The 70355-nt window shown below is 40.0% G+C and overlaps 5 protein-coding genes across 6 annotated transcripts in view; 3 read left to right on the top strand and 2 right to left on the bottom strand.

The window, feature by feature from the left end:
• The first annotated feature begins 5922 nt into the window (after positions 1 to 5922).
• LOC146574571 (uncharacterized) lies at positions 5923 to 8639 on the top strand. Its single transcript, XM_085274331.1, has 5 exons — positions 5923 to 6133; positions 6751 to 6822; positions 7235 to 7298; positions 7523 to 7596; positions 7683 to 8639. Exons 1-5 carry the CDS (start codon positions 6083 to 6085, stop codon positions 7752 to 7754), a joined length of 333 nt encoding a protein of 110 aa, XP_085130457.1. The 5' UTR covers positions 5923 to 6082; the 3' UTR covers positions 7755 to 8639.
• On the bottom strand, positions 7916 to 17076 carry slc45a1 (solute carrier family 45 member 1). Of its 2 annotated transcripts, XM_085274330.1 has the most exons (10): positions 16899 to 17076; positions 15857 to 16297; positions 15655 to 15747; positions 14524 to 14748; positions 13495 to 14399; positions 13238 to 13391; positions 12939 to 13115; positions 12611 to 12816; positions 10849 to 11074; positions 7916 to 9671 (listed from the first exon to the last, which is right to left on the bottom strand). In XM_085274330.1, exons 2-10 carry the CDS (start codon positions 16275 to 16277, stop codon positions 9643 to 9645), a joined length of 2436 nt encoding a protein of 811 aa, XP_085130456.1. In that variant the 5' UTR covers positions 16278 to 16297; positions 16899 to 17076; the 3' UTR covers positions 7916 to 9642. The 2 variants fall into 2 exon arrangements, with proteins under 2 accessions (XP_085130456.1, XP_085130455.1); XM_085274329.1 differs by having other exon boundaries at positions 7916 to 11074.
• A 3050-nt stretch (positions 17077 to 20126) lies between these two features.
• Positions 20127 to 29772, top strand: prxl2b (peroxiredoxin like 2B). Its single transcript, XM_085274332.1, has 7 exons — positions 20127 to 20322; positions 20686 to 20890; positions 21115 to 21166; positions 22210 to 22273; positions 22368 to 22443; positions 23709 to 23827; positions 27378 to 29772. Exons 1-7 carry the CDS (start codon positions 20260 to 20262, stop codon positions 27402 to 27404), a joined length of 606 nt encoding a protein of 201 aa, XP_085130458.1. The 5' UTR covers positions 20127 to 20259; the 3' UTR covers positions 27405 to 29772.
• A 2503-nt stretch (positions 29773 to 32275) lies between these two features.
• Positions 32276 to 51222, bottom strand: mmel1 (membrane metalloendopeptidase like 1). Its single transcript, XM_085274335.1, has 24 exons — positions 51083 to 51222; positions 46754 to 46930; positions 46336 to 46380; positions 45967 to 46026; positions 45675 to 45836; positions 45494 to 45574; positions 44975 to 45070; positions 44334 to 44452; positions 42898 to 42963; positions 42400 to 42534; positions 42017 to 42106; positions 39336 to 39472; positions 39143 to 39236; positions 38939 to 39067; positions 38266 to 38364; positions 38100 to 38183; positions 37924 to 38027; positions 37618 to 37676; positions 37347 to 37466; positions 37083 to 37216; positions 36891 to 36956; positions 36691 to 36786; positions 36141 to 36217; positions 32276 to 34769 (listed from the first exon to the last, which is right to left on the bottom strand). The coding sequence occupies exons 2-24, from the start codon at positions 46908 to 46910 to the stop codon at positions 34670 to 34672; spliced, it is 2310 nt and encodes a 769-aa protein (XP_085130461.1). The 5' UTR covers positions 46911 to 46930; positions 51083 to 51222; the 3' UTR covers positions 32276 to 34669.
• Positions 51223 to 60935: 9713 nt separating this feature from the next.
• Positions 60936 to 70355, top strand: part of miip (migration and invasion inhibitory protein) — a 9452-nt gene continuing 32 nt past the window's right edge. The window contains exons 1-9 of the mRNA XM_085274333.1: positions 60936 to 61297; positions 64546 to 64721; positions 65006 to 65111; positions 66538 to 66649; positions 66728 to 66807; positions 66902 to 67028; positions 67543 to 67639; positions 69033 to 69152; positions 69333 to 70355. The exon at positions 69333 to 70355 is cut by the window's right edge and continues 32 nt beyond it. Of these exons, the coding sequence (XP_085130459.1) occupies positions 61066 to 61297; positions 64546 to 64721; positions 65006 to 65111; positions 66538 to 66649; positions 66728 to 66807; positions 66902 to 67028; positions 67543 to 67639; positions 69033 to 69152; positions 69333 to 69470 (1188 nt within the window). The 5' untranslated portion in view covers positions 60936 to 61065 and the 3' untranslated portion in view covers positions 69471 to 70355. The remainder of the gene's footprint in view (positions 61298 to 64545; positions 64722 to 65005; positions 65112 to 66537; positions 66650 to 66727; positions 66808 to 66901; positions 67029 to 67542; positions 67640 to 69032; positions 69153 to 69332) is intronic.

The following is a 70355-nucleotide window of genomic DNA, read 5'->3' on the forward strand; positions in this document are numbered from 1 at the left end:
CAGAGCACAGTGTCCTTGCCTCTGTACCATTATTACAGTACATCTGCACATCATATCAGTCGTACATTTGTTCACTCATTGATTTTTTTGAGTGCTTTTAGGCGTCAGATGCACACCATAACCATTAGCGTACCCCAGGTGATCCCTTTTTGCCCATCAGTTTTCTAAAGCACGTTCACCAGCCGTGCTAGCTGGGAGATGTAGTTCTCTGGTTTTACTTTCAGGCCATGCAACAACAAAACTAGCTGATTAGGTTTAAAGAAACAATCATGGTTCTGTTTACAGTACACTCATTTAACAGTAGTTAGCACCTCTTTGAGGGCTTATTTTGCCCAAATGTCTGATCGCAGTATTTCCTAATCTCATTCATTAATAATGAGCCTCTAAACCATTTAATCCTCTCTGTGGTAGCTGTTTTCCCCTCACCTGAATGGGATAAGACACCTTTTACTGAACAATAAAAATGTGTGCCTCAGTTTAGGAGAACCTAATTCTTATTTCATTTACCACACAGTTTTTCATTAGATATTATTTCAATAGCAACAGTGTTTGTAACATGTAGTGGGTTTTTTCTTTTATAGCAGAACACCATTGCATCATAATCATCACACAAAGGGATGGAGACATTCATTATCTGAATTATGTTGAATTAATGACAAACACTGCTTCACATGAAAGCACACAGACCAAAAGAGAAAAAAGAACTCTACATCTGCCTTTTTCCAAATGTTTGAAGTCTCCACAGACTAATGCAAAAATAAATAAATAAAGAGAACTGCAAGAACCTAGAGAATATCCAGCTGAAGCTCTGGCTTTTCTGTGCCCCAGCTTTCATATAATTATTCTGTAAACTGATTGTAAGCTCTGTTTTTTAGACATTTATTAATACACACTGCACTGGATGTTAAGGTATTGCTACAATAAAAAACATTATTGTAGTGGGGTGGTGGTTTAATTCCTGGCTCCTCTAACCTGTATGTCAAGTATCTTTGGGTAAGGCTACTTGACAGATGTTATCATACAGGTTACAGCCCTCGGCTGTGGTTTAGACAGTAGCTACTTAAGAAGGATGCCTGCAGTTATTATTACAAAACACAGTATGAGTTTTTCCACCACTTGGTCCATCTCTAATCACAGTGTGCTGGCTGGTGCTTCAATAACTCAGAGACCTATACTACAGGGAACATTAGCTTCTGTTAGGGACGCCCATGCTCACAGGTGAACGGGTAAAGAGAACATATTATACTGGAAAAGCACAACTGTTTCAGAAACACTGATTGCAAACTCAAAACAAATAGATTTCAGCATGGAAGGATTTTTTCTGTAATGGGGTATGACATGTTGCAGCGTTGGAAGTTACAAAGCTGACCCGCTTTCTGACATCCAAGACAACTACAGCTTGTACCGTCTTATCCAGTGACCAGAGAGGATTACCAATGACAAACTGGACAAGAACAAAGCAGGAACCAACAGCCACACATATCCTGAGAAGAATGTGGAGCTGGTTTCGCCACACCCTTAGGAAGCCTATCAATAACATCACTAGGCGGGCTTTAACCTGGAATGCACAAGAGAATATATGGTGTAAGGTGCTAAGACCAAAATCCAGAGCAGACGCCCCTGTGTGGATTTTAGGAGAAGATCGGAGAGGAGTGTGCTGGAGGAGTGTTGTCAGTGGCCTATGCACCAGCGATGAGAGATAGTTTCCAGAAATCTTTTGGCAAAACTACAAGTGTACAGGTTGTTATTTTTGTCAATGGTCAGTATATATGCTGTTAATTAAAGACCACATTTTCTCACACTTGTTCTGGGCACTTGACTCCCAGTGAGAAGTCAACTTTATGTTGCCTCTATATTCTATATAATCGGCAGCCAGCCAATGCTGGACACAAAACAAAAGAGCTCAGTTTGCCCCCACCAATTTCTCCAATTATCAGGACCCTTCCCCCCAGCTGATCCTGAGCTCTGCTCCACGATGAACCCCACTTTGTTCTTCTCTAAAGTGCTGACATTCCACAAGTCAGGTCTGTCCTTTGTCCACACGAAATTACCGGGCTGAACTAACCTGAATTAACCTGGGCAACTTCCCATCTTTTATCTTACAACCTCCAACCCCAGCAGGTAAGATCTTAGCACTCAAACGAATGTTTCCCCAGGCAAGGCTGAACGGGTACAAAATATTTAATTTATTTTCAAACATGAGTCACAGTGAACACAAAGAAGCTTTTATGCAGTATTACTTTCTGTGGTCTCAATAATTTTCAGTGCCATAAAAAGTTTTCCTGCGCCTGTGGAAAGTATGGTAAACACCGTTCATGGCAAATAAGAGGTTTATGAAAATCACTGCATCTCTGTTTTAGTTTTATGCTTGACTGTCCTCTCTGAGCTCCAGGCTGGTCTTTTCTTTTACCTGCAGAAAGCACAAGCTACCCATAGATAGATTTTTTTTTCTCTCTCTAGCATATTGTTGGCACGTGGAAACATGTCGAGGTAGGCAAATGAGAAAAAAAAAGACAGGAAATGATCTCACAAACACCTCCCCTCTCTCTGATTGCTCCCATTTTCCAGTTGCAGGAACAGAGTGAGTAATGCCTTCTGCTGCTTTTCAGTCTGCTCCACTGTTCCTGCCATGGATTCACACTAGCTTTTGCACACACTGAGCTCATTACATTGTGGATTCCTGCTTCAGTGCGCTGGATTCTCTTCTCCGTGGTCATTCGTTTCCCAAATCCAAGGACACTGGTGTGATGAATGCCTTTTTTTTTTTTTTGCAGCTTTGCGCATGAATTTTCAACCTCGTTGTAAAAACTAATGCTCTATCAATACAATCATCCGATACCTTGTTTAATATTTATACCATCTAAATGTGCATCTTTCACACATTAAATTGGCAAGACCTGTACAGTTACCAGGTAATGTTATAGAATAATAAACTTAACATCATTTAAAAAAATCAAACTTACATCAGACGGAAAATGCATTTTTAAGTAGCAAGCCTGTAGACCGAAGCACAACCCTTTGATCTTTCGCAACGTAATTACACTCTTCATAATTGTGTTTCAGCCGAATGTGAGGTGAATGACAACATAAAGCCTGGAGGCTTCTTTAGAATCAGTGGCTTGAATGTTGGCATGCACAGAGACGATAACTGAGGCAGCATGGGATTAGATTTTAGAAGGTCTTAAAATTAGAGGGTGAACATATAGTTGTGTTGAGAAATTCTGCTAGGGTGTGTTGAGACAAGCACAAGACACAAACATTAGTTAGACTTTCTAGAAATGGTTCAAATTCAAATTATACATTATGTGAAACACATGCAAATATGGCTTGTGAAACGGCACAAACGAGTGGAAATGACGCCACATTAAACATAATTTACAAATGAATTCTGTGCGAGGTGGTGAAGGCCGGTGAAGGTTAAACAGCCCCAAAGTGGAGGATTTTTAGCTGTGAGTGTAATGGCACATATATGGAGATTTTACCTGAGATAAAAATATTTTCCTTTGTATTCAACTGACAGTGAAGCAGTGACCAGATGTAGGCTTAAATTACAGACTTCGAGGCCCACAACGTGGTTTGCTACCACTTCCTTTGGTTTAACTGCTCGATGAGCAACTGCAGTGATGGCAAAGTAAGTTCATCTCAGAAATATTCTGAAGTGGAGCGCGTATAGTTTGGATGGAGACATCACGCGGCAGTACCAATTTTTTTTTTTTCTCTTAGTCAAGAGGAAATATAATTAGAAATGAAAATATAGCACCTCATATCAAACTGCAGGTAGTGCTATGGCAATAATGACACCAAAATCCCTCCACATATGTCTTTCTGAAGTTTTTCTTTGGACATTGGCTGCTTTTCCACTAATTTTCAGTCCAGTCCTTCTACCTTCACCATTTTCAAAGGAATGTTTTTTGCCTGTTAACACTGACCTATGAATCATTTCAACATAAAAAAAATGACTTCTAACTAAAGGGATGTGTAGATATGACAGACAACTTAGCAAAGAACCCATTATAAATTGAATGTTAGGCAATTTGTTACTTGCAAGCTGTCACAAAACACAGTTTGACAGACATATAATAGTATTTTCGCACCAAGCTGATCCCTAAAGAGCTGTTAGTGGAAGGCTTGACATATCTTGGCATGGTATGCATGTCTGTGCCAAAACATATTGGAGAAACTGAACAAGTTGAGCACAGAAGAAGAAGAAGCAGCATGCTGGAGGTGACAAACAGCATCTGAACGTCAAAAAAGACCAGCAAAGATCTGACGTGGGACCTGAGAGATACCTCTGGAGCTTCAGTTGATCCATCTACTGTTCACTAAAGCCTCATTAAAAATTACTTCATTCTTTCAATGTGGCAAAAAGATGAAGTATGTCAAATTACACAATAACTGGACTGAAAATCAGTCACAACACGTCTCATGGAGTGATGAATCCAAATTTGGTTTGGGGCTGCATTTCAGGCAGTGGAAAACCTCTGATTGGAAATGGCTTCCGTTTTCAGCATAACAATATTCCCAAGTATGCTGCCAATGCAGTAAACGCATACCTGGATGTAAAACACACAATGGAACACTATCAGTCATGAATTAGCCTCCCCAGAGCATGGACCTCAACGTTGTTGAAGCAGTGTGGGATCATGTTGACAGAAAACTTAATAAAAGGCAGCCAGCATCCAAAGAAGAGCTTTGAATGTTCTGCAAGAAGTCTGAAGAACTACTCCTGAAGACTACTTAAGGAAATTAGAAGAAAGCTTGCCCAAGAAAGCTCAGCCCTTGTTGAAGAATAAAGGTGGTCATTACCAAATATTGACTTTCAAGCTTGCTACAGTTGTACAAACTCAGTTTTTGCCAATTTTATTTTAAATATGAGCTCATGCTCGCTCTATATTTTCCCACTAAAAAGGAAGTCTGTATTTTTATTTTTATTTTTTGACAGTGTAATAAAGGTTACAACTTCATGTGCCAGCTATAAAGGCTTTCACACGGCACACCACACTCTATTACTATCTTTTACAAGCTCACAAATCACATACCACATACAATGTTTAACTGATCTCCCCTCCTAGCTTTGCAATAAATACATACTGAGGCAGATAGCGGTTTGTACATTTTTTTAAAGTACTAATTGATCATCTTCACTGTTTTCAGTAAGAAAAACAAATAAAAAAAAACAAAACAAATAAAAATGTCACTATTCATTCAATAGTTCGACGAGACATTCAATTATAAATAGATACAGTCCAAATGCACAGCATTTGTGGAAACAATTAAACTTTCATTTTAGGATGTATGTTAGGCTCTAGGGTTGCGGGGCATAGTGTTGCTGTTTAGATTATAGTTGTGGTCTTAATTAATTAAGATGTGTGTTGAAGTTATTGAAACAGAAGTGACTTTGATCGGGTCTTGTAAAGGAAAAAATGAAAGTGTAAGAACACTCAGGCGTGAGCACATTTCGTTAAAAATGTTAAATATAGAAAGGAGGAGTGGCCGTCTGCTTTCAAGCCCGTCACATTATTCCTTTTTGCATGTAATTTGACACCACATCTCTGCGGAGAAAGAGCGCTGAGACAAAAGATATTGCCCTGGGGTCTTTCTGTGTATGAATAAACTTTTACAATCCATCAACTTGAAACAATATTAATAAATAATACATTCTTGTTGATTATTATAACTTTCACAGTATTCATTCTTCATATTTAAGTGAAAAAACCAAACGCAAAGTGAAGGGCAGTGGGGGGGGGGGGGGGGGGGGGGGGAATTATGGTGTAGTGCAGCGCTTTAAAAAAATTGACCAATCAACGGTGAGATAGACCAGAGGTGGGATTCGTTTTCAAGATTGAAAAGATACTCATCCAATCAAACATCCCGGTGGTCGACATTGTCCAATCAGGTGTAGGATGGAGCCGCTGTATCCAACGAGAGTGGATTTTCAACGAGCTCGAGAGAAAAGCGGAGACAGGCAGACATCGTTTCTCTCTCAGCGTCTTTGGACTGTTCACACAGAGGCGAAGAGACGAGAAATAATTATTCTTTAGATCGGGAATATAATTAGCTAAATTAATACACAAAATTAACCATGGCCGACACAGCTGTTGACACAACCGCCACTGCAGAGGTTACAGCCAAGGTGCGTTTCATTCACCTTTTTCTCCCCCTTTCTTTTTTTTTCTCGGCTGAACCGTCGTGTTGAAAGATTTAGAAAACTTGTACAAGTTGTTACAGTGTTTATGTTTCTTTAGCTAACTACGGCTGAACAAGTGAGTTATTTGACGGCAGCAGCAAAGCTTGTAATTAACGTTAGTTCATGTAAGTTAAACCAGCAACTTGTCTTAAATATCACATGGCGAAAGCCATACTTCGTGGAGGCGAGTCATTTAGCAGTTTTCAGCATCGACGACTAATTGCTGTGACTGGAAACTGAAATGTGTGTGATGTGGTTTGACTTAAAAATGTCTTGTTAAGCAGACAAAGCGGCACAAACGGTACAGCTGGTGGAGCGGAGCTGCCGCTGTGGGCGGGAAGCCACAGCACGGTTTACACTGCTGTGTAACTGCGCGGCATGGGGGTGAAAAAGACCAGCATTCCCGCTTAGTTTTAATAAAAGAACACAAAATTAATACCGTTTTCATCGTGTTTTTTTTTTCTCAATCCCAGCTCGTAATCAAACTCGGACGTGGGAGTAACATTTGGCACTTAACTCTTTTTCTTAACTGAACATTGATCAAAGGGGCTTTTATTTTGTAGGAGCTGAAAGAGAAGAAAGAGGCAGAAGTGGAAGAAAAGACCGATAACGGGGACGCACCTGCCAATGGCACAGTAAGTTGGAGCCGAGAGAGGCAGCCTCATGGCCTTTTGTCTTAGCACCCCTCATCATGCAGGTGTCGCTGCACCCGCCTCCCCCCTCCTGTTCAGCTGCTCTCCACACTGTGCTTTGTTTGGGTTGTGAAATGGCAGATGTTCGCTAGCAACCCTCTGGACGTCTCCATTGGTTTTTCTCTACTCTGAGGTTTCCCAGAGCTTGGTAGCTAATCCTCTGGGAGTGTAATAACAGCTCACTACACATTGCCTTTTAAAGAATCCCCAAAGGAGCCTGTACATGCAAGTCTGTGGGAGCATTATCTAAAATATGCTCGGGATGCCTTGTTATTCTGCAAATAATTTGTTTACATAATTGAAGGCCAGTCATTGCATACCCTTACCAGACTGATGTTTCCTCTGCTTCATCCAGAATGGTGCTGAACACAGTGACAAAGTGGAAGAAACCACAGAGGAGGAGCACAAGAATGGGGAAGGTAAGTTAATTTTAAGTGCTACTAGTGTTTTCTGAAAGATTGGAATTGCAACTATATGTGTACTGTATTCAGATTTTACTGATTTGCCCTATAATTATTTCTCTTGTGTGGTACTGACCTCAAAATCTTCCCTTTTTAATACAAGTGAATCTTGATATGTTTAAAAATGAAAATGCGCTGGAAGTGAGGGCTGTAATTTCTGAAGTGACAAACTGTCCTTATAGGGGATGCAGAGGAGGCGCCCCCTGCTGAGGAGACTGATGCACAGCCTGTGAAGCGTGCAGCTGAAGAGGAGGAGGTGGGTTGTCTTTGGGCCTTAAGTATGCAAGTTTTAGTCTTGGTTTTGGCCTTTGCTAATGTGACTCTTCTTCTTTTTTCCATTAGGAAAAGGTGGAGACAAAAAAGCAGAAGACAGAGGAAAATGGGGATTCGAAAGAGGCAGAAGTGGAGGCTTAGGTTTCTGTCCTGCTACTTGTTTGCAGCACTGTCTTACCAGCCTGGTCAACATCGTGTTGTAGAGCTTGTGCTTTTTTGTATCTTTGGAGAGAAATTTCTTTTTGTTTGCTCCCATGTTATCACATTGCACTGGAGTCTTGAAACATAGTGGCCCTGCATCCTTTTTTTTTTTTTTTTTTTTTTTTAATGAAATGTTATTTATTGGTCTTTAAAATGAGCTCTTTTTTTTTTCCTACTTGTACAAATCGGGCCATGCCACGAGATCAGTTTTGTTTTTTTGTTTTTTTAAATTTCCTGAGGTTTGATATCAGTATGTTAGAAGCACAATCTCTATTATGTCAGTGCTGACCAGATGATTCATACATACAGGCAGCTGCTCACCTCCAAGGCTCATGTTGACCTCTCAGATACACTTAAAGGACCAAAGATAAGTTTTAAGCAGGGGATAATGGACAGTTGTTAGCATTATTAGTTAAAAGGCATAATATTTTGTGTTTGAGCTGCTACTTAATCTTTGGCTGCCCTGTTAACATAGCAGATGGTGCAAATGAATTAGAGGGGCTCTGTCTTGCACCTCCGTGATTAGATAGTTTGACCCCCCTGATTCCCCCCAAACTTCCCAGTTCAGTGGAGGCAGGATTTTGCAATGTTAATTAACCCCTCTTAAATCTTAAAGCTTTGGTCATTTGTTCTGTATGCATTCCACGCAAGTTTGTACCATTTATACTTTGTTTCTCTTACATTTTCAATGAGTGTTATGTTATGGTTGGGTAGCTCAGTTTTGTGTACAAGACTGCCTTTTTCAGAACCAGAATGACATTCGGTTACTTCAGCCACTGCTTTGTATATTCTGATTAACAAATAAATTGTCTTTTTACTTAAGAATGTCTTTCGTGTGTGTTTATTATCTGTTAATAGCTCATCATCAGTGCTTTCTTTAAAAAACAAAACATGGTTTTATAAGTGGATGATGTCACTTGACCTATTTTTTTCTTAACATGGAAAATGGCTGGCTTAGATGCAGGAAAGAGGAATAATTTCACTTGGTAATGGAAAAGGGTGAACAGAATCAATGGATTACTTTCTTGTATACACTTGCTCCCCCATGTGGTGTAGTTGAGAAGTTCACCCCATCATTAAGGGAAGCTACAACTGACATGGCATGCAACAAAATAATTGACACAGGAGTCAAGCGTGGCAAAAAATGATCATTTTAGTTTTAACTTAACCCTGAATAAAAGTAGCTTTTACAGTAGCACTGCTAATACTGAGCAATAGGTGGTACCATGTAACACAAAAACTGTGTTTTATTTCTTTCCCAAGCAAGCTGCAACAGCATGATCCGCACATTTACTGTTTCCTCAGAAACGTTAGCGTGGCGTGCATCTGGTCAGTCCAGCAGGCTTTGATAGTAGGCAATTACAGACATTCTTCTGGGGCACCTGCATGTTGAGGTGCTCAGTCAGTGGAACCAACACAACGAAAAGCTTGTTTGAAGCCCTGAAATCAGGCTTGGTGCCTGTGTTTGGCTGAACAGACAAAGCGTACCGTTTTGCCATGAAAAAATAAACTGCATGTACCAGTTTAGTGATGTAGATGGCTTCTCGATGATGGAAAAAGGAATGAGGTTTAAAACGTCCAGCTAACAAACGAAAAGTCATCACTATACGTCACTGATGGACTGAGCATAGTGGAGCGGAAGCCTACTACCTTAAGCATGCGCCCTAATGATGACGATAAGCATTCGCCGCCGCTGGCTGTGAACCCCCAGTCTTTTTTTTTTGCTTTTTTAAAATGCTGTCCACCTTCAGGGTTACCCATCATTCACATGAGTCTTCTCTCTGTTTTCTCTTCTTCTGTTTTGTTCGGTTTCCGACTGATTGCTGATTCAGACCCCAGTTTCAACTTCTCCTCTTCCTGATAATGACAAGAATCACTGTCATTATTACAATGGTATGGCCAGGAGTAGGGTAACAGCTCACAGGGCTGTCCATGGCTTAGTGAGGGCCCAGACAAGAATTAGCCACCAGTACACATTTCTCTGTGTTTTTTGTACGAGTACGCGTGTCATCCTATTAGACACTGCTCTATAATGATTAAGTAGTTGACATTGTACTCCTATTTGGACTCTTGATTAAGAGTCACCCAGCACCAAACTGTGAAATTTTGGGGATAGCACACTGGTTAAGTCTCATAATGACTGGATAGTGTGGAAAGTGTTGTTTGTATTTGCTGTTAAAATGTGGAGAATGTGAAAGCCTTCCAGACTGTGATTAGGCATAGTTCGCCTTCACGTGAATATTAAGTATGTGTTTGCTAAATTATGCAATGAGAGCTCTTGAATTAATAAAGAGGAATGAACGGTGAGCCTGAATGGCTACTGGCAGCACATTCAATTAGTCAGAAAATCCTGCCTAAGGTGTAGTATGCTAACTCAGAGAAACAGGCAGGTAGACATTCCCTTGGCCATATGACCAAAACAAAACGTTAACACAGGGCTTTAAGAGATTACACTGCAGCTCATGCAGACGTTAGGCAACTGATAAAAGGAAGAAAAAGAGAGGGAAAGCAGTGGTTAGCTTGCGCATACTGGTAAACACTTCTATCCTAAAAACACCAACAAATGAGCAAGAAAAATGATGCAAGAGTTTGACAGCAAAGAATCAGACACAAGAACGGCTTATCTATACTCACAGGAGTCACTCAGAGTCACACACACATTCAGAGAGGTCACACATTCGTTTGCAAAAGTTAGGAAAAAATGCATGGGCACACACACTGTATGAACACGCTGGTCATGTATAAACAAAGACTGGAGAGGTGGCCAATGTCTGTCTGTCTGTCTGTCTAGCTCTGAGAGGAGCAGTGCTAAATTGGTGTAAAACAATATATGAATCTGTGCTGTACAGTGTGCGGCAGGATTTACAAGTGCGTCTGTCGCACTGTGAAGGTCAACACAGCAGACACTAAAGCAACAGTGCTGTGGAGTGAGTATGTGTGTGCGTGCGGTTGTGTGTGAGGTAAAAATAAATTTGTAAGAGGCTTTTCTAAATGTGCACCAATAGTGGCTGGGTCTCGCTTTCGGGGGGCTCACCCTCAGGGGGGGGCAGCTGGTACACCACGCAGAGAGAGGAGTACAGGCAGCCCACGAATGACATCAGGCTTGCAAAGTACATCACTCCCTGGGCCCCACCCACCAGGGAGGTCAGAGGTCCCATCGCCACAGAGACCAGGATTTGAGCCAGGAAGTACTGGCAGCTGAGCAGAGAGATGTCCACCCCCATCCCTCGTCTGGTCCCTTCCTCCGATGAGCCGCAAAACTGAAAGACACAATTGGTTTAATTACAGTGTGGGAACAGTCTAAGCACTGCAAGCAAGTACTCAGCAAACATGCTAGCTGGAAGGTGATGTTCTAACAGTGGACAAAGCAAGAATGCAAGTCATTTTACAGGAGTGGAGAAATCAAACACTCTTGTCTTTTTTTTTTTTGTAATGAGACTATGTAACTATGAAGACAGCTGCATGATGTCAACTCCATGTAAATCAAGTAGAAAAAAGTTTGTTTGTTTGTTTATTTTTTAAATATGAACCTTTTTAAGTCATTTATGGTTATCTACATGTAAATTCTGCCTCATTTGTGCCATGATGAACTTGGACTGTCACAACCACTGCCTCTTTGCTCCCTGAAGAAAAGCATCCAGAGTAAGAGTTAGGAAATCAACTTATTCTTGTGTTGTATGTATTTTTTTTTTTAACTCTTAATAAATAAAGATTTCTTTGTTTTGATTTTTGATCTAATTAGTAAACAGATAATACAAAACAATCACTGAAAACAAAATTTCTCTCCAACAATGATATTCAAGGCGCATCTAGGAAGGAAAGTGAGAGTGATTACTATTTTTCAAGTCTTCTTCCCATTGAAACATTTGCTGGGTAAAGCTGTGAAAGACTTTGACAGTATGCTCATTTGTTTTCTTCTGACATCACTAAACTAAATATGAAGCTACAGTCAATGCAAATTATACAAAGCTTTGCTTTAGATAGTGCTGTGGGAAACAGTCCTAAAATCTGAAAATGGACCTTGAGCACTTTTGGGTCCCTTAACTGGAAGTTAGATTCTAGATGCTTACGCAGGCTTTTATTCTACAACATAAAATACATACCTAAATACTCAACTTCTTCTTCTTTTATCTGTCTCAGAGAAGGCGTTTCCCCAAAAAAATAGCGAAATGAAACTCCAGAACTTAACTTGATCACAGCAAAATATGAGAGCTTTGTGGCATAACAAGTTTATAGTAAAATCTACGCATTTTACAGCTTTTAAAAAATCCTAAACTTTGAGTTAATTGGGAAAAATGATCTCGCTGAACAAAACTCATGTTCATTTCCCAGAAAGGTCGTTTTCTGCAGTAATTCAAAAGGCCTAAAAATTAAATTGGCTCTTTGATGAATGAACCAGGGTGATGCTAATGTCTGGCAAAAAGCACCCAGAAAAGCATTCTACTGTAGAACGTCCAAGAAACAGTGAGACAGCAAATCTGGCGCTATTACTTCCTGCTACTCTAAAGCTTAAAAAAAGCTGCTTCACAACAATAAAGTTTTATTTTTATATTTCAATTTTGTATGATTTGGAATAAAACCTCTAGTTATTCAGCTCAGAGGCAGATTTTATTACCCCCATTATTTAACATTAAGCTAAATTAACTGGCTGATGGCTGTGGCTTCATAGCCATCAAACAAACACGATAATGGTAAGGTGATCATATACATTTTGATCTATTCTTTTACGTTCACACAGGAAAAATATCATCCAGCAACTATAATTAGGTAATTGCTGCACTTATATCGATACTGACCTGAGGGCTCTGGTAGTATTCACACAGCAGAGAGTAAGGCAGCGTACATAAAGAGGAGAAGAGCACCCCGTAGGTGACACAGAGAGAAAGTACCACGTAGAGGTTGGTGGATAGTGTGGCAAGGCCGGTGCCCAAACCAAATGCCAAGTAGGCGAAAAAATATAGCGTGCGAAGAGAGAAACGCTCCTCTAGTTTCTCCAATATGGCTGAAAGTTGAAGAAGGGAAAGCAGAGAGAGGTTCAGCGAATGACGAAGCAGTGCACAAATCCAACCAGGGTAAGGAATCACACCTGCCAGATGTGATGTGATGTGATGTGTGAGTACTTACCTGAGTAGAAAGCAGCACTGAATGCATAGATGCACATGCCCCAGCAGCCCATGCTGACACCAGCATTGTAGCGTTGGTAAGCCTCGGAGTCATGGGGTGCTTTGGGATCTCCTTCAAACACAACCTCCCCCATGAAGTCAGTGTAGAAGAGCAGCATCCCTTCAAAGGACAGCCAGCCTAAAGCACAGATTGAAAAAAAAAATCACGCTTTTATGAAATTAAATGCAAAACAGGTTGATTTTAAGGTTCAGCAGTGTAGAAAAAGAGATACATTTCAATTAAGTTTTTTTTTTACTCACCTAAAAAATGATTAGTGCATAAACTCCGCAAAGAGGGAGGCATCCTGTAGATGGCTATACACAGCAGCTTCATTGACATTTGGGATTCTCCACTCTCCACATTCTCACTTAGATCACTCTCATAGCGCACTCCATTGAGCAAAATGTTTGCAACCTTCATTGGAGGAGAAAAAAAAACCACATGACATCATGTTTAAAAAGCTCTGTTCTGGCTTCTCACAAAACACCTTATGTCAGATTCAAAACATGCGTCTGACCTGCTGGCTGAAAGTCACTGTCCTCCTACGTCCATTCTCCAGCCCAACAATCTGTGTTGCCATGGGCTCTTCCATCAGCGCGAGACTCTGAGGTCGCTTCAGGATGCCAGCCGTGGAGCCCCGGTGTGACCCCGCAGCAGTCTGAGCCCCAGCTGTGACCTGAGATGCTCCGTGAGATTGTGCATCTCCAGCAGGCTGAGGCCCTTCTGCATCTTGTGCGTCCCCAACTGGATGAGACACCACATTGGCCTGGGTCTGTCCTGCACCTGCAGGGTGGTTCCCTGGCCCCTGCATGAGCCCGTCTGGGGGAGGGGAGTCCCCTGGAGGCAGTGGCACAGTGGTGGAGCTGGGGGGCAGAGCTTGTGGTGTCTGCTGGCCTGTGTAGCAGTCTATGAGCACACTGTCGATATATGAGGTTCCTAATGAAGAGGCAAACTCATTAATGCCAGTGAGAGAGCTGTCCCTACTAATAAAGCTGCCATACTTTGGAGTGAGGGGGCTTAGGGGCGATATGGGGCTATTGAGGCCCGCACAAAGACGCGCACTTGCACTGCAAGAATGGGCCAAGGGGTCAGGATTACATGGGTGAGACTTTGAGAAATTGTAGCTGTAGAGACCGTCCTCGTCTTCCTCATCTAGTCCCAAATCTGGTCCAGGGTGGACGGGTGGGGAGGGGGGAAGAGGGAGGCTAGGGCTTTTCAGGCTGTTTTTGCTTGAGTTCTTGTTCGGCTGGCTCTTCGGTAAGGGCCGTTCAGGGATGCTCATTAGAGTCATGGTTGTGGCGATCACCAAAGTGATGCTCGTAAACAGGTATATGACCCGGAGTTGACCTCCCATTGACCTTCCAAACTGTGTCTGGTCCCAGTTGATGCCACCTACAATGTAGCCAAATCCACCTCCTAGACCTGAGTAGAGAAATGAAACCACAAAATACTTGTAAAGCTAAATTTCTACTGTTTTCTGCTAAATTATCTCAAAAGGACATATGTTACAGCTTCAGCTTTCCCTGCTACAGAACTATTTTCCTACCTGCCAGTAACGCATGGATGTTCAGTCCCCGATCTTGGTCCTCTGGGCTGCACACATCCATCATATAAGCATGGCTTGGGTTGTCAGCTGAATCAGCACTGAAGTCCATTAGAACCACACCACACACTGTCAGGACTATTCCCCACTTGTGATTTGATGCTGTGTCAGCCAGGACACTCCCAATATCCCGTCCATTGAGAACCAGAGTAAGACCAATCAGTGCTCCTACAATGCAGAGCAGAGGAAGTGACAAAAAATTAACATGAGCACCAAAGCTAGATGAACTAGATGAGAGCTAGATGAAGGCGGAAGACCTGAATGTCTCCTGAACTCTGGGTTTTCCAATTTTTTGATGTAGAGCATAACAAATGGTTACATGTTTTTACTGGCTGTGTATAATCTTTGGCCATCAAAATGATGTGGCTATAAATTTAAAATAAAATTGTGATCTTGCAGTCAATATGGAGAAACAGTACAAGTTCCCAGGTGGATTGATTCTGAATTACATTCGACACAGAGACACAGCCAGTTATAACCACTGAATCTGAACTGTCTGGGAGTTTACTTGAGCTCTTTACTGAAAACCAGATGAAGAGTTGTGCCTTATGGTGGGATGTTTTTCACAGTGGTTTTATTTAAAATGTATCTGAGATGTTGTATGTCACACTGTACTAGCATGGCATGTATACAGTGTAACAGAAAAGCAGTAGACTGAGTAGGTATGTGTATAAGTTCCCCTGTGTTATGCAACCACACTTAGGTGCTTAGGTGGAGCACATGCATTTTGGTGAACCTGTGGCCAAGTTCCTATCTATGGTCTTTAGTTATGATTATCCAACCATGGTTTTATTTGAGCATTTTACAGGAATGAACTGCTTATTGATTGAGCTGCATCAGAGGAAATGCAGGATTTGCTTTGAGGCCACAACTGCTATAATTTTGACCATTCTTCTAAATAACAGCAATAAGAAACATGTTGTAATGCACTTCACAAAAGTGCTAACATTTGAGGTAACTATACCATATAATTGCAGATTATTTACCATTTGATCAACACTGTCACTTGCAAGCTACGCAGCTTCACATAATTGCATTTCAAAAACACTATGGTACTGCTTTAATTCGTCTTACCTATTGCCAAGGCGAAAATAAAAGGTCGTCTTCGCCCAAACCGGGATGTGCAACGATCACTCCATGCTCCTATGAGAGGCTGAACGAGGAATCCTTCAAGTCAAAACGAAATACAAAGTTAGAATCCATGCAACTAGGATTCTTATTATACATTACATATGCCTGTACAGCAGCTAGTCGTCTACCTCTGCTGCTTACTTACCGAGAATGGGGCTAATAAACCACACCAAGCTGTAGAATTGATCAGGCAGGCCCATCTGTAAAAGCACTGGAGTCACATAAGCTGTTTCCATGGCATAGCTGAATTCAATCCCGAACAAGATGCAGCCATTGAAGAGCAGCTCCTGGAAGGTACGTCTCGGGGGAAGCTCACTGAGGTCCAACTGGTCCAGGGGACAAGGTGTGTTGGGTGGCGGAGGAGGCGAAGGTCTTATCAGCTTCCTCCGCTTTGGCTGTCTTTGGAAGTTGTTGGCTCTGTGACTGAGGTGCCGAGTGGTGGAAGTTGGAAAGCTGGCAGTTTTGGGAAGTGAGCTCCTCCAGATACCTTCCTGAGCTGTGGAAAACCTCCCTCCTGGACTGGCCAAGAGGGGGTCACTGGGGGTGCCCATTCCTGGAGATGACATCTCTCTCAAGCCAGCAGCAACTGGAACATATTAAAGGGTGATACCAATGATGAATTACAAGTCAGACATGCGCAAAAGTTTGTTTGGACTTGATTCAAGATCAGCACGGTCTAGCACAGCATTAACTTGGTGCTGCTAATGGTTATGTAGTGCAACCAAAAGGACACTGCAGTCATGTGCAGACACCGTCGGTGGGCACGACGCACTGCAACCAGTGCGCATGCTGTGCGCAAAGCCCATGTGCTCTGCGTGGCTGACTACAGCAGTGTACTATGCGGCAGCGCTCATGACGCCTGTTTCCATTTTAATTTTTCATGTAGGAAGCTCAAACAGGACACAATGTAAGCGGTGTGGATGTCAATGACGGCTTTCAGGACATTCACAAGGATAACGCATCATTGTCGCTCACATTTAATAGAAATACTTGACTGATAGCCTGCCGACCCAGAGCCTTTTTTGCTTTTTTTTTTTTTTTTAAGAGACATGATCCTCGATTTTTTCTTCTGTTTGCAATAGACTCTTAAGGTGACGATTAGGCGATCTACTGTGTAAGAGGATGCACAGAAATATAAATAAATAAATAAAAAGCGTGCACATTACGACGTGAAAGAGGATAATTACCTTTTCGGGGCGGCTCGTCATTTATTGCGGCATACTGTGTAGATAACCACAGCAACCTTTGTGATGTATAGAAACCGTAGTATGAATTACAGGAGTCATGATTGTTTTTTTGTTTTCCTTTGATGCAGTCATCCCCCCGCTCTCTCCTTCGTCCCTTCTCCTTTCCCCTCTCCTCATCCCCCCCCCTCCCTATCTGTCCCCCTCCCTTCGCGTCTTCCTCCCCGTCTCTCCCGTGACGTCACGCCCCTCCCTGCAACATCAGCACAGAGGACCCATCTATCTGCATACAGCACTACTCCAGTATGAGCCTAGTACTTAGCAGCAATATTAATGTAATAATTATATTCCAAATTCAGGTAAACGGGTTTAATAAATTGCACTCCTTTTTCTTTTATAGGAAAAGAAATTCACACCTTTATTTTATCATATTGGTTAATCTTTGTTTAATTATGCATTCTTGAACTACTTTTTTATGTCTTTCCTGCTTTTTAACTGAAACTTTGACTTGCTAGATAGTTTTTATTTTATTCAACTGTGACTTTTCCGATAAGAAAGCAGCAGGAAATTCGAAATAACCAACACATATAAATGCAGACAGCTCGGCTTTTTTCAGTTTTCTGTGTGCATCGTGAATGTAGTTGTATACTATTTTCCTGTCCACGATGTTTGTGCAGATATTTCGCTTTTTTTTTTTTTCAGTCAGATAGTCAAATGGTGTTGCATTGCTTCCTGTCCCTATAGCATGTATCCACAGCACATCAGGGTGTGGCCCATTGTGTGCACTGCCTTTTTAGTATGACATGTTTATGAAGGCTTCACATTGCCGCCGGTTGGGTAATACATGTGACACACCCACCAGAGCTAGAGTGAAATCCTAGGCTACATCAAAGAGTGTTGCATGCCCTTTCACACTGTGTCTATAAAACATGTCTTTCAGGCTAGAAGATGTGCAACCCCCCCCCCAAGGTGCTGCTGGCACAGTTAGACCCCTCATTAGCAGTGAGTGAGAGGACTGTGTTAAAGGAAAGGTCAAATGGCTACAGAACCTTTTGCTAGGATACACGTAGAGCTGTCATATCAAGAATACTCAGGTAAACTGTAGCTGGCCTAAAGTCTTGTGCAAATTCACACTTTTTTGCATTATGACATTTGAAAATGCATGTTTTGTAAAACAGTACTTGTTCTGCATGAGCAGTCCCACCTGGATTAGATGTTTGGCACTGACAGAGGGAAATAACAGCAGATGGGGGTTTCAGTTTGGTGTGTCGTTGAGGCCGCTCCCAGATCAGCAGGTGGATGTAAGGCTGCTTTCTTTAACAGCTCCTTCAAGATTTAAGGAGTCGACCGCCCTTTATTTAAAATGGCAGCACGAAAGATAGCTCTGGTCCCTGCAGAAATACTAAAGTGGTTTTAGGGCCACCTCTGATAACAGGCTCATTATGTCTAATTGACTTGTAGCAGGTTAATCTGGCCCGCAGGATGTTCACCTTGGTACATGAGAGATGGAAACACCCCCATAGGTATAGTGTATTAAATTTATTGTTACTGAGGTTGATATCTTTTTAATGAAATGGTTTCTATTTGGAGAACTGGTTAGATTGAATGCTGATTTATTTATATAATCATTTCCCAGCAACAGTTGTTTGAAGTTGGTTTATATTGTAAGCTAAAGATCTTAAAAGAGAGAAAGAACCCCCAATGACCCAATGAGCAAATAATTGGCAACAGCAGGAAGGAAGAACTTTTTTTTAACAGGAAGACCTTCAGCAGAACAGACTTAGGCAGGGGCAGCCATCTGCCTTGACCAGCCTGAGCAGTGAGCAGAACGAGACCGCAAATATTATACATCTTACACACATCCCATTGATATAGAAACAGACTTTTTTTTGTTTAAGGTAGCAAGTAACATAGTCAGTGATGTCTCATAACACAATGAAGTAGAAAGAATAGAAAATGTTACTGTCCTGGTCACAAGAGAGAACATTCTGAAAAGAATAATATTTTTTCTCTACATTTAAGACATGAGCAACCGAGAAATATACAGAGGAAAAAGGTTTTGTTACATTGTGTAATTGGGCTGATCTACAGTAAGTAGAGAAACAATTTTCTTCTAAAAGTCAGTAAAATAAGCAGCAGAAAGTGAAGACAACAGTATCTTAAATGTGTACATAGGAATTTAATCATTTCAGATTTTTTTCCCACCTTTGTCAAAAGTATCTCTGCAGTGGGGTCGACCACATCAGCCAAGACCCCAGGTGCAGGCTCTGCAAAGATGTCCTTTGGACAATCTAGCACATAACAGTAGGGCGCAAGATGCCAGCAAGCAGGGGATACATGGAACACCATAAGCAAGTGTCTGGCATAGTATACAAAAACATCTGTGCCGAATATGGTCTCGAAGTCTGGAGGTCAAAATAGCACATCCCCCTAGGGTGGTTGAGAATAACCGAGTTAAGATCCTGTGTGACTTCCAGATACAAAGGGACAAACTGGTGATGAGTATCTAATCACACGTGGCAGAGGAAGAGGGCTATAGTGCTAGATGTAGCTATACCAAGTGATAGCAACATCAGGAAGAAGAAACATGAGAAGCTCGAGAAATACCAGAGATGAGAGAAGAGCTCGAAAAGATGTGGAGGGTGAAGGCAACAGTGGTCCCGGTGGTAATCTGAGCACTCAGACAGGAAGCCCCAAACTGGGCGGGTGGCTCCAGCAGATCCCAGGAACGACATCGGAGATCTCTGTTCACAAGGGTAGAGGACAGATAAAGACTACCCACGGGGCCTGAGGTGATTTCAGATGGAGTGGCACAACTTGCTGTGGAGTTAATAGAAAACAGAAGGCTGGGACATGGGATGAACTTAAAGAGCTATAAAATGGATATATAATCGAGCGAAGAGAGTAAACAGAGACCATGCAATAAAATCCCACCTTTGAGCTCACCTGTGCTGAACCTTACACAACATATAGATATTACCACGACTGTAAGCACAGAGCATGGGGTCAGCTTAAAATTGTTCCGCACATGCTTCACATGTGCATCAACAGATATCTTAAAACAACAACTACTACACCGTGTTACAAAAAAACAGAAAGAAAGAAAAAAAGCTGCTTGTAGTACTCTCTGCACGTGCTGAAAGCGACTCGTAGCACGCCCCTTGATTGGTTGTGTTTTCAGTTCCAGTTGAATATGATTGGAGGTTCGTGTTGAGTGGGCGTATACGGATGTAGATGTTTTGCAACAGTTTATGCGGGTGTAACAGACATCTTTACTGTACAGTCACTCACTCCCGAAGCTTGTCACCTTGATCTGTGAACTTAATTCGTGGTGTTTCGGAGTCTTTTACCCGGCTCGGAGAAAATGGCGTCAGTCGACCTTGCTAAAGTTGGAAAAAACTTACTGAAGAGCGATGAAAGCGAGGAGGTGAGTTACGTAGATGGGCGGCTGCTGAGGGTTACAGCTGTGGACTTTATTTATCGTTTCGGATAGTTGCTTCGCTTTTTTGTGCCCCCCACCCCCTTTTTATTTTTTCAAATTAAGCTGTGATATGAAGTAGTAGACTTGTTACCCCGCCGAGGCAGCTAAATTAAACCTGTTTCCCCACCCCCCCTCCCCAGCACTGAAACAACTGCTGAGTAACGAGGCCTTTAAAGTGACATAATGATGATGTTCACTTGTGACATAACGTTTCATTTGCACATATAACACACAGGGCCAGCTCCTCATATATTTACTGTGTGTGTGTGTGTGTGTGTGTTTTGCTGTTTCTTTCGGCTTGTCTTTCAGAAAGTAGAGCTCCAGTCTCTGTGGCAGGACCAGCCCGTGGTCCTCTTCTTCCTGCGCAGGTTTGGCTGTCAGGTATGTCGGTGGACGGCATCAGAGATCAGCAAACTGGAGCCAGACCTGAGGGCCAACGGGGTAGCGCTAGTGGGAGTCGGACCAGAAGAATTTGGGCTCCAGGAGTTCAAGCAAGGAGGCTTTTTAAAAGGACGTAAGCATCCTTAATCATTCAGTGCAGTGCATATTAATTTATCTTTTGGTAAGTTCTTATAAAAGCTGTCGAAAAATTAGGTTACACCAGACTAGAGTATCTTAAAAAAAAAAAAGGCCTTCTGTAACTGACTAGAACTTCCCTGCTGAGAGCATTCAAAATTGTCAGCAGCCACTCCTGCTGTGTGATTGTGAATAATCATTAATCAGCTTCCTTTTTTTTAGCCCTTTATGTGGATGAACAAAAGAAATGCTACAAGGATCTGGGCTTCAAACGGTGAGTGCAATAAATGTAGAGCGCTAATGTCAGTACACCAAGAAGGTTCTGGGTCAAGGATGTCAAACACAAGGCACAAAGACTCCAATCTGGCCCACTGAACATCTTTGGAAAAATTGAGGACATAAATTTTTGAATTGTAACTGATAAAGACCCCCCCCCCCCCCCAAGAGACAACACCAAAGTAAATATGTAATACTTAAACGAATAAATAATTAATAGAAACTTGTGATTTTTATAGTGGGTTCACAGTAAAAAAAGAAAAGCAAAATGAATCAACTAAATGTTTCCATTTTATAACTAAAGGGCAGTCTGTGCAATGAGCTAACAAAATTTTCTTCTGCAATATTACAAATTTCTGTCTTTCATTTCAAGCCCAAAGAAGCATTTTTTAATCACGTAGAAAAACAGAGATGTAATGTTTAAATTACACTTCTTGCATTAAAAGATCTTGGGAATTAAATGTATAGTTAAATCTCTTTACACTAACAGAAAGAAGAGTTTCACCCATTGTGGCCCACTTAGGATTAAAGTGACAACCCTGTTCTAGGTTTTAACCTGCTGGGGCCTTTATGTGTGGGGTTTACATGCTATTCCTTGTTTTGCATGGGTTTTACTACAATCAGTGTTAAATTAACTAGCTGTTGTTAATTAGCCATGCACCCCGGCAGGCGATTGTCTGCATGAGCTGTTGTCTTCGTATTTGTTACCCAGGGTGAACAGTGCTTCTTGCCCTATGACAGCTGGGGTAGTGTTCAGCACTACCTCTTGCAAACCTAAAACGGATAAGCTCCTAAGACCAGTGCTTTGACCAAGATGTGATTTGCTTTAAATTGTCAAACTTACTAAAAAAAGGAGTAACTTAAACAGTATTGATCTTGACTCAATTAATTCATTATAGTAAACAAATTTCACCAACCCAATCATTTTAAAACATCATCTTGGGATCATAACAGGAATCAAGAAAACATTCATCAAATCAAATCAAATGCACGAATATTTAATGTTCTGTAATGGAAAAACTGTATTCTTTTCCCATTCAGGTACAACGCTTTAAGTGTGGTTCCTGCAGCATTGGGGAAAAAAGTACGAGATGTAGCAGCAAAGGTAGACATATTTGTCACTTTCAAAAACGAATTAAAAACAAAAGAGCAGTGGTACACGGTGGCTTTTTCAAGCTGATAATTTTTGCTTTTTTCAGGCCAGCGCTGAAGGAATCCAGGGAAACTTCTCAGGAGATCTGCTCCAGAGTGGAGGCATGGTCATTGTGGCCAAAGGTAAACTGGGTGGACACCAGTGGGGTGGAGGGGTGCAAGGGTCCATTTTAAGATTATGTAAAAGTAAGTGGAAAGGCACTGATTGTTTAAACCTTTACCAAATAAAGATGACATATGACCACCTCCCCTGTACCCCTAATGACAAGTTTTGTTACCTCAGTCTGTACCAATAAAGATGTGGTTTGACAACTATTAGCACAGGTTTCAGGTTTTTAAGGGCATCCATGGTAAGCTGTATAGGCAGGGATCATCCGTGCTAACTTCTGATGAAAACCCAGGTATTTTGTTCTGGAAGCAGGCCTGAAGTATGACAGAAATGGCTCAGTTCAGTTCAGTTCAGAGGTTACCCCTAGTACCCATTCAGGAGATAAGGAGTTAAAACATATGACAAATTAGAGGATTTTCCTCATAATTCACCTTGTGGTATGGCACTGAGTACAGAAAAGGTGTTCTGTCATTTTAAGTTGCATTTTTGTGGTGTGTCCTCTAGAGGGCAGTGCAGCATCACATTATGGTGACGCAGTCAGGAGCAGCATTTACTTCTAAATCCAGTTTTCCACAGGTCTGCTGACTATTCTTGCTCATTTACATGAAGTATAGGATTATTTTTCAATTGTTCGAATATATTAAGGTTAGATTATTAGCTATATTTAAACATATAAAAGCAAATATGCTCACCAAATAAAAAGGCACAGTCCTAAATACATTACATATATACATTATAGCACAACATTAGGAAAACGAAGACTATATTAAAAGGTTTTTTTGACAGTATTCAATTAATTTTACAATACAAATAAAATGGTTGGTCACTCTAATTCTCCCTCTTTGTGTGCCAAAGTCTTCTTACGGTGCGGTAGAACAGTTTGTCCTTATGGAAAAAGGCATCTGGTAGAGTAGGTAGTGGGTCACTTTGTCTGGTGTGTCTCCCAGTGTTAAAGCCTTGGCTCCACCAAAAGTCCTTCAACACCTACACAGTAAACCCTGTGAAGTTCTATTTCTATAATATTAACATTTTTCTGTGTTTGGAAGTAGTTTATCAAACAGAAGCTTTGCGTTAAACCAAACTGCACTATACATACATGTTTGAAATACTGTTCTGTGTGTGCCGTAGCATTTTTTTTATTTTCATGTATTTTGCTTTTAAAAAAGGATCCCTAGTGAGGCAACCAAAGCAAAGTTACATTATTATATTGTAATAAACAGGGCCAGCAAGTTGTTTATATGATGAAAGTATCTAAGTGATTTATTTTTGCACTGCAAAGGTGGAGAAAAGGTCCTACTGCACTTTATCCAAGATTCACCAGGAGACTACCTGCCTTTGGAGGAGATTACCAAGGCTCTGGGTATCTCAGCCACAGTAAAAGAAGGACAGAGGCCAGTGGTAAGGCATACCATGCATGTCCATGTTATAATTGATGCTATGAACTGAGCTGTAAAGCAAAGGGTTAAATGGGATAGAGCAAACTGGTGTCATTGTGTGTGTGAAAACACTGGAGGGATCTAATCATCAGTTTCTTTCAACAGAGTCTGTTTTACGTCAGTAGAGACAAATGCATCAGAGTATCCTCTTCACAGACAATTTCACACTTATTACAGCATCTTCATGGTCTGTCAGTGTCTGTGTCAAAGGCCCCGAAACCTTTTAAACTTGACTGAAGATGATCTCCGTACTTGAAAACACAGCAGTTATTTTACAGATCCATATAATAGCGGTGCTGTAGTGCAAGCTGAAAAGCACAAATGCTCTGCAGATTGAAATTATCACTATATTATGGAGGAATTCATATTTTTTAGCAAGTCCTTGATCACTACCATCATCATTGTGTATGTGTGGTAGATTACTCGTACAGCACAGCAGAAATGGGACATGTCTAGTAAGAGGACATGGGAATGACTGGCAGTACTGGCTGCGGTGACCATTTCTGTTGAGGTCATTGTTACCTCATGTGGTTTCCACCCTAATCATTTTGCCCTGTTTACATCCTTTTTCTTTTTTTTAAACCCTCTGGTAGAGGCGACTCAGAATTTTCTTACCTAATGTGCACAGTGGGATTTTAAGAAGCTGGAAGGTCAGTGTTGTCATGACAGTGTCATAAATTGGTTACCACTGAGAGACAAATGATAAACAGCCTGTGGCAGACAAACATGTTGTGAATGAAAAACAGAAACTACAGATATTTAATATTAAAACTACAGCAGATTTAAAGTGTAAAACTGAGAATTATATGTTATTAGAGCATTATTGCCTTTTCAAAAATGGTTATACTGAGGATTTGTTTTCTATAAAATGTCCTGACTCAACCTTATTGTGTAGCGAGCTCATAATCGTCGCTTCTCCTCCACCATGCGACTGGAAATAGGCTCACTAGAGGCTCGCTGTAGCATCCATGTGATTCTCCTCATTGATTACGACCACTGTGATGAAGCGCTGCTTAGATTTCAGATACTTCAAATTTGAAGTTGAGCACTTACTTGGGAATTATGCTTCAGCAGTAACTTCAAACCCTTCTGAAACCCTACGTCGTAAATTACAGCGTAACCTGACTTGGATTTTCCTAGAAATGTAACAAGAGGACAGGGCCAATGATTCCAGTCAGCAGTAAATCTACAACAATGACTGTTGCAAAGGGAGAGGATCAAAATTCCTCCGTAATCATGAACCTTTTAAATCATGGGATGTATTTTTTTTGGAGGCTATGTAGTATTAAGTAGTCTGCTTGCATAGGGAATTTTTTAACAATAACATAAGTTCCTGTTTGCTTACTGCACTACCATCATTATGTTTATATGCAAAGTCTCAGCACTTAACACATTTTTAGTGACAGATTGTGCCTGCTTTTTAACTGTTTGCTTACTGCAAACAGGAATTTAGTATCTATTGCAAAACCACTAGTTTATGTTAACGTACAAGACCCAACAACACTATTTACTCTTAAATCTCTTGAGAGATCTGGCTTTCTGGCTGGGGGCATCGCAAGAATATTGAAACAGGACTGTAATATTAAGCTACAGCCAGGCTAAAATTAGCTTAATACAACACAAAGAATGGAAATGGCTTGCTGTATCCAAACTTAAAAAAAAGGTTTTGCACATCTTATTCTGAGGTGGTATTTATTATGTTCCCACAGAGCCAGGCACTTGTTAGATAAGCTAACCAGCTGCTGATTGCAGTCCTGTGTCTATAATAAAAACATCTACAAGAGTAACACTATGGAGTATGTAATATGTTCTGTTTGTCTGTTTGTTAGCAGTCTAGCATTCAGAGGTTTCAAGACATATTCACATTTTGTGTGATGGCAGATAACAATAAGGAGTTGATTTCATTTTGGTGAAAATGGGATCAAGGTCAGGCCAAAATCAGTAAAAACTTTATATTACTCACATGTGTTTTGTTTTTGGATTGTCTTTCAACCTGGGTGACAGGAGTACCTAGGTTGGCTAAGCATTTGACCTTGACTTTCACAGTCAGCACCCAAGGTCAAGGATGACCTCTAAAAAAGTTTCAAGAAGCCATATCGAGTAATATATATGACGCCATAACAGGCTGACATCAGCATGTCGTAATAAAAACATCATAAAACATCAAAGCTTCAGTATTGCTTCACTCTGCAGGGTGAGTTGCGCTGGCTTTGTGTTCTTGATAAGAAAGAATAATCTCAGGATTAAGTGTTCATATTGTTACACTTACAAATTAGTTTTGCAAAATCAGAGCATTTGTTGTGTTTAATGAAAATGGTAACACTTATGCATCCCATTTCACCTATTCAGGCTACAAAAAAACTGTCTTTTTAACATCAGTTAAGCACAGCAGTTTATATGTTATCAGTTTGTAAGTGCAGGCATTGCACAGGTCTCAGACAGACAGTGCAGTGTTTTATTTTTCTTTCCTTCTCTCTTCACAAACTAAAAAAAAAAGAAAAGAAAAGAAGCCCCACACCTGTCAGTTTTTATCAGTCATTGACAACAATAAATCTGAACTTTAATGAAGTAAAGGTCAGATCAGCAAACTGTTGTTTATCTCCTGTACAACCATTTTCATTCAACTTAGATCCCCCCCGCCCCCTCCGGTCATCCACATCCTGATGGCTGTAGCTCTGAGAACCTTTGATATACTTTGAGAAACTCTGCTTCAGAGAATGAGCTGCATTGATTGCTGTGTTGGTATAAGATATAAGAATTCAGTTTGATTTATAAGATTTCAAAAAAATGTGGCCTAGGTTTATGTTAGTGTATTCACAAAACAAACTGCTCACAGATCATGGGCCTAACACTTTAAGTTCTGCAGGGTTTGTCCTGTGATCGTCAGGGCTTTCGACATGCCCGTCACATCCAGCACATGCTCTTCAACCACTTTGCCTCTGAGCGCTATTGCTCGCTTCCCACAGAATCCACCGTGTCGAAACTATTGCAACAGTCCCCATGATCTCTGACGACCAGCCGATGTCATCTCTGCAACCCACAACAGAATAGACCTTGTTATCTCTGAGGGGTCAAAATGTGTCAGGAACGAGTAAAAGTCACAAGCTAATGTCTGGTTTGGAAAGGCCCGGGCAATGTTTTGTTAACAGAGAGAGGTCACAGGCTGGTCCAGATAAAACCACTAAGACCACTCATGGGTTTAGAAGTAATGTCTCTCCTCAAACCTTTCTGTTTACTTTGGAGGTTCTTCTATCTGTGCCCAGGTTTGGGAACTCTCAAACTAGATTTCCCACAAGAATGACTCGTGTTCTAACTTGAGCGATCACTCTGAGGGACCGCAAACAAGACGCGGTGTTTAGACAAACAAGGCTTCCTATTGATGGAGCTTTATCCACAAAAGGTGATCGGTGAGCGGCATCTTTATCTATGAGCTGCTGCTTCTCCTAAATACATGGCTGAGGCTCATTATTTATTGTTCTCATTGTTTAATGCATCTTTGTCATCTGTTGCAGTGCAACGATGATGTTTGTACACGATGATGACGGAGCTGCTCTTCGTACCTGAACTGCACGTCTCGCCTCTTTGGAAGATTCATGAAGTGGGATACCGTTTAAAATGATTGACAATGAAGTATTAAATCACTAATAATATTCCAGTGCCACAGTTTTTAATCTATTGTTTGTTTGTTTGTTTTTTAATAAACTGTAATGGTTTATGGTACAAATAGAGTGCTCTAATCTTTGTTTTTACAACAGCTGGTATTTTACATTTAAATTGTGTTTACATCACTGTGATTGTCTTTTTTTAATATCCAGTTTATAAAGAACAAGCTTTACTTTGTATGTGTCTAACAATATCTGCTCATTAAAAAGCCTTTGACTTCATTTAAAGACTTTCAAAATGGGTCAGGAGGTATTTGACTTCTTGATATGAGAGAAGAATTGTTTTCATTAATAATTCAACACTCTGGAGGCTGTTTTAGCTCACTGGGCACAGCAGGTGACCCATATGTCATAAAGCTAATGCAGAGGTCTGGGTTTGACTGTGCTCTGACAATGTTCACTGCATGTCTGTCTCCTCTCTTCTGTCTTTTCTTCACTGTCGTCTCAGGAGAAAAGATAAAAATCCACAAAAATTTACTTTAAAAACAAAATCTAAACTGACAGGGCTCAAATATTAACACCTACAGCTCTTTTTGTTTATAATTTAAAGCTGAAATTGGCCCATTTTGTAGCTTCACTTTATAGAAAAATGTCACTTCTGATTCATTTTATGCTCATATATTAAATTTACTATATATCATTTTTGGACAAGTTCACAAACCTGTAACATAAACTTAGATTCAGATGATATTTTAGGCCCTCTGTCATGATACCTAACACTGGTCTATTTCCTCATGCATGCACTCCACTGATGTTACTGAGTTACTCTCCTCATATTATGGTTATCTTGCATTTTATGAAAATAATATTTAGTTAAAAGTTCAAGTCTTCCTCTCCTCTGTCAGTTCCTTGAGCCAGCCTGTGACACAAGTAAGAGTAAACAGTAAACAAATATATTTTTTTAAGAGTTTATTTAAAGTTGAAACGTTTAGAGGAACGAGTGGATCACCAGCACTCAGGTGATGGTCTGCAGGCCGAGTCTGTTTATGTGTTTTATTTATGCAGGGTCTTACTGTTCAAGAGTAACTTGGTGGTGAGTGATTGTAATTACTGGCTTTAAAAAATAGTTACAAACTGAACTGTACTTCTTGTCCAGATTGTGTTGTCTTGGTGCCATTTGGAGGATTTTTATTGCGGCTGTCTGACAGAAATTGTGACCTTCCTAACCAAGTCTGCTCACTGATAATTTAGCGCTCTCCCTTCCTGTCAACAAATGGCCTTTCCTGGTTTCAGAAAGAGAGATAGGGACGGCCTTAAGCTAGCCATGAGGTGTATAAAGGTAGTGCACAAACCGATGGGTGATGCAGTTGTGGCTGTGTCCATCTTTTAGTCTTTTGCAGTTTGAGAATGGTTTCTAAAAGATTTAGTCATGTTTTATGTTAAAAAAATAAATTGCACTTTTAAAGGAGAGACTTGAGATTGCGCCAGTTGAGACAGTCACTTTAATGGCAATAATAACATATCTGAGTCACAAAAATAGCAGTCTAGATAATTACATAGCAGCAGGAACATTCATAAAACATCTTAAACATCTGGAATCTTGCAAAGCAATAATATTTCATAAATATTCATTTAGCTAAATAAACTCTAAATGGGTATACAGGTTGAAACATGTTCATATATAGCAAAAAATGCGTTTCTAGTTGGTAACTTCAAAACGACACAATTTCACAATTTAGGTAAATGTGGTGCTAAAACTAAGTGAAGACACACTTTCTTCTGTACCTGATTTTCCTCCGTGGAGAACATCAAGCATCTACAATAACACGTTTTATTTGTTATACCCTTGTTCAGTTAACAACTTGTTGCACAAAACATGAAGTTTAAACTGTTTGTCTTCTAACCATCTCCCAGCATCGCTTTAAAATGTGCGATGTTGTTCAAAGGAAACATCTGACATTTTGAGAAAGTTAGCAGAGGACTGATACCTCACTGGGCTCGGCATAAAAAAAAAAAACTTGAAACAGAAGGAAATCGCATATCAGTCCAAAGGGAACTAAAATTGCCTAAAGCTATAGAAAGAAAACGCCCTCTCTAGTAGTTAAAAATGCACCTGTCGGTCACTCAGTAGAGTACTGCTCAGTAGCAGTAGAGGGTCACACGGTTTTGTGACCCTCTACTGCTCTTGGTTTAAATTATGCTTACAGTCTGACATGTTCAAATGCCATCACACAGTATCACTCTGCTTCTCTGTGTTATTGTAGGCTCTTTACCTTTGATGCTAAATAAAACGTAATTAAAATTGACCAGAGTCTGTCATGATTCTTTCCTACTTCGCAATTCATGTTGATTCACAGTTTCATTTGTACTCATATTTGTTGGTGACATACAGAAGCTCATCAGCTGGCACTTCCAGGACTTTAACAAACTTTGGGAGTGACCATTCACTGTATGTCCATCCATATACCTTTGATTTTCTGCTGGAAGCTTTCCGGTAAAGAAAGAACAGAAGATGCTAACAACTGTGAACTGACAGCTGTGGAGCTTGCTCTGGAGGAGCACAGAGATTGGCTGAGAGTAGCCTTTTTTTTGACTTTTGACGGGAACCTGGAGTGCATGGTCTTCACCAAATACCTGAACTCCTGCCAGTGTCGTTGACGTTCTCCTCTATCTTTTGTCCAGTCCTGTATGTGTTATTGTCAGTGATGGGAGTAACGGTGTTACTTTTTTCAGTAACGGGTTATCTAACTAATTACTGTCTCTATCGTTACAACGCCGTTACCGTTACTAACAAGAAAATGCGGTCACGTTACTATTTTTCAACAGACGGTTGAAGCTGTGTTCAGCTTACCGCATCTTATATCAGTTGCACGGAAGTAGCTGACTACGTAAGTAATCTGGGCGCTACAGCTTTAAGCAGCTGCGCGCGCTCCCACGGACTGTAATCACGATCACTTTCTAGCACAACACCTGGAGCTAAGGGGGCAAAACGATCGCATGAGTGCTGCTGTTTGACTGAGGAAGAATAAAGTAGTCATGGTAAGCCAATCACATGACCACTTAAAGACATACAAAGTGATATATACCAGTTTTTAAATTGTGTTGATAGGCCACGTAAAACCAGAGTCATGATAAACAATATATACCGGTGTTTTTCCTGAATAGTTTCATCACGTTTACTGTCTAAGGACAGCGCTAGTAAGCACTTGCTGCTTATGACCAAAAAAAAAAAAAAAAAAAAAAAAAACCAGCCCCTTCGTGTTGGTGGAAAAATGCACCAAGTCGACCAATCAAAAAATGATATGGCAACATGAGATTTGGTTGTTTAGGAAGAGGGGGAAGTTTTAGGAGTCACAGTGAGAGAGAGAGAGAGCAGAAAAAGAGAGAGTGAGTTTTGAGATGTGAGAGATTTGTGATGTTTAGCGTGTTTGGAGTGTGTAGTTAATGTGTCTTGTGGAGTTAGTGTGTAGTGTTGTGGATAGTTCTGTGTTGTGTGTCAGAACAATGAGGTGACTGCTGTCTCCAGGTAGAAACAGGAGTGATACACCTGCTCTCAGACCTGCAGGTATCAGGCTGTGATGTTCTCCTTTATAGTGGACAGAAATATTTGGAGTGGCACAAATAATTTGTGCGGCATCTTATTGAATGCAGAACAGCTGATTGTTATGTAAACAGTTTGAATGGTTATTAAAAAGAAAAGGGGGTAAAAGATAAATGGCTGCAAATAACTTTGTTGTTTGCAAAACTTGTGCATATGATTTTAAAATGGAGAATTTATATTTGCATTTAAAGTTATGAAATATGATTCATTAAACATGTTTTTTGGTTGTTACAGTAAAAAAATATAACTTTTTCTACTCGGATTTTATGTTTTTTGTCTGATTTTAGATCAATTGTGTTAATACAGTATGTCAACATGAAAACATAACTGTAAATTCAGACACGTGAGGTTGTGCTGAAAAGAATGATACCAAACAAGGCAAAGTAAATCGTTTTTAAAGGTGAAATGTGGAGGGAACATCAAAAGTGGTTAAAAATGGCCAATTATCCCCGGACCCCAGAGGGTTAAACATTTTTTTAAAGTAACGCAATAGTTACTTTTCAAGTAATTAATTACTTTCAGAATCTTGTAACTCAGTTATTTTTTTGAAGGAGTAACTAGTAACTCTAATTAATTACTTTTTCAAAGTAACTTGCCCAACACTGATTATTGTAGAGTCTACCCTACAATATAAAGCGCCTTCAGACAACTGTTGTTGTGATTTGGTGCTGTATAAATAAAACTTAATTGAATTGAACTATCAGTGTTTTATCTCTCTGGTTCAAAAAACACTGAGAACTGAGGAATATAAAGACATTATCCTCACATCAGGTGACATCAGGTTCAAGCTAAAATAGCTGCACAGTGGCGAGTAGGTATCCTGCTCTGAGCAACTGTCCCGTCTCTTTGTCCCAGCTCTGCTTTCAACTTCTCCAGCAGGACCATTCGTCCCTCCTGCCTGTCCGCCTGCACCCTTTATCTTCTACATGACTGCTCCTGGTGGTCCACTATGGGTTGGCTGTGTTAGTTTCTGGCCTCCGTTGGGAGAAGATTCTGTCACAGCTTATTCAAACTCTAACCCTTCTGTCATTTCAGATCATGCTATTACCACCTGCCCTAGGATAACCCCTGCCTTTCCCACCCTTGCAGTTACCAGTTCACTCAACAAAGTTATTTGTATCATTCTCAGCGCGCATATATATATATATATATATATATATATATATATATATATATATATATATATATATATATATATATAGTAGACTGCAACTATTGTGATTATAGTTGATTTTGAGCCACATTGCTAGCTGATTTTCAAACATTTTTTTACCCCCCAGTTGTGCCTCTTTTTGATTCTTTGGCAGGTTTTGTTTTTTAATTAACTTTTGCCAAACTTGACTTAGAGGTTTGCATCCTAACTTTATATTGTTTAGAAGATTTTGTCAGAAGATTTAAAAAAAAAAAAAATTACTGGTAACTATTTCGTGTTTCAAGGTTTACGGGTTAAGAGACTTTAACTATTTTGTCCTTTGCTTTTTTTACCCACCTGTGATAAAGTTGGGTCTGGCTTAATTAAAATATAATACATAATGATTTTAGATACAGCCAGGGTTATTAACTGTAGCCAAGTGATTGTTGTTCTCTGGGAAAATCTTTAAGTATATACAGTAGCTGTAATTTCTAGTAGACATCCTTGTGATTTATAAACGACAAAGGTGCTGAAAGGTGAATTTTGTTACCATTAGTCAGATGTAACTGTTTCCTCTTTGTTATTAAATGTGAAAATATGAAAATGAATACCTACATGTATATATTTTTTAAATGCATTTCCCAAAATGTCAAACATTTGTCTTTGAGATGGCAGCACACTGTCATCACTTAGATTCTGGGGAAAAATCTCTCAGTAATATTTCCTCTCCCCCCCCTGTTTGAAACAACAGTTTTTGTTGTTTGGAGCACTGAGACTGACCCTCTGAAAGTATAAAGCTTCAATATGCACATTCAATTTAGCAGCCTCTGTTGAGACCTAACAGTCGTGTTCAGTTAACCAAGGCCACCCTAAATGTGACCAGTGACAGCAAACATTCAAAACCGTCTGTGTGTGTGTGTGTTGTTTGTGTTTGAAAGCTCTCTCCAGCACAAAAATGTCGGCTTACGGCAGCCAGTGTCTCCATCCTCTTTGATTCTCCTGTCATTACTTGTTAATAAAGGTAGAAAATAACAGTCCTGGCCCTGGCCATCTTGTTAATGACAAGCCCCAATCTTCAGTGCGAGCTTGTGGATCAGCTACAGCGGTCACCGCGCTCCATCCTTTCATCTCATACGACACTGATCAATGCAAGATCAGAAGAAAACCACTTCATCTGCTGCCTGTCCAAGTGTATCTGAGGGGGTTTTCCCCTCATTTCAGCACAGCATGTAATTGGCTACGCCCCAGAGGCTAAATGTCTGTGTGAGTTTTCACTCATGTCGGAAAGAAAGCGCACAAAACTAAAAACCCAAGCACTATTTTGGGTTAAATGTGAACTTACAGATCTCACACGAGTAACATTATTTTATAAAATGAATGTAGGTTCACGTCATGTTAAGGATTTTGAGCTCAGCTCTTTAACCTCTCGGCTTCAGAAACACATAACAACTGGGGTCTAAACAGATTACAGTCAAAAGTGGGAGTAACCAATAATGCAACTAATATCAATGTCACATCACTCGACCTCCAACAAATCCTGGGTTTTTTTTCTCACGATCTAAGGAGCAGGCCACAGCAAAGTGTCATGACATACAGTACATGTATATAGTACATTTCCGTGGTAGAGTATTGAGTAACAATCATTTGCAAAATGTGGCAAAGAAACTTAGAAAACTGCTTAGCCAGCTTTGAAAATGTTAAATATTTATCCATGCCGTAAGTGTAAAAATGCTAAACGCAGCAGCTCCCTCAGAGTGTTAATTTAAGGTTAAAGCTGCAAAGATTTAACAGTCTTAAAGTCTTTAAGCAATTTGTTTTCATGTAACAGTGAATGACCAAACTCTCAGAGTGTGACTAATTCTTTTGTAGCTTTGCATCAGCAAAGCCGTAAGTTCTCATTTATTTCATGCTCTTCAGCCAGAGTCAGATTTGCTCACCATTATTCCTTCTGAAGTGGCACGATGTCTTAAAAACAGTACATCAGATGAAAGGCTACACATTAAATTACAAAAATCCACTTAAGATTTATGAGAAGAATTTGTTCAACAAATGCTCGCTGGGCATTTAAAGTCAACCTCATTAAGCCTTTCAAAAAGTCTCATCTTTTCCATGTAGCCTTTCCATTCATGTGCCCCGATGTGGGACATTAAAAAAATACAAATAAAAACAAAACAAAAGGGAACAACTGACCTCCTCATCCACTGACAATAATTCAAACTTGATAAGATATTCAAGCAAGTTTCTCTTTTACAATCTGCGTGCTTTAAATTTAAGAACCTATGGAGTACTGAGGACGCCAGCTGTTTAAAAAACACCTACGGTACCATATATGCACGTGTCTGCGTCATCACTCGGCCCCAAACATACTGGAATAAGTCATGAGCAGGATATCTCTGTGGGTTTTAAAGTACAACTTATTCTTTTGATTTGACTTGCCCATGCTAAGAAAACCAACAAATCTCAGGAGTTCTACCAGACCCGACACTTCAGCTCAGGGTTCATTGGACTGCCTTTTTGGCACTGAAAGGCTTCTGAGAAAGCTTCAAAATTCTGGAGCGATCCAAGGACCCTGAGGACAAAAGAAAAGCAGAACATCAAGGATAATAAAAGCTAAAGTATGTTGATGGTGTTAGTTCAGTCTCCAAGTACTCATTTGGATCAACAAACTGAGCTACACTGCACCAGTACTTCACGGATATATCCTTTGTCATGACAAGTGGGAGTATCAGGCTTATATTTTCAGTATGGAGAATCTTTAAATTGAATAAAGCAAAGCAGAGCTGTTCAGCTGAGGAGTGCAGCTGCACTCAGACGGGAGGAAAGGTCATAAAAGGTCAGTCATAAAAGCACAACTATGAATTACAAAGTGCAAATAAGTGATAATTATACTCACAGTACCTCATTTTTTGAGCCACTTCCACACTTACCCGCAAGCTTTAACCATTTAACACCGAGTGTATCATGTTTAATACATTTTTGAGACTTCTACGTCATCAGTGTGGGCCCATGCTCAAAGCTGATTATGGAAAAACATTATGCTGACACTTGGAGTGGGTGGATGATTTGGTTGTGGTTTTTAACAGCTTAAATGTGTCTGAAAACTTCACGTGGGTATGTGCTGTACTTAAGAAGTCATGAGGGCTCATAACTGTTGGAAAGAATGACGTGCAATAAAAAAAAGCTTTGATCTACCCCTATGTACTGAGAGCATCTGTACGTCTGAGAACATTCATACTATTATGGTAAGGTAAAACTGTACATGCCTTAAGTGAATATACTAAAGTTATTGTGAATTTTAAAAATAGATGAAACTCAAAACACTTTATATATGTATAAGTATTTCATATAGTTTATGAAATTTCCCCTTGTGGGACTAATAAAGATATATCATATCATATAAATACAATAATTTGTTTGATTTTATATAAAATAGCCCTGCTGAATGAATTTCCAGTGTTGTAAATGTATAAAATTTCCAACAAACATGCTCTAAAAAATGAAGGACTGCTGCTTGTAAAAAGTAGGGTTTTTTTCAGCATAGCTGCACCAACACTTTAATTCAGCAGCATTTATTTTGCATCCAAATCTTTATTTAGTCAGTAAGATTTCTTCATTGGGTCATTATATAAAACAAAACACGTAATATTAATTCTGTTTTATTCAGTTTCATTTTTCCTCTTTCTGCTTTTCAGAGCTACATTATCACGCACTATGTATATATACATATGTGTGTGTGTATTTTTTTCATATATACACATTTACTTCAGTGCTTTCTATAAAGATTTGATCCTAAAGTCCTTTTTCTCAGTGCAGAGAAATGACACTGCACAGATCTCACATTTGAGTGGAGAGGAAGGACTTAAGGGTACGTCTGAGGTTCTGACAAAAATAAAATGTTATTAGTGTACCTCTGAAATTATTCCATACTAAAGCTTCTTACCTGTATTCTAAAGGACTGTGTGAGTCAGTCTTAATGGACTGGCTGGCATACTCAGGCCGATAAGCACCACACCATACCTGGAAAAAAATAATGCATTAGTGCTTTGCTCGATTTTTTGCAGACTTTGATTACTGCACAGGCTTCTCTTTGTATTAAACCAACCAAATATACTTCTGAATACTTTGTGTATTTAAAGTATTAATATCCCACCTAATAAATCAACTCTCAGTTTTTATATGTCCATTTTTTTATCTCTTTATCTCAGTGAGGAGCAGATTTTTTTTTAATTATTTGTACTGTTTTATTGTCAGTGACAGCTTTCTGCCTTTGCTTTATATACTGTGGCACCAAGATGCTCTTTACTTTGGCAGCTACTCTGCCACACAGCTGCGTGTGTTGCTCAACAGTGATTTGCTTTGGGATTGCTTCACCCTCTGAAGCCCTGAACCTCTCCTTCTGCTGCTCTGTTTACTTCACAGCGCAAAGTATCCACTGAAAGAAATGCTCCTTGTGAGCTTCGGGTTTTAGCTCATGTTCCCCCATTACTTACTTGGGCAAAGTTAAGAAAGAAAAGCTGCTTGTGATCCATGTCTAGACCAGGTAGACGAGGCTCTTCACCTTCCATCTCCACCCACTTAAGATAAGCCTGTAAACACACATCCCCACACAGAAAGTTTATTATAAGCCTTCTGGAGTTTGTCACTGCTGCTGAAATAGTAACATGTGGGTTTTGTGCGTCTAACATCCAACCTGGTATGCTTGACGAACCCCTCCATTGTCTGCAATATTCTCCCCCAAAGTGCTGATTCCACTGATCTGCAATCACACGGACAAAACCATTCACACACAGCAGTGTGAAAACACTCATTGTGGTGCTCGCTTAATAAACGGTATTACAGCCAAGACAAAACATGCTATTTCGTACGTGCTGCAACTGCTTACATTTTGTCCGCCTGCTAGCTTCCAGTTGAAGTTGCCATATTGTTGCACCATGCACTGCGACTGCTCTTTGAAGTGCTCAGCAGAGTAATTACTCCACCAGTTCAGCATATTACCATCTTGGTCAAAATTACGCCCTGCACGGAGACACTCATCATTGTCATTAGCTAGCAATAACAAATTTGAAATAAAAGGTTACTTAAAAACAAACTGCCTTCATCATTTCAGGTTCCTAAAAATATGACTTATCAGTCACCAGCATCTCACCGTTGTCATCAAATCCATGCGTGATCTCATGTCCGATAACCATCCCTATTCCGCCAAAGTTAAGAGCTTGGTGCTGATGCTTGCTAAAGAACGGCGGCTGCAGGATTCCTGCAGGGAACACTGGATGGATACAGGCAAAGAGGGAGTGAAATCACAAGTACTAGCAGTGCTGAACAGGCATGTGATTAGGAGGGAGAGTTACTATAAAAAACATCTTTAATGTGTCAGAGAGGCTGCCGTTGGCCTTGTGTGATTCTTGTAAAGCTCTTACCAATCTGATTTCTGTTGGGTGAGTAGAATGCATTAACCACAGCAGCACCAATGATCCACCTGAGGTGTGACAGGCTTTATTAAGGCACATTTATACTTAATACAGCAGCTGTACAGCTCATGCGCAGAGCTCATTTTGCACCATGAAAAATGAATTTTAACCTTCACTTTTAGTATCCTTTGAGTTATTTTAAAAGGACGTGGAGCAGCAGCAGTACATTCAGTGCACCCAGTACATTTTTAGATAGACAGAACTACATCTGTGTTTACTACATCTGAAACAGGACCAGTTGTATCAGTCACTTACAAGTCAGGATCCACAGGCTCTCTGAGCTTCTTCAGACTCTTGTGGGCTTCTGACTTGAGGTTCTCCAGGATGTTCTCAAAGTAGTGTTCTTCACTGAAATTTAGCTAAAAAGAGAAATGTGACACATCAATGATGAGAGAATCTTTAGAAAAACTAGAAACTAGGCTTTTACTTACATGGGCATACTCTTGGTCAAGCTTTTGGTTGCTCTCCTGCAGGATATGATCTGGATAGCCGATATGTTCCTTGATTGCCATGGCCTTGAAGTGATGCAGAGCAATCAGTATGATAATGCCAATCACCCTCTGAGGAAAGCAACAAAAACTTTTATTTATATTATACCTTTTCTCTCGCCTTCTCCTTTGAGGGAGTGTCCATCCAGCTTAACTCCTCCAGTGTTTCTACGTACGCTGCTTGGATCTTGCTGATGAGGTCACTCACCTGTGAACAAATGACAAAGACTGAGAATCTGAGTCCTGTACTAAAGGAGAAACTCAGAAAAAATATGCCAAAAAATATGTTTTGAGTTTACAAATAGGTCTGTCTAGTGTGATAAAAATGTTAAGCATGGCCTAATGGAAAGTCTCATCCTATTTGGCTTCCTAATTTTGTGGCACTGCAGCTCAAAAATACTGCTAAAAAAGTTCAAGCCTAGACCGTAGAGCAAATTATCCATGTCTTTATCTTTTCCTGCATTAACAATTGTAACCTGCACCCCCTTTTTATTTTTCTGTTTAAGTAAAGCTGCATTTAAGTAACTCAGCTGACTCAGCATGTATTAAAACCTGCGATAAATTCTAAATAAAGAAGGCAAGTTATCCCCATACTGTCTAATTCTTCCAAAGCATCAGTGCTAATAAATGATATGTACTTTTTTTTTTCCAATTTGGCGTTTGGATAAAAATGCTACAAATACGTAACAACGAAGCAGAATTTGTGTTTCACTTGAATTTAAACTCATTTTCAAACTTCTTTCTGCTGTGTTCGAAGCGGTTTCGGGGCCAAAAGCACTCACCATTCGTTTACTTTCTCCTGCAAAAGTCTCGCGCACGTACAGAGCTCCCACTGCGTTCTCCATGCTGCTTTGGACATAACGGACACATTCTCGCCACCAAGCATCCTCGACAGTGGTCCCATAGAGAGTCTAACCACGCACAAATACAGTTATTTTGTCTTCAAATAAGCTGGCATTAGCATATGTTGTTCTGTTATGTCAAACCTTTCTGTATCGCGCTCTGGCATCTTTAAAGTGGCGGCTCAAGCTGTTAACTCTGTCAATGATGAGTTGCCAGGTGAGGTAGTTCTGCATAGTTCTGCAAAGATTAATAGTTTTTGTTAAGCTGTGTTGCAGTGTATATTTTCAGTTATAATATAATCTTTACAGACTCCTTGGATGACAGTCCAGGATTGACCTGATACTGTGTCTGGAGAGAACATCGTTCATCTTCTCAAGATAGGGAGAGCTATACACGACCACCTCCTCGTCCAACTGGACATCAATGGACACACTCGACAGCACACCTTGAATAAATCGTGTCCAGTTGAAACCCTGCAAGACAAATATATTATATTTTTAACATATTTAGTTTTATTTGTGTATAGTTATAATTTAATATGGTTACATGTTGTAGGCCTTCCAGCTCTCAGTTAATTTAGAGGGTGAGGGGTCACTCATAGGTACAAACTTAAAATCTTTAAAGATTTTACATCTCATTGGATTCAACTAAGATGGTTTTCAACACCTCCTTTGTTTAAAATAAGGTTGAACAATGGCTGATAAACAGTATTTCTTAAAGAAACATGTTAATTACTTATTGATTTTTGCTTTTTGACCAAAGCCATACAAACACTGTGAATTAACTGCATTTATATGGTGCTTTTTACTGAAAGCGCACACACACACACACACACACACACACACACACACACACACACACACACACACACACACACACACACACACTGAAGGAAAGAACAGGAACTTTCCTGGGATTCAGTATCTCGCCTAAAGAGACAGGCGGATTTGAGGAGCCATGAATCAAACCACTGACTTTCCAATAAGTCAGTGTGCTCCTTTCTTATGTGAGTATTTGGGGGATGCTTATGAAATGTTCCTTTTTAACTGAATAACAACATTATTTTTTTCAGCCATTTTTTTGTAACGTTTCTTTTTTTTTTTTTTTTTTTTGTTTATTTTATTTTCACTTACTGAATATGGGACAGACTTGACTGGGGGAAAGAAGGGGAGAAAGAAAGAGGGAAAGAGAAACAGCTGAGAAGAGGGACGGGGGAGAAGGGGAAAAACCAAAAACCAACAGAATGAGCAGAAAAAGAAAAAAAAAGAAGAAAAAAAGAAAAAAAAAAAGCATATATCAATCACCTGGGTTTTTGTAACGTTTCTAATTTCAGCTATCAAATATGGCCCCCGTGTCGGTCGGTGTCCAAAATAGCCACCATGCACAACAAGTTAAAGTGGTACCATCAATTACAATGTGCAAGGTGTAAACATTGTACAAGGCGTCATTACTCACAAAAATAACACGGCAGATTTTGAACACTGGCCGCTTGTTGTGCACAGGATCCAAGAGATGTTTCCAAAGGTCTCTTTTTCTGTAAATACTTTCTTTGCAGCTACATAAGTATCACATGTAAGAGTCAAAAGCATTAACCTGAATAATTCTGAAGCAATGCTGCCTTATTAACCAGCAGTCTTGCGCTTGTTAACTGCCATATGGGCTTCTTGTTGCAGATTTTTGGAGAAATATTTTGCATTTTGGGAACTTTTTATGCAAAGCTGACCTAACTAGTTGCCGGTTATATCTTCATATTTCCTGTACAGGAAAAGGGTCATCGATCTTCTTCCTAACTCTTAATAATAAAAGGAATGAGGTGATTTTGCAAAATTTAAAACAAGGCATATAAATTGCATTTACATTTCAGAAACGGATGTTTTCTCATAAATACATGGAGTCATGTGAAAAAGAAAGTTTTCACAGGGCTTTTTGCAGTCCTATAAACAGCTAACCACACCCCATGATTCAGTAGCGTGTACAATCGTTTTTAGCAACAATAACCTGAAGTAATATTTTCTGGATTTTATCTGTCTCTCACATAACTGCTGGGAAATTTTGACCCACTTTTCTTTACAACATTGCTTCAGTTTATTGAGGTTTGGAGGTAGTTGTTCATGTGCAAACACATTTCATTGGGGTTGAGGTCTGTACTTTGAGTCATTGCAACACTGTGATTTCTTTTCCATGTTCAGTTATTTTGCTGGGGATTTGCTGCTGTGTTTGGGATCGCTGTTCTGTTTCATGGCACAAAGCTTTAGCTTTCAGAAACTTGACACTACAATACTTTGGTGTTCAGTCAGCTCAGTGACCGCAAGGTATCCAGGACCTGTGGCTGCAGAACAAGCCCAAATCATCACCTCTGTGCTGACAGTTCGTATGAGGTGTTTGGCTTTTACCAAATGTGGTGGTTTGATCCCATCTGTCCATTGTTGCATTCTTGAAATTGGCCTTTGTCCATTCTGGACATTGTCTGAGAAGTCTTGTGGTTCGTTCAGATGCTGCTTTGCAAACCTAAGCTGTGCTATCATGCTCTTTTTAGAGAGAAAAAGGTTTTCTCTTGGCAACCCTTCCAAAGTCTTTTTGCTGATCTTACTATCACAGATTTTTAACATTTTACATGCTAACTGAGTCCTGGTAGTTATTATGAGGTCATCCATTTTTAGTGAAGTCCTATTCTGAAGCCTTAAACCGAGCATTTTGGGTGTCGACGTCTTGGTAAATTGGAGAGAAGAAGAGAGGAAGGGAACCTGAGTGGAATCTCACCCTAAAGCACACCCTGCTTTATCCCATTTTTAACTACAATGAGGCCCAAAATATTCAAAAAGTCAGGCTTTATAAAGTAAGGCATTAAAATTGTGAATGTGACCAAAGAGTCATCAGGAAAGGCTTTAGTGAGTTTATACATCATGCAAGCAGTACGATCATTTTCTTATAGACTTCAATGCAATCTGACTTTTTGTAACCAATCAGAGTGACCTGCCTGCACCTCAATAACAAAAATGAAGTGAAATAATTCTTACATTAAAGGTGTATGTGCTCTGCAGTTCACCAAGTGCCATCTTGTTGTAAAGAATGGTGACATCTTGGCGTTCCTCTGCTGGTGATGTAGCCTGTCAGGCAACAGGAAGGAAAAACAAAAAATCTAAACTGATTTGTTTTTTTGTTATATAGTCACATTTTGCTATCCTTTCATCAGCAGAGTCTCATTTGTTATGCTCCTAGGAGGCATGAATTTGAAAAAAGGATGGTTAAGAGCTTGGCTGATCTCCTGGTTCCAATATGTATTTGTCTGATTCTCTCATTTACTGGAAGCAGAGAGGAGGTGCTCATTTTTCATCTTGTCATTGTTAATTTTCCTGAACCTCGTTTCACAGTTCCATTTCCTGCTGCAGCTGGCACTCACATTGGCGATGTCTGTCTCCAGCTCCAGCACTTGCATCATTTCCTCCCACACTCGGTCGTCATCTTGAGTCAAATTCCTGTCCTCTCGGGTTATCTTTGCAATGGAAACCATGAAGTGTAGGTAGGCCTCTCGAACCTGTGGTATAGATTAAATAAAATTTTGAATATATTAATTTTATTTTAACAAAAGCTTAGAACGAATATTCTAAGTATTATATGAGTAAAAAACTGCAAAAGTGAAACTCAACAGCACATTTTTTCCCAAACCAAACTGGCTGTTATTCAAGATGAGATCTCACTATGAGCAGTTTTCATTGGACTGCAGGTTCCAGATACTAGCTTTTAATATTAATCCTTTTCACCTGCACTGAACTGTGATGGAGGCAGATATCTCATGCATTCATTTTTCAAAATCAAATACAAGAGAAGACATCCACAAGATTTCATGAAGATAACAGTATGTTTTTTATCAAGGTTTGAGTGAAATGTTGCGTATCACCTTTTTGTAGTTTCCATCATTGAAGTAATAGTCTCTAGATGGCATCCCAAGCCCGGGCTGGTCAATCTAAACAAAATATAAGAATAAGGACAGCAATTAAACACTTTTTCATACCAATAATCCATAAAATACTTGCAGAGATGTGTTTGTAACAGAATGATAATCAAAAATCCGCATGCTAAACTCAATTATCTGTCTGACTGTCAGATCTGAAGACGTTTCAGAGTTCAAGATATTAAGTCTCTCACTGGGATTGACCAGAGCAGACAGAATTAGAAATGAGTACATCAAAGTGATGGCTCAGGCTGAGTGGTTTGGAAACAAAAGTATGCTGGACAAAAGATGTCAGATATAAAGCTGCCAGGCAGAAGGATAAGAGAATGACCACAAAGAAGATTTGTGGATGTAGTAGGAGATGCAGAGGATTGATGTAACGGAGGAAGATGTTAGAGATGGGGTGATCTGCTGCAGGGCCGTGCGGAGAGGTTTAAAGGGGCGGGTGCTCAAAGTTAAAAAGGGGCACATTGAGCCAGTCTGAATAACAACAACACACATTCATCAAGAATCTAATATGGGAAGGGAAGGGCTGTGTTGATCTGAGACTGTAGACATTAAAAAGTCCATAGCAGAGATGGTAGCTGATTAAATGTCATGAGATAATAACAAAATGCAAAGATTGGTGACAGCACTTGGAACCATATTATTGTTGAGGGGCACAGACAGGACTCCGCACGCACACACACATAAAAAATAATAATAATAACTTTTTTTGAAAAGTTGCCTCAACAAAAGGGCACTTTGGGCACCCATCAGGACAGGGGAGGGTGCTCAAGCCCCTCTAGCCCCCCCCCCCCCCCCCCCCCCGCACGTGCCTGATGCTGTGGTGACGCCTAGAAAGACCAGCTGAACGAAGAAGAGAGAGGTCTGTCTAATTTATTGGGTACCATTAATTTCATAGCAATCCATGAGCAATGAGCTGTTGAGATGTTTTAATTTTAAGTGAAAGGATGGACTGACTGACAGAACAGTGCTGCCATTCTTCTGAACAATGCTCTCTAATGTCTCTGTAAACACTGAAACACATTAATGGGACACACTGTTGGACTGGGAGACATGTGTCTTCATTACGATGAGTGAGTGATACACTGTCCTTCGGTGCAGAGCACTAAATCCTGCTGAAAACCTACCCCTGTTGGAGTACCATTTGCCAAAAAGTGGCCAGTCAATTCAGATTGTTATTCATCCTTCTTAAGAAAAGAAACCAGACAAATGTCTGAGTACGTGTGATTAGGATTGAGTCAATGAAGGAAGTTGGACAGATTGTTCATTTCATTAGTTTACGGACCTTGTTGACAACAGCAAATGTCAGGTTTATCTGTAGTAGTTGTATAGCAGCTGTCATGTACTAATTGTGCCCAGACAAAATGTTTTCTCACATAGATAATATGGCGCTGAGAGTCCCGGTCGTCCGTCCACACATACATGTCCAGCACAACCTTCTTGTGGAAATGAGCAGTAAGTGTTGCCAGTGTGTCCTCAAAGCTCCAGGCTTCCTCTGCAAAATAAAAAAGAGAAATTTGTACTCAGTTTAAGAACATTTATCTAGCTGTAAGGAGCTATTCAGCATACCTGGCTGCAGAAATCTCTATGCCTCTGCTGCACATTTTCTGGGCTCGCTTTGTAAATCGGTGTGCGCAGATGCAGCTATGCGTGGCTAATTCTGTTTGAGCCACCATCCATGATTACATTTAATTAAAGTGGCAAGAGCCAGGAGCACGAGGAAGAGGGGACTATTTAAAGCATCCTTCACAGTCCTGATTGAGGACTTGCTCTTCTGCCCACGCATCACTCTCCCAAACCCCACACCTGACTGCTCGACTGAAAAGCCTCGACCGGCCTCTTGATCCCACCAACAAAGCTTATACGCAGCTATTCACTGAGAGCAAATATAGCTGCACAGGCTCTGCGTGATGTTTTTGAGAAAGAACAGCACTTGTTTGTGTGCCGGTGTTACATGTGCACACGTGCTTGTTTGTATAGAACAGGCAGGAGGCATTAATCAGAGTGTGATTTGTACCTGTGGTGGTGTTCCAGTCCTCTGACGCCACAGGCCAGTCACCGATACTCTCAATGAGCTTCAGGAGGGGCTGCGAGTCACGCTGCTCTATGAGGCCTGCAGGGAAAAAAGAACAATCTCAGTTGTAGAACATAACAGGAACATTATGGTCTCACTACTAAAAGAAATTGCGCCATGTTGAGTTCAGACCAGCAGCAGGCACCTACACTGCTCTGAGATACAAAGCTATTTATTCACTGACTCAAAAGGCAAGTTTTCTTAAATAAATTTCCCAGTGACTCTAACAGGTTACTCTAGCAAACGATTTTATGCAATTTAGCCAGGCCCAGGTTGCATAGCAGAAATTACTGGTATGCACAGCTGGTAAGTATTAAATATTAAGGTCTTAAAAAGTCTTCAGTTCAAGCTGGGGAACCCTGCTGATACCCCGGCTGTGGAAGGCTGACTGATATAATAAACAGCAAACAGTTTTTTGTCAGTGTATCTTGTGCTCTCTTGCCCCTTTGTAGACAGCCTTACTTTCATTCATGCAGGAGCTGTAAAGGATTTTGGCCTTCTTGATGGCATCTCTGTCCTCTTCACTGACTGTCTCGAGAACACCTGCAACAACCAAACACAAACAAACATTTTCTGTCTGAAAATGTCTCACCGAAATACTGCAGCCCACACTGACCCACACTGAAGATTTCACCCAGCTGACCTTTGAGGACAATCTCCAGCTTGTCTCGCAGAATGTCAAAGACGCTGTGACGGGAACTGGTCTCCGGAATAACATGTCGCTCCAGCCAACCCCCACAGGCATACTGGTAAAAGTTATCACAAGGCTTCACGGACTCATCCATGTTTTGCAAGAGCCGGGCAGCTTTAAGATGTCGGCGAGGAAAGAGAGACGTAAGAACAGTGCGGTGAAAATCTCACAAGGCAACTGAGGGAGGATGATAGTTTCAAAATTGTAAGAGCAGGAGAAAAAAAAGAAAAAGCAGATTTCTCACCTGCGGTAACACAGTCTGCAGTTGTACACACATTGCTGGGGTTGGAGCGTAACAGCTGGCCTGGAAAAATCAGTGCGAACAATTACGAGAGAACTCTTTGACAAACTGTGCCCCAGCTGAGAGGGAGGATGTTGTTGTGTGAAGTTCAGACCCAATTTTAAGTAGCCTAGATCTGTAGTCTGTGCGAGAGAGGAAATGCCTGTGTCAGCAGTGACTGTGTTCTTTCACTTTTGTGTGGCTCTGCTGATCAGGCAGTAAAAGGAATTACAGTATTACAGTGTCTTTCAGAGGTGCAGGCTCAAATATGACACATGCCACCCCGCTCATCCCGCAGTGTATTCTGTGTTGAGCTTAGAAGATTATACTTACCCTCACCTGTTGAGCTCCTGGACGCGCTCGGCCTGCTTGATTGTTCTGAGTCGGATGCAAGAAAAACGATCAAAACATCAGACAAACTCTGCAATCATTTATCATGACTTTAATAACTGGGTTGAGTGGGTTGAATTATATTTTTAAACAAAAGGCCATCAGACAGAAGCCAGTTGCATTTTCCAACTTAATGTTTAAATTTTTGTGAGTGACATTAAACATTAAACTTTCTACCAAGGATATCTAAAAACATACACACATTATTATTGCATAAAGATGACCATTTTAAAAAATACTTCCAGGATTATTTCATGTGTCAGTTTTGCCTTGATGTTACAAACAAACAGAGTAGGGAGACACATGCCATTACTACTGTAATATCTGGATTTTTCCACGGTTATCGTAGCAGAGCATTTACCTTTCATAGCTGATGTGTAGAGGACTACAAGCCCGGCCAAGGCACAGCTGACTAACAGGAGCAGCACAGACAGACCGATTTCCGCAACAGTCCAGCGACGCTTTCCGGGTTTACTTGATTTCTCCATGATATCCATTTGGCTTTCGGATTTTCCCATATTCCTCCTAACTGCCGGCTCTGTAGGAAAGACACCGTTGGAGTGTGGGATGGTCCAGGCACAGAGCTACCGCCGTGTGTTTTTGCGTGTGTATGTGTGTGTGGGCTGTGCAGTGATCCATCGGTAAACTGTGCCAGCTGACCTGCAGTGAGTGAGCTTCAACTGCCGAACACCTACAACAACTTCACTGACATGAGTTTCACTGACAGTGAAACTGTTGGTCTTGATGCACGATGCGATTTATTTTTCTTTTCTAAAGTGACATAAAATGTTTTAGCTCAGGTTTTTTTCTGTAGTCTTTCATTAAGACTTCTGAACCTGTTCAATCCACAAATAAGGTTTTGAGATTTTCTTTACACAGCTTAACAATATATTATAAACTTAATAAAATCCAAGTAGCTGGAGAGGTTAAAGTGCCTTCAATCTTTTTATTTTATTAGAGGAGGAGGAATGCTGAATTATAAATATGGAGAAATATAAATATGGAGAAATTACTCTGCTGTTAATATTTAAACTGAAAAGGTCACCATGTGGGTAATGAGTCTTCATCGTGCAGACGGATGGGGGGAGATGAAAAGTTTTGGTGTGATTTAAGAGACAGTAACTATGAAAGAAATGTCAAAATTATGTTTCCATTTTGGGTACTTTAACCCCCCCCCCAGTGAAACTGGTGGATATCTTTATCTCTTAAGTCCTTCAGAAAAAAGTCGGCGGCACAGTCCAAAACAGTAGGTGCTTCAGTTTAAGCAACCATGTGCCAAAATGGAGAGGAACCACAGGCATAGGTCAAACATTGTTGCTATAAAAAATGAACAGACAGATACGAGAACTGTGCTCGAGGCATCTTGGCCTTCCAGTAGAGCCAAACGTTTACCTGGACACCTTAGATACACAGGTGTAAATGATTATGTGTCTCAGCTGTCCACTTGTGGGCCCATCACCCTCGACACATTTTAAGGCCAAGTGTGAGGGTCAAAGACTTTTTTGTAGAAGCCGTGTGGATGTGTTGTTGTTTTGGATTACACAATGGATTTCTGTAGCTTTAATATGTCAGCGGGAATGTTTGGTTGTTAAATATTTTTCTATAATCCTGATGATTCTACAGAGGTTGGTCTACATGGTTTAATACTTTTACTATATTCAGCATATTTTGTACTGTGTAGAAGATCATTTCACCGGTGCACCCTTATCGCTAAGGTCCATATGTTATTAATCTGGCAAGAAAAGAGTCACTGTGCATCGAATGCGACGCTCAAGCTGACAACAATTTATCAAACAGTTGAACATTAAACTTGCCTACTCTGTTCATTGTTTTTTTTTAAATGCAAGTATTTGGTCCCACCTTACAGCCCCACACACATGCACACTGAGCCATGCTTTACTTCAAGGGAGCTAATTTCTATGCACAATAATTATGCATTTGTGAGCACAATATTGCAAATGAGCATTTGTGCAATGGACAAAACAACAATCACCCGTGGCTTTCAGCAGCATTGCTTTGCATCTATTCACTCTGCAGCACCTGTTTCTTCCATAACCATTCCCATTGCCCTATCATTAGGCCTGACAGGGACGGGCTGTAAATCAGAGGTTCACACTGCTGTGGCCCATTAGCCCTTCCTGATGAATACTCATGGGCACATATCTGGCTCTATAGTGATGAAGAGCAGGCAGGGGCTTGTTAAAGCTTCACTACCAGCCGCAGACTGTATCAGCATCACACCGCATAGAAACACCCTCTGAGGCTCAATCCTGACAAAGCGTTAAAGACCGACCTCATATTGTAGAAAACTGTTCAGGAATAATGTTCAGTCTGTTGTGACGACACAAGATTTACTGCTCACTACAGGGACTTATTTACATATTTCAAATGTTCTCAGACAGTCTCACTGAATATTAAATCCAATGTTCATTTCCAACTAATGCAAAACTGAGTTGGCATAAAGAAATGGACAATAAAGAAGCAAAATTCATTATTCTTTACAGACTCCTTTTCTAATAAGACAAGAAACCTTTAAAACCATCATGTATTATTTTTGACTGGTCATTTTAGGAAAAGCTGGTTAAAAGTTGAACACAAGGATGTCACTTTTAATTTGTACTTCACGCCATTACGGAAACTGAGATATTTATCAGTGCTGATTTGTTTGAATTAGTGCATTTGAGATTTAAAATTTTATCTTATAGATGAACAACAAGCAGATGAGTGTGCGCAAGCGCATGTGCTTCACATGCACTAAAATTAAATCAGTGTTGATTCACTCAGCATCTGAACCGTGCTCTACCAAGATGTAGCCTTCTGAAGACACCTGTAATTGGCAAGCGTTTCCTATTATAAATTCGATTTTCTAAATCCTATAACCAGACCCTAGAGGAGGTTCAGGAGTCCAATTCCTTCTCAGACCACTTTCTTTATCATGTGGGAAAAAGTTGTCGTTTATTTTTATGTCCAGTGAAGCCAAAAACATATTGCCTACCTCCGGCTTCCATCTTTATTCCTCAACATGACCAAGCAGATGGTTAGGACAGGCTCTTTGTAGCCTGAGAGACACAACTCGGGATAAAAGAGGACCGAAAACACTCATCATTGTCAGTCCAGCGTATTGATTTATCTTCATTTTACCAACTATAAAGCTGGCAACACTTTTAAGAGACGGCATGGGCACCATGCTTGAGGTTTTCAGATGTTCAGCAGATTGAAAAAAGACATGTTAAACACATGCTTTCAAAGTGAGATGAATCAGCATTGTCACTGACTCAATCACGAGCTTTTAGCAGTGGAGGACAACTTGCGTCAGCTGTAGCTGAGATCCACGGAGTTTTACTTGCTTTTTAAAAGAAAGGCAAAAAAAACACAGAAGTAAAATGGGTGCTGAAATTTAGGTGGCTGCTGAGTTGGTAACCTTGATAACCTTTACTGAAGTAGGGCTCAAATAGACATAAGCGAGCAAAGACAAAAATTTTAATCAGCCAAGAGAGTAAATATTTCCAACTCTATCATCAAGATCACTGATCGAGATCGTTTCCTTCTCTCGTTGTTGGTTCAAATTACTTTGTTTAGCTGAGTTCAAAGGCTCACATGGCTACCTGGCCGGTAATCATATTGCTACTCATAACACTGTGAGATTACTGTGCTCAATGTAGCATAACGCTAAGCCTTTATAAGCACCATTTAAAGGACTCACAGCTCTGAAACTCCCTAACTGCAGCAGGCTTGTCACATTTTCAATATTCCTGAGTCCATCACAGTCTGTCAGTAAGCTTTTAGCAAGGCAGAGTAACACTGTCTGTCACAGCTGAGATGGCATTTCTATTTCTAGGCTCCTTTGTTTGATCAGTTAAAAACCATGCTGAAATTACGATATCATATTTGAAGATATTTGGCCAAAGAGGGTAGGAGAATAGACAAGAGCGAAGAGAATAAATGGTATAGCTTATTTAAAATATATTTAAAATGACAAATTACAAGTGCAAACAACTTCTACAGGCTATTTTGTTAATTCTACACATTCATATAAAAAGATATGGGAGAACCAACAGAGATTAATGTGTTTAAGTTAGTGGTACACTCTGTCAACAGTGAGATGAGCATTTAAGCGAAAACCAATTCATTTGTTGAGTGACATTGCAGATCAAAAGTTAAAATTCTGCTAAACACTTTCAGATTGATTTTAACTCATTTCCAAAGGTATTCACGGCAGCTTTGACATTAAAAGCTAGAAAACAATAAAACCCAAAAGTATCAAATACAATCTAACAGTCAGAGATTCAGGGTCTCCAAAATAAGAGCCTTTCTCTGTAAGTGGGATCAATCTGTGCTAAAGGTCTTATGGAGTCTTTGTTTTAGGCACGTTAAGATTATATGCGGCTTTGTTCAGTGACTGGTACTGTTTTGTACAAACAAAACAAGGATTATCAGGTCAGCCAGCGATCTGCACACTTTCATAGGCGTTCATTCTCATTCCCTTATTTTGCCCTAAACTTTGTGACGGTGCCATCTACGTTTTCCCCACAGCAATGTCTTAACAGCTTAGTGTTTTGAATCTGTCCTGGGACCACTCTGCTGCTGACCTGATGCCCGAAGGCTGCAGCTTCACAGGGTAACTTTAACCACTTTCACTTTGGCACTTGACAGCAAACAGGAATGCAATCTAGAGGATCCGGAGGCTTACCTTTGTATATGGATGGCAGAAGTCCCTGAGCCGTTCCCCCACAGCGTGCTAATATCTCAAACACCCCTGCTGAGCATCCACTCAGAGCTGGTGTGTAGAGAAATGAGTCTGTGCTGCGGGTTGAAGGAGACGTTATCCAGTTCAGTGTGCTGCTCAGGGAATGAGTGAGGCAGCCGAGAGGGAGGGAGAATAAAAGAAGGAGAGGATAGAGGGAGGGAGAAAGAGGAGGCAGATGGGAGGTGATAGTACTAGATTGTTTTTGATTGCATGACTGTGATAAGAAAAAAAAACGCACATCAGGAACAAGTGTGTAGCTGAGGTGTGTAGCTGAGGGGTCAAAAGGATATTGGTTGTGTTACAGTGAGCATCAATTTCTTTTTCTCACTGTGGAGTGTGCCCAGCTGCTGAGCGGAAAGACCAGAAAAATCTGGAAAGCTCTCAGAGAGATAAGACAAACACGTCTTCAAAGCCCTCTGCTAACAAATAATCCGGCATACACCGTGTGTTTAAACCTATTTTAGCTGTTTTGTTCTCATCCCAGCAGCCACAAACATATGGATCTATACTACTCCAGTCATCATCACTACAAGCACCACTCACCGCTGATCCTCCTGTCACCCCTCTCTCCCCTAGTGTCCAGGAAAACTTAACTCCAGGGAGCTCTTAGATGCCTATGGAGAGCCTGATGGGGATACCTGGCCTGGTATCAAATCTAAATGGCATGGCGCCTGGGCTCATTATCAGCCTGATTAACCACACTAATAAGCTGATAATAAAGAGAAAGTAATGTGTTTGGCTGATGATCATAGACTCCCAGTCAGGTGTTGCTACCCAAGAAATTGACAACAAATTTAAGGATCTTGATCAAAACTAAAAAATATAAAAATAAAGAGCACGTGTTGTTGAAAATGCACTCGTGTGTTTATTACTCACATGCAGCATCATTTACATTTAGAAAAAGGAATTGTGGAGAGATGTTTACAAGTGCAAAGCTGCAGTCATTTAGCATGACTGATGGAGTGAAACGCAGCAGGGAGTGGAGATTTGAAACTGAGTTAATAATTTATTCATAGATTTTATTTAGCAGGAGAATGTTTCCTCTCCTATAATGTTTCTGCAAGACTGCAATCAATTTATTTCAGTGTTGATCCTGAATTTGGTCATCAGTCCACTGATTTCACTGATTTCATGTAATTAAGGCTTACAGTGATAGGAAATGATCAGACTAACTTTAATAACTACTAAAAAGTAGAATAACTTGTTACAATTAAAAAAAAGAAAACTACACATGGATTTTAAACACAGTTTGAAACATATTCCCAAGACATCATCATTATTATTTATTAATACTTTAATGTCGGCTCTACAGAGAGATGTGTCTTATTGCATGGTCCAAGTGTAATTCCTGCAGGGGAGGTGCTGAGATGTATTTCTTACTCACAGAAACAGGAACATGCAATCAGGCATAAAAGTGTTAGGTCATCGCTCTCTGCTTCTGAACTATGAAGTCATCCCACAAGGACCGAGCTAAATACACACAAAAGCAGAGGACTTGCACAGATGCTCATTTAAGTGTTACAAAGAGCTGTGAAATTACTTTTTAGGCAATAAAAATGTTGCTGCTTTAAAACGAAAGGACTTCTATTTTTCAACATATACGAGCTTTAATTCGGAGTAGGCAAACAAAAAGCTTTGGTTAATTTGGTTGACCTTTCTTTTTTCTTTTTTTCTTTTTTCTATTTTGCCACAATTCAAACAAGCTGCTCTGCTCGCATCAAGTCTTTACTTTTTTCAACGTACTTTTTACAATTCCACGTATTGCATGTCATATACTGAAGTGCAGAGTTTACCTGCGGTTTTGCAAGAGTCTTATAGCGTTTAAGTAGGCAACCTGAAATTAGATTATCGGAGATTTATTTGCTGTAAGACCGTTTGTTCTCGCGCAGGCCATAAACAAATACTGGACTGTCTTGGTGATTAGTGGATCTGAAAAACAAGCTTGAAAGCTTTTTAATTAGGCTATTGTTGATGAATGCTACTGTACGTATTTGATGGAGAAGGCTGATCTACTTTGCTAAAAAGCTTTTGCCAGAAAATGGAATGTGTGTTCAGAAACTCTCAGAGTGAGGTTAGAAGGATGTTGTTGTTGTGGGAAGACAGTTTGTATATTTAAACCCCGTAACTAAGAATGATAATAGATTATGTGTTATGCAATTTGGAAAAAATAGAAATTTTATTTAATTTTTTTCATTAGACTAAGTAGACAAGAAAACAGCATGTTCTAACTGTAAACGCCTTAATTAATAAACATTTAAAAAACAGTTTTCCATTTCTGCTCATTACGGTTTTGCCTATTTTAGAGCTTGGTGCACGACAATAGCAGCAATCATGGCTTTACATTCTCATCTCCCTATTAATTACATCCTGTGGGTTGTTGGATTAGGCCTGCAGTCAGCGTAAGCTTAAAAAGCTCAGAATATTTCAACTCCAACAATTAAAACCATGCCATTTTACAAAAAGCTCATTTACTGGGACTTTCTGATGAGGTGATATGAACTTATATTTGTCTCTTCTTTCAAAAACCACTATAGTCTCTTGGTTATGTAAGAGTGGTTTGCTGAAAGAGGCAGAGATTGCATGAAACAGTGGCATTGAATCTTGTTAGAAGCAGGTGGATGTTGAGGCTGTCTGTCTGTCTGACAGTGTATGTTGTGCTGACACTCTTTGTCAGCTTGGTGGCATTCAGTTAGAGTCATTGTCTTCCCTCAGCCTGAAAGAAAGGCTGTGATTAACTGGTATGTTCCTCCTCTGTTGATTTACTGCATGTGTTTAATAGGCCTCGGAGAAGGCACACAGGCCATTAAGCACAGAGCTAACATAAAAGCTTCAAAATGAGGTCCCGCTGCAGACTAACTCTGAGGAACCAAATGGGAAGCAAACCTCATGTTCTCTGTCCTCATCTCACAAATCAGCATTCATTAGATCACAGTTTGCAGGTGTAATGTGTTGAAATACAAGTGGCTGCTGGTATATTCATTCCTCAAATGCAGCATAAGCATGGCTGAGCATAATTGCTTTGGGGATAACTTCTTTGGAAAAGAAAGTATAAAAGTATACTTCTTTAGACGATTTTGCCATACAAAAAGATTTTAAAAACATATTTTTTTGACTAGCATTGTCTTTTTTTATGTTTGTGTTCTGCTGAAAAAGTCCATTATAGATGGAACATAGGGTAATTTCTGCTTTTCATGGTTTCTTCTCAGTTTGTGAATATTGTCTAGCTTGCCAAAGACACTAATAAGAACAAATAGTTTTTCCCTGAATTATTTTGTCAAGCAGATGTAAACCTGCACTGAACTAATTAGAAAGTAATAACAAGAAAGGGGAAACAGTCACAGCAGCATGAAGAGCTTGAATTAGGTTAGGCGTTCATATGGAAAGCACTACGATACACTTTGTATGGTGCATTTATGAAAGCTTTATTGAAGTCTGTCTGCAGTTGGACCACAAATACTTCAAATACGGCATTTAAAATAAGACTTTTTAGCACAAAGTTGTGAATACCCGTAGCCTACACATTAAACACAACAAAACACCCCAAATAAAGTAGCTCAATAAAATAAAACAAAATGACCCAATAAAAACAAAAGACTTCTATAAGTAAAAATGTAAATAAAATGCAACACTAAAAGATTCATGATATTGCTTAATCGTCTAATCTGCACAGCTTACCTATTAATAAACTCTAATCAATATATTACAGATTTAACTAATGTACTACTGCAAATAGTAGCGTCTTGCAAGACCTTTCTTTTTTACATATTGTCACCACCTTTCCTTCAACCCGTTCATTTTTGTTGGACATTTAGTGCTCTTTCACTGCAGCTGTTAATCACAAGAGAACAGTGAGAATCATTCAGCTCTTCATTATTTCATTATTATGGAAATATTGATGGTGAGAGTTTTTTAAGCTTCAGGTAGAACTGTTGATGGTGAAATATAACTGGATTGCTGTCAATTGCAATAATATTAAACTAAATAAAACGTGTTAACGTGAATGGATGAGTTTCTTTGGTCACAGAAAGGTGAAGTGACAAAATACCCCCCACTAGCCACCTGTCCCTCGGGTTTTAGCAGCTAGGACAGCACCGTGGCAGGTCTAATCCTCCTTATCTTAATGGCATCTGGCCTTATTGCTGGAGCTGTAGGGAAGATCGACCCTTTGCCTTTCTTTATCAGCAAAAACCACTTCCCTCACCAATCCTGTTGGTCACCCTGCTCTCTCACCATCAGTAGGCCTGTGTCACTCTGAACTTACCAAATCTTCTTGTGCAATGTGATAATCCCAACCTCGGTTGATGTCCAGATGCATGTTTCCAGGAAAACATTAAAAAATCTTCTCAGGAAACGTCGCTGCTGTTGAAATAGGCATATGGCTGACGTATCTGAAAAAACAAAACACTCACATTTATGTGCAAATACAAAGAACACACAGTCTGGATGTGTACCTTGGCTCTGGGTTATTTTCTTTGCCTCCCCATATTCCCACTGTGGCAATAGGGACTTTGCAACAGGGGAGTCAAGAGAGGCTTTGTAGCTCAGATTTTTAAAAAAGATTTTCTTTGCAAAGCCTTATCACAGTTTGGCTTTTATAACAAGAAAGTTGAGTTTCCCTAGGTCGACTGAAAACAAATGTAGATATACCTGGTTTCCCAGGCAAAACTGTGTGTGCTGTATAAACACTAAAACTCAGAAAAAGCATGTCCTAGCAAATATGCAATGTGAATGCAAAGATTTTGCTTGAAATGCTTAAAAATATTTGAAATATTCAAACAGCATTCATATTAATAAATCTGAGCTCAGCCTAAATCTTCTACTTTGTCTTATTGTGACGTTATCTTTCTTTTCATCGCGAACGTGAAGGGAGCTGAGCTGTATGTGAAAGACTTTCACTGTCCAAAACACTCTGTGTGCAGAAATCATTTACCATGGATGATAATCGGCTCTGAAAAATAATTGCTGCTCAGGAGCTGATAGCTATCAGCATCAGTTGGATCACTTTTTTGTTAGTTCTGTGTTTTAGTTCTTCTGTTTCAGGCACTGTAGCACAAGGAAACAAAATTGTCTTCTTTCACCACATTTTTCTTGTATTTAAGACTAAAACTGTTTATACAATATGATGCATTTGTCATTTCAGGAGATCGGTCTGACACCAAAATGTGCTGAATGTGAAAATAAAAATTAATTTTGACCATCAGATAGACTCCTATCCGATGGTCAAAATTAAAACTATTTGTTCTTATTAGTGTCTTTGGCACTCCTACTTCCAGGCAAGTAATGAAGTGACCACTATTAACAATGAAGAATACTTTTGATTGACATATGACCCGGTAGTAAATACATCTAGGCATCTATGCAACAAGAGGCTTGAATGCCATCAGTTTCAAAGCAATATGTGACAAGCGTCCAGTGTGCACACCCTTGTGGGCACACCCCTAGGTGCTCCACTGGCCATTTGACGTTAGTGCCAAATTTCTATTACTATTATGCAGATCTTCCTTATTGAACTTATGCATAATTTCAAATAAGTAAGATCTGTATTCATCCATTTGCCTGCTTTCCTGGGTGTTTGGCTGCTAGTCTGTTCTTTTCTTCACTACCATTTTCCCATGCTATCAAACTCAGTGCGGCAAAGCGACATCATTACTAGTGATATCATTACACGAGTCTAATATCTTCTTCCCCACTTTCTTTGAGCCAATCAGCCTCCACTCTGCGTGGTTTAAATCTCAGTGCTCTCTGCCATGATATTGCTCTAATACCAAGTTAATACAGGGACAGTACTGATGATACCAATATTGATACTGACACTTTAAACCTATGAAGGTTTATGTAGGGGAGAGCAGTGTGTCATAATTCGTGAGATGAATCATCATCAATTTGCGAAAATCGCTGTGATTTTTCATTTCTACAATAATTAGTGAAGACAATAAAAACAAATTTGTCTATTTCAACTCATGTTCAGTTGTTCCAAATGATCTCTCCTTTTTCAAATGTTAAAATGCCCAACTTAGAGCAATTAACAACATGTTTATAGCTATAGTAGATTTCTTCTTCGTAACAGCTACTGAGGTTTGATTTTTATAGAAATCTTGTTGGACAAAAGTTATATATTATTAGGGTGTGGCTCTTTTGAAGGTAGGGTGAGTCCGACTGGGCAGCTTTAACTCCAGCTCATATTTGTGCCGTTGGTGCCTTTTGGAGCATTTTTATTGAATTATCTGCTAAATACTACAGCTTAAGGTGCATTTAATGTACTCCCAGCAAGTCAAAGAAAGCTATGCTCCAGTTTTATTTCACTTGTATCTCATCACAAATTACGCATAGAAATAATTTTCTAAATAAATTTGCCTGTTAGTTGGCAACACTCTGTTCTTTCATCTAAATATTGTTAATTCTCACTCCAAAAACCCAAAAACTAAAATAGCAGCGGCTCTCCAGGCTTTTGTATACAGTCTATATGTTAATTCTTATTAATACTTATTGTCACTAATGCTATTTGTTTCTTTATTATTATAAGCTAAGTTATACATAAATAGCTTTAAGCAACTGTAATGGTAAACAGTTCTTTCCCTCTATATGTGAGCCAATTGCACTATGCTGATTTAGTATTTAGTAAGAGCTTCATTACACAGAGCCAAACAGGAAAGGATACAAAGACTTGAAACGGTCCTTCTGAACACATCACGACAAATATAACAGTTTCTCTGGGTCATGGGACTCATTTTCTAATAATTGCACAGCCATTCTTCTGAACACATCAGTGGTTTCTTTGAAAAGAAAATGTCTTTCTTAGGTGATTTCGTTATCAGAAATATGAATATTTTCACATTTTCTTTTGTTTTTGTTGTTGATGTGTCCGTTATCTGTGCCTAATGAACAATGAAACGTTCTGGCGGCGGGCAGTAATTGCTCAGAGCCCAACAGTGGGGGTGTAATTAGAGAGACAGGGAGGAGTATATGACTTCATGACTGGTACTGTTTAATGATAATGGGGTGCAACGCCACACTACTGTGGTCAGCTAATCATACTGGGCCGGCCTGGACAGCTCTCAGTGCAAACGAGCCGTGACTGGAATACTGAGCAGGTGCTCGCCCACACAGTTCCACACCATTCACTCCACAGGGGATCAGGCATATGATTATAGGTGTGACCCTGCAACACCTGCAACAATGTCATTAGTGCTACCACGCATGGACAGTTTAATGTAAATAAACCAATGTCATCAAGCCACCCAGTAAAAAGAGTGACCACATGCTGCTGTCTACACTTTTACAAGCACAGATTGCCCTTGAAAGGTCATACAATGAGAAGAAAATGAGGGTGCTGATCTACAGGAAGTTGGCAAGAAATTCTGATTATTGATTGATCTTTGCATGCTCTTATCTGATACGAATATCATCAGCTAACGGCAGCGTGGCAACAGGAAAAGAATGTGCTGATTCGGTAGTACTTGGTGTATTACGAGAACTCTAAGGTATAAAAAAGGTTCTGATGACAACATCACATTTAAAACTGAGAAAAACAGGAAACTGAAGCGTGCATGTTCATTGCTGTAGTTTCTCTCAGTTTATATTCATAGAGACTAAAGTTTGTATGTATAAGAGAATCATAGGATAAAGACACATCCTGAACTTCATGGGCAAAGTATAGTTACTGCCACTGAGACAGATAAACAGAATAAATAAAGTACAACTGTAAGCAAATGTTAACCAGCGCTCTTCTATATTTTTAATCTTACGAGTAAATAGCAGCAGCTGGGCAAAAACATCAGCTGGGTCATGTTCAAATACAGTCATGGCGATAACTGCTTGTATGTTAGATAAAAATATTAGATACACCCATAGACTTAAATCCAGTCCAAATGCAACAGGTCAGTCACTTAAAGTGCCTTCATATAATTTATTACTGCAATTTACAGTTAGGGCTCAGAGAGACGTTAATGCTCTTGTTTCTGCTGTTCATCTCAATTCGTTTTAGTAAAATGCACATGCAAAATAGTACAAAGACAAGTCAGTATAACACAGTAACATTAAAAATTGTGGTCTTAAAAATGAATGCCTCTCTGGCTGTATCAATGACAACTGGAGATGTCCGAGTACTGAAAACAAGAAGTATGTCAGACCCTGAAGTAGAATAATTATAGTTTGCTGACAAGTGATGGGTGGGTTTTGCAGTTATTAGGGAGCCTGTGTCTTCATTTAGGAAATTTGCAAACAAGTTCATTACTACATGCCAAATATCCTAAACTGTGTATGACATAAAGGCTGTAAATACAAGTAGTTTTAACTGTAAATTCACCAAAGGTTCTATTATTTTCTAGCACCTCTTGTAGGGGCCTGTGGAGGATTTTCCTCTGAGCTGCCTGGTCTTCCTTGCACCTAATATGGGTTTCTTGGGAGCATTTTGTCCTTGTTTTCTTTGAAACCCCGATGGTACTGTTTAGGCTCAACTCAGCCTTTAAAGGCTTGTTCTGTTCTCTGTAGTCTATCGTATCTTGTTTTGTTTTTCTTGTGCTATAAATAACATTTTTTTCTTTTCATTTATTAGCTGGATGTTGTTGGGCTCGTGTTTTGTAAAATTTTTAAAACATGCTTTGTGAATGGCTTTAAGACTAAGTTTGACCTTGTGCGTTCATATTTTTTACATCACTGACCTTATCAATAAGTAGAGAGCAACCAAGTACTTTTACAGAAACACTAAAATTTTTTTTACAAAAAACAAAAGGTTGCAAAGTTATGGAGGCATGATTAAATATTATATGGTTATGTATATCAACATTAAAAATGTATTGGAATGTAACTAGTACATCATAGGAACAAACTGCTTTTAAGGTACATTGTTCATGATGTTGCTAATTTTAATATTTATAATGAACTTTGGATTATGTTCTCCTTTATGGCATTTAAAAAAAATTCTCCTACTTTAAAAATAAATACATAATTTCAAAACTCCTCTATTATCTTGGCAATGGGTATGCAGAAGGTGATGTTAATCCAAAAAATATCATATTTAATAGCAAATCACTAACTGGAACCATTTTACAGTACAGAAGTTCTGTTGAAGGAATAAGGGTGATTTAAGGGACTTTGGACTTGTATTTCAGATGCTGCAGATCTGCTGGGGTTTCCCCAGAAAACCATTTCTAGGGTTTACAGAGAATGGTTTGATAAAAGAGAAAATATGCAGTGAGTGGCGGTTCTCTGAAAGAAAATGCCTTGTTGATGCCAGAGGTTAGAGGAAAATGACCAAAGTGCTTTGAGTGGAGAGGAAGGCAAAAGTAAAAATATAACAAAAAATAACAAGTAACTACTGAAGTACATATATTATACATATACATTTATTGAAATAGTACAGGTAACAGGATACTTTTATTGTGAGATAAACTTGTCGGGCATTGTGATATAAAATGCCCGACAATATAAAATTATGCTACTGAAGAATTTGATATTTTTTAGACTTTGGTCACTCCTTCGTGCTTCTTGGGGGAAAAAATTAAGTAGTAGCAGAAACTTACTGAAAACAGAAACATAAAAATGTACTTATAAGTGTTTCTTTTTAAAAGGGGGGATGAAAAAGGGGGAGAAAAAGCCAGCTAATATCCTAAAAAACGTGGGTCCTGTTGTTTCTGGGGAAGTCACCCATCAGTCTCATCAGTGTTTCCATCATGGAAGTGTGGCGCCCTCTGTTGTTCAACATCTGGCCTTGTAGTGAAAATTTATAGTTACACGTGTGCCTGTCACTTTAAGAATGCTCAGAATTGTGGGTAAAATGTTAACAGCCAATCAAATCACTGTTGTCAACGCGTTGTTATGGAGTCGGCCTAATTGAAAGCATAGAAGATCCCGAAAGTTTCTTTGTGTGTTTGATGTACTTTTAATTAAAGCTACAGTTTATTTGCTTTCTCTAATATTAAAACTAAATGTCCATGGATCGGCTGGAGGTGTTGCGAGAGCGCAATAAACAGTTACTGGACCAGTTGAGGCAGCATGGAGAGAAACTGGAGCGGCTGTGCGGCTGCCGTGAAAGCCGCAAGAGGGAGAGAGAGGATGGAGCTGAGGAGAGAAGACCACTTGAAGAAACGATCGGGATGACCGGTGGAGACCGCGGCCTTGCAAGGGCGGCCCTAGCCAAGTCTTCCGTGAAGTTTGCCGGTAATTAAACTGTTTGTTTACTTGACGCCAGCAGCACGAGAGAAGTAATTAGCAATGAGCTAAGGTCACATCAGAGTTGCTCTTGATCAATCCAGACCTCACATCACAACAAACCAAAGCTGTCGACGTTTTGTTTACCAGATAGCCAGATTAAACTCCTTCACATATACAGCCCCAACTCCAAGAACGTGTAAAACGTAAATAAAGGCAGACTGCGATGATCTGTAGATCTCGTAGGCGCATATTCACATTAGAACAAATGTTTAAACTAGAAAACGTACGGTTTTAGAGGCGAAGATAATGCCATTTTGAATTTGATGGCAGCAACACGTCTCAAAAAACTTGGGACAGGATCATATTTACCACTGTGTACACGTCTGGACACCGAGGAGACCACGTGGTGGATTTGTGGGACAGGAATGTTGTCCCATTCTTGTCTTTTGGGGGATTCTAGCTGCTCAGATGGTCTTCTTCGTCAAATTTTTCATTTCATGATGTGTCAAATGCTTTTACTTGGTTAGAAGTAACTGTACGCTTGCCAGTTCAATGCCCAGCAGCCATGCTGTTGAAATACATGCAGCATGGAGGAACTGAAATATCCAAGACTTTCCCTGAAAAAGAAGTCTGGAAACGAGGATATATTTGAGCACTCATGGGACCTTTCCAGATGCCAGTTTCATAGATGCTGATGTATTCCCATGCCATGAGCATTATTAACAAGCTCTATGCCCCTTTTCCTCTAGCTGTTTCTTTTTAGTACCATTTACTTTTCTGGCCTTCGTTGCCCCTGGCCCATGTTTTGCTGCCATCAAAATGAAAGTCAACATATATTTTTCATGAAATAGTAACATATTATTTCGAAGTCAGTGACCAAGTCTGAGACCATTCCCAGTCAGTTGCCATCTGCAAAATGACCTTGGTGTGTCAAGACTACAATAAAATGAAAATACGATGGACTCAGTCTTGATCCTGTTTAATCAGTTTTTGATTGAAAAGGATCAAGTTGCCACTTACATGCAATCTATTTGCAATAATACCCCAATTAGCTGTGATAAATCTCTAATCTGTTGCTATCTGCATCAGATCTGTGGTGCTGTAACATCTAGAGGTGGACTCGCTACTGGCAGACCACGAAGAAGCCACACATGGGGTTTGATTCTCTCGATCACAGACAGCCAGATTGAAAAAGGGCAAATTTATAAATGTATAAACACAAACGCAGCTCGTTCATTTCAGTATTCTACCAAGAACAAAATATTTGTGTACAAGATAAAAAAGGTAATTTGCTATCATATCCAGAGCAGTCTGTGTGTTAATACAGATACTGCTACTGTGCCATGTGGGTTGTTCTACAGTCTGTGAAACTGAACTGGGTCTGTGCACCGCGGCTGCTGTTTCACATCTCGCAGTCAGAAAGCCTTGTTATGTGGGCGTCTCTGAAGACATGTAATGTGCAATGTTTGTTGGTTTTGCAACAGAAGGTGCAATTGCTGCCTCACTCCTGAGTGAAAAGACCCTAACCTCACCGTCACTTTACTGCTTCATTCCCAGTTAGAACTTGCAGCGCCTGATGCTGTAACAGACATTACAGAGCCAAACTTCACATATTTACTCTCAAACTCTCATAGTCTGTTTCGGATTTCACTAAGGCCTCAGTCACACTAGAGGAAAAATAGGCCGGTAACTTCTGTGCGATCACGAGAGGTGGTGGTTGGTGAGTGATTGGAATGAATTTTTTTGCAAATAGTTGCACCAACCAAATTGTCATCTACAGCAGGGGTGTCAAACTCAAATACACAGTGGGCCAAAATTCAAAACTGGAACAAAGTCGCGGGCTAACGTTAATATTTATTGAAAAAAAAAAATCTTCCTCCAGATATAAGAATAAATCTTTTCTTATGGACTCAAACAAGTTTTTCTGAAAAACTGAATATGGAACAAGCAAAGCTTAATACTAAACAATATATATATTAGCTGTATAATACAGGTAGGCCAGCTCTAATAGTAATTTGGTATGGCTTCGCGGGCCAAATGTAATTAGGCTGCGGGCCAAATTTGGCCCGCGGGCCAGAGTTTGACACCTATGATCTAGAGGTTAAGCGTGCAGCACCCTCAACCTCTCAGTGACCAGCTTTGGTTGCAAAGCGACTGCATAGGCCACACTGTGGGAGTAAACCTGTATCACGTCTGCAGTTAATCGCTGTCTTATTTGTAAATGGAAAATTAATTGCCAAGATCGGTCGGAGTTAGTCTGCTCCATCATTTACTTCTCCAAGTGAGGATATAATGTAATAAATCACATACAATTGAGTTGCTAAAGTTTTTAGCAAATGCCTGCAAATAGCACAAAAAAGTCTTATTTTGCGCCCGATATATGTGCATTAGTTGTCTTTAGGAGTGTTCATTTATTTGGAATGAGAGGAGAGCAAGTTTAGCAGAATGAGTGCGTAACTTTTACGGATGGATTGCTCAAAGCTGAGTGCAGTGCCAAAACTTTGGCTTTGCCCCGTAACTGTGAGTGTTTAGAGCAAAGGCCCGCATATTTCTGTTCCCTAACAACCCTGAAATAAAGCAGAACTGAACTGAACAGATAAATGGATAAAACTTTATTTTTTCTGTTTACAGCAAGCAGAGTGGGCGTTTCAGTTTTTTAGTCACATTTCGACACAGTGAAGCAGCAGTTCGCTCACACAGTGCAACATATTCACATTTCTTTCACGCCCCTCGATAGTATGATAGGTTTGATTAAATTAAGATGCTCAACATTCCACTTCAGACACTCGCAATCAAATGCAAGACAAATGGTTTTTCGTGGTGTAGTGTGACTGAGGCCTGAAGTAATTATTAATAAAGTACTTTAAATATAAGTATTTCTTCCCTGGAGATGTGAGCTTTATTATAGAGAGTGGATGGTGCTTGGTTTTATTTTTTAATAGTGGATTTAGTATATACATGATGAAATGAAAGTATCTGGAAGAAAAACTACAAAGTGCACCTTTATTACCATTCATCAGAGATGACAATTAACTGATATGTGTTCAAATGTAACTAAAATAAAAAAAATATTTGTGTCTTTATCACCTTTTCACTATTGACACTATTGGCAGTTTTTTTTTTCTGTTTGTTTTGTTTTTTTGTCGTGGAGCCTTTTTATCCTGCTGGTACTTTCCATTTGACTGTGAGCCTGTGGTCTGCATGTAATGTGTGAAATAATCATTTAGAAATCATTTTCTTCCTGTCTTCATCAGACACTTGTGAGAAAAGAACAGTCATCAAAAAGACTGTTTTCACACCATCTTTCACCAAACACAGAGAAGGAACTGCTGAACAAACAGTTAAATCAGATCTCATTAGAGGCAGCAAGAAACAAGACACAGAGCCATTCAGCACCAAGTCCTGTGTAGTAAATCCGAGCAAAGGACAGGTAAGCAAAGGAGCATCAGCATTACCCTGCCTGTGTTACTCTTATAAAGTTAGTAGGAATAAATAATTCATCTCAAACTGAAAAGGCACTCACTAGTATTTCACTGACAATCCCCCTTCAAAAAAGCTAATTCACATCTACATTGGTTTGGGAGCTTTGTATTTATATCGTTACAACTAGTTTATAAACTACAAGTCTGCAGCAAGCTGTGTGCTTTATGTCCACTGAAAAGGTGGAAGTAGAATATGCTGATTGCTAATGCACTGCCTGCTTTCTTTTTGTAGAGGGGTGTGCAGAGCAGGGTCACGTTTCAGTCGGACGATTTCAAAGACGTCCTTGACCCAGAGAGGCATCACCTACCACCCTTACTCGGATATGACTGGATAGCAGGTAAGCTTTATCGGTCTGTCACATATCGCACTGATCTGCAGCCAAAATGCTCCTGAAATATAGGGAGCCACGCTTTGCTGATTTAGGTTAAATTAGTTTGCATATATTTCAAATCTTATTATTAGATCTATTTAACCTTTTGACCTTTCCTCTGACCTTTGATTTAATCGTTCTAGTAACAGGAAATCTATAATGCTGAAAAGTCAAGTTACATGATTTCTTTTTTTAATCCCACATGTAATACATTTTCACAATATGCTTTTGAAAGTACTGACTCATAGAACCTGCAGTAGTGAAATAGATATAACCTAGATATAACCTTTGCATTTTCTATTGTGGTGCCCAAGATTAACAAATAATTTAAAAAGTCTGATTGTGGAGATATCCACAGACATCTCAATACATTTATTACAGCTTTTTCTTTTGAATTAAGGCGGAGTATAGTTCTAGTGTAATGTTGCATGTTAAGTTTTCTTTACATAGACCTGTTTTCTGATATTTAAATTGTTTAATAATGATGAAAGATAAATTATCATATCAAAATTCTCCCCGTTGCCCCCTGGGAGTGTGGTATGCATGTTCGTCAGGCTCTGATCCTCTACCAGAGTTTAAGGTACTGACTGCACTTCTGGACAGAGACTTCTTAGCCCCGTTGTTCTCTACTACCTGTGGTAGCATTTCCCATCGGGAGTTGGACACTTGTCCATATGAACAACACATATTCCTGAACATTATCCCAGCCAGCCACCCAGGTTCGGACTGAACCTTTGTGCTGTTCTTTAAGCCGGCCTTTTCTAGCAACTGGTAGGATTTCTTGGTGTCAGCCACTTCCTCTGTATCTGTCTTATGTCAATGGTACATCCTATGCAGGAGGTTGGTCGTCCAGTGATAGTTCCTCTTCCTCTTTGTCATCACCGTCTGTCTTCAGCTGCCTGAGGTATTCTTGGAGCAGCTCATCTCAAGGGGCGATCCTCATGGTATATTCACGTATGCTCCGTGTTTCATCCTGTCGCTCTTGCCTCTCGTTCCATTGCTCATAGAGCGTCAGGGTGCTGGACTTCGGGTAGACACCTCCGTGCACTGTAAGGTGTTTTTGTGTCTTTACATCATTAGTGTCTATCTCATTCTGTGGCCAGCTTATTATTCCAGCTGGGTATCTGGTGATTGGTAGGGTGTTTGTATTGATGCCTTGGATCTTTTTCCTAACATTGAGCTGGCTTCTCAGCACCTGTCTTACCTTGTGGAGGTATTCGGCTTTAGCTGACCTTTATGTATTGTTATTGTGGTTCCTGTTGGCCGATGGGATACCCAGGTGCTTATAACTGTCCTGTTTAGCTGCTTTCTGACATCTCCACTCCTTGAGTCCACTTTTTATCTTTGAAGCAGAAGTACCGATAACAGCTGATGTTTGTTTTTACCCTGTTAGGAGTGCTGGATACTGAGGACTCCTTGATAGAGCGCTCAGACGAGTTCTTCAATGATCTCTGTGTATTTCGATCGCTCAATAAGGACGAGTGTGTCCACAGTGGACAAACCGAGTGAGTGGTGCTCTTTAAATATCTCTATTATATATCCATACTGTGTTTTCCTGTGGTTCATTAAGATTTTCCTCACAGATTCTCTCAGGGGAACCAGCCAGTGACACAACTGCTAACAGACAAGGATGGCCCACAAGCTAACATGGACACTCATCAGTGTAAGAGGGAGCATTTATCTGAACAGGCCACTTTCTATTTCCTCTCATTAAGGCTGTTCTAACACTTGTCTCTGCTTGCTCACCTTTTGTGCAGGTACATTCTCTTACAGGATTAACAGCAGACTGTTCCCGGTCCCCCTCCACTCTCAGGAGTGCTGTCCCTTGTGCAAAAAGCCTAAATCCTCCCACCCTCACACTGTTGCTGAACCTGCTCTAATCAGGTACTGATGGCCTGCACTTGAACTGCATTGTTAAACCACTTATGAACATTAAAGCACTTCATCAGTTTTATCTAAAATATATTAGTCTGTCACTTTCAATTGAATACAGGAGGCAGCAGCTCTACTGTGTGCAGCAGGGACTTAGACCTTGTGTTATTTTTTTCTGCCTTCCCATATTTTACACGTTAAAAGCTGAAGCTGTTTCTGAATTCAGTAAAACAGCAGCGACACAAAAAGCAAGCTATGGTAGCTTTGATCTGTAGTATGATACACTGCAACAAGGCAAGGGAAACCTGTGAAAAGGGCGTCCGAAACCTCCACTGGATCAAGTCCTAATAACTAAAAGCAACGGCGCCTGTATTCTCATTTTACATTTTGTTCAAATGTGCTGTAATCAGTAGTGTTGCTGTGTGATATTGACTAAAAAATTATCAGGATTAGTTTGAAAAAATTATCACCTCACAATAGATTTCTTCAGATTTCTTACTCATCTTCTTTCTCTTGTATTTCTAAGGGTCAGCATCCCTCGCACCAGGCTTCTGCCACCTTACATATACAAAGCTCATCGGCGATGCAGCTTTGACCCTTCTGACAGTTTAGGATTACCATCGGTGAGTTACAGGTTAATGACTAAAGATCATCACCACTTGATTTGATTGAACCACTGTCCCACAATAATAAAACCCCTTCTAGCCATTGTGTCTTTCCATTCATTGGTGATTTGAAGGTGCAACATCTCACTTCCTAAAAACAGTTAGACCGTGTGCACGGGTTATTGTCTTACTTGCTGCTCTTATAGCTAATAAACTGTAATGTTTCAGTATATACACACAAACGCACACTCACTGGCCAATTTGTAAGGTACACCCATTAATATGCTTGCTAACACAAATATCTAATTGACCAGTCACATGGGAGCAACGCAATGCATGTAGGCATGTAGACATGGTCAACACGACATGCTGAAACTGCTGAAAGTGAGAACCAAAATAGGGAAGAAAGGTGAGTTAACTTATTTTGAGCGTGGCATAGTTGTTTTTGCCAGTCGGGTGGGTGTGAGTATTTCAGAAACTGTTGATCTCCTGGGATTTTCCCACACAACCACCTCTAGGGTTAAGAGGGAATGGTCTGAAAGCGACAGAGCAGCCGATGAGCCGCATTTCTCTGGGTGAGGTTGCATTGACCTGATAGGAAAAGGCAAAAGCAGAAGATCACACTGGGTGCCACTCCTGTAAGCTAAGAACAGGAGACTGAGGCCATGTTCATCTACGAGTGGTTTCTTTAACATGACAGTGAGTTCACTGTACTCTAATGTCTTCTGCAGTCACCAGATCTCAGTCCAAGAGGGCATATTTGGGATATGGTAGAATAGGAGATCCACATCATGGAGGTGCAGCTGACAAATCTGCATCACCTGTATCTGTACAGGCGATATAGACCAATAAACACCTTAATATGGTGCTGTAGACACAGCACATTTAAATGCTGCAAACTTTAAGACATAGGCATGCACGAGATTACTACTCCTGATAAATGTGTACCTCTCAGAATGCGTGTTGCTCAGCATAGTGAACACTTGCAGTACTGTGGCCTGTTATGACGCAGAAAGAAAATTTTGACCTCATGCATCCTGTGTGGCTTGATGTCCTACTTGGTATCTCAGGTATATTACACAAGTACCATGACTTTGTATGAATATAGCTCTGAGGAAAATTATTGTATCTGAAGTAATGCCATCACTTTACCAGATACTATGATACAGAAGTGTTGCATATCCCATCTCTAGAAAGGCTTTAGCATCTTTTTTTTTTTTTTTAATTTTATTTTTTTTAAACTGATTGGTCGGATGTTCTGACTGTAAAGTACCCGCAATTGTGAATTTGACCATGAGGTCTGTATAGCCGATCAGCCATCTCTGCAACTTGTGTTATGGCCCCTGTATTCAAATCTATAAATTCATCTCAAAGCATTCTTTCTTTTCTTTCTTTTTTTTCCACCTTCAAGCACTGTCTATCAGGGTGGTCCAACACAGGGCAGAGCACCCTGCCACCACCCAGCAGCCTTGACCTGCAGAGCAGTGTTAATGTGAAGAACCCAAAAGGACCACTGAATAAACAACTGGAGGTGAGGAACTGGACAACTGTGTGGTTTTTGTACAGTCCAAGCTGCCACAGGGCTGACTGATTTAATAATTAATAAATAAGCAGCTGTTCCTAGTATACAGTTTCTCGCTCTTGTTAACATAATTACGGAGGGTGCTGTACATGTCACAAATTAAACGGTGTTTTTAAAAATATTTTTCAGGATCGGTCTGCACTGAGGGTGTCTCATAACCCAAACCAGATCTCAGATGTGGCTCGCTTAGCTCGTCACAACTTTCAACGGTTTAATCCAAAAAGAAGAGTGGGCGGCATATCTTACCCTCCTTACCCTGCGTGCTGATAAACTATCAAAGTATACTGAGTGGGCTTTTTTTTGTTTGTTTGTTTTAAGCGCCAAAACTGAAAACCTTGAGCGGATGTCTAAAAAGTTTTGTCATAGATGACAGATTAGATTAATTTATTCACGTCTGTACAATAAAACTTGAATAACTGCAGCAATTCCAATTTGGTTGTTCCTTTTTTTCATCTCTGTTAAAAGCTGAACCGATTTAGACTGCACATGTTACTGTCAACAGCCTTGTGGATGTGAAGCAAGACTACTTAGAATTATTCAGTGAAGTGTATGTACAACATTGCAACATAAAGGATGTTGTTTTGGTTGTCTCAAGTTTGCTTTTCCATTTCCAGCCTCTTGTTTTGGCTCCAGGGTCTAGCTTACTTCTGTTTTTAAGCTTCCTTTGACACTTCCTTAATGATGGGCTGAGAACACAATAGAAGCAAAAGCAGGGGCTGATGTAAGGTACAGAAGCAGTAGTTCACAGGAAACCAAAGAAACACCTATGTTAAATGTCACATGCTGTAGAAATCCCACCCATAACACTGTCGCTTTCCAGTTTGTCCCCTCTAAGCCAACTAATTTGAATTTCTGAATACATTAAAAAATCTACATGCAATGTATTTCAACCAATTAAATCCACAGAAATAGGGTAAACACGATTCTACTGATTTCTTTTTGATGTATTTCTGCTGCTCAGAAGGGATATAATGACTGGGTAATAATTCATATCTTCCTGTTCTGGTGAAGCACTTTGAAGGTTTGTGCCACAAACATCAGAGACTGAGTTATCTGACAGACAGACATCCGATAGTTGACTTACTTTGCGGATGTTGTGACATAAATGAAAGGCTTCTGTGTAAGATGTGGCCCTGTGATAGCAAAAGTGTT

This window comes from Mchenga conophoros, linkage group LG5 (assembly GCF_057382185.1).
Source record: "Mchenga conophoros isolate Kocher_MC1m ecotype Shallow Benthic linkage group LG5, M_conophoros_male_GT1.1, whole genome shotgun sequence".
Taxonomy (NCBI): Eukaryota; Metazoa; Chordata; class Actinopteri; order Cichliformes; family Cichlidae; genus Mchenga; species Mchenga conophoros.

Bases quoted from the DNA above. Each gene is read 5' to 3' on its own strand.
- LOC146574571 (XM_085274331.1), top strand. From the start codon at position 6,083: ATGGCCGACACAGCTGTTGACACAACCGCCACTGCAGAGGTTACAGCC. The intron at 7,299-7,522 runs GTAAGTTAATTT...CTGTCCTTATAG, and splicing joins GGAGCACAAGAATGGGGAAG to GGGATGCAGAGGAGGCGCCC. The intron at 7,597-7,682 runs GTGGGTTGTCTT...TTTTTCCATTAG, and splicing joins GTGCAGCTGAAGAGGAGGAG to GAAAAGGTGGAGACAAAAAA.
- mmel1 (XM_085274335.1), bottom strand. From the start codon at position 46,910: ATGGGAAAATCCGAAAGCCAAATGGATATCATGGAGAAATCAAGTAAA. The intron at 46,381-46,753 runs GTAAATGCTCTG...CATCCGACTCAG, and splicing joins CTACACATCAGCTATGAAAG to AACAATCAAGCAGGCCGAGC. The intron at 45,837-45,966 runs GTGAGAAATCTG...GACATCTTAAAG, and splicing joins TGCAGACTGTGTTACCGCAG to CTGCCCGGCTCTTGCAAAAC.
- slc45a1 (XM_085274329.1), bottom strand. From the start codon at position 16,277: ATGTCATCTCCAGGAATGGGCACCCCCAGTGACCCCCTCTTGGCCAGT. The intron at 13,392-13,494 runs GTCAGACGCATG...CCTCCAATGAAG, and splicing joins CAGTGACTTTCAGCCAGCAG to GTTGCAAACATTTTGCTCAA. The intron at 12,817-12,938 runs GTAAGTACTCAC...TTCAACTTTCAG, and splicing joins CAGTGCTGCTTTCTACTCAG to CCATATTGGAGAAACTAGAG.
- prxl2b (XM_085274332.1), top strand. From the start codon at position 20,260: ATGGCGTCAGTCGACCTTGCTAAAGTTGGAAAAAACTTACTGAAGAGC. The intron at 21,167-22,209 runs GTGAGTGCAATA...TTTCCCATTCAG, and splicing joins AAGGATCTGGGCTTCAAACG to GTACAACGCTTTAAGTGTGG. The intron at 22,274-22,367 runs GTAGACATATTT...TGCTTTTTTCAG, and splicing joins TACGAGATGTAGCAGCAAAG to GCCAGCGCTGAAGGAATCCA.